Source organism: Pelophylax lessonae, assembly GCF_965119305.1.
Source record: "Pelophylax lessonae genome assembly, chromosome: 5".
Lineage (NCBI taxonomy): Eukaryota > Metazoa > Chordata > Amphibia > Anura > Ranidae > Pelophylax > Pelophylax lessonae.
Window position 1 is genome coordinate 442,067,087 of NC_138772.1, and position 72,089 is coordinate 442,139,175.

General features: G+C 40.9%; 1 protein-coding gene across 1 annotated transcript; it reads right to left on the reverse strand.

Moving 5' to 3' along the window:
* Nucleotides 1-22,257: 22,257 nt before the first annotated feature.
* On the reverse strand, nt 22,258-43,078 carry TCF24 (transcription factor 24; the record flags this gene model as incomplete). The annotated part of the gene is made up of 2 exons (XM_082257673.1): nt 42,632-43,078; nt 22,258-22,371 (listed from the first exon to the last, which is right to left on the reverse strand). Exons 1-2 carry the CDS (start codon nt 43,070-43,072, stop codon nt 22,258-22,260), a joined length of 555 nt encoding a protein of 184 aa, XP_082113799.1. The 5' UTR covers nt 43,073-43,078.
* Nucleotides 43,079-72,089: the final 29,011 nt, after the last annotated feature.

The following is a 72,089-nucleotide window of genomic DNA, read 5'->3' on the forward strand; positions in this document are numbered from 1 at the left end:
CTCAGTGTGCACTCAATGCACAGCTCCTTGCTGTATACAGCTGTCAGCAGATAAGAACTCTCATCATAGAGAAGAAAGGTGCAGTGACTGAGGTGTGATCACCAGGAAGCAGAAGTCCTCCTGGAACACAGCAAACACCACACTTCATACAGAAGACCAACTAATCTATACTAGGCAATGTATGAAGAATTCGATGCATGCTCCCGCCGGGGAAATAGTGCAATCACGGCGTGCTTCTCCTTTCCAATCCGTGCCCTGAGCTCTGCTCTGGAGGATAAGCTCAGTGTTCCTCCTCCTATGGAGGCTGATAACACCACGCGCCTCTCCCCACACATCCTACCTGCTATACAGTCCAGCACAAAGAGGATGGGGGAGGAGCTCAGCCTCCCTTTCTACTCTACCACCATAGAGTTCTACCACGAGCCAGAGCGGACTACACGCCGACCATAGAGTTTTGTCAGGAGTACGCCACACTCGTTCGGCCATTTTTATTGAGGGCAAGTCGACTGTGCTGAGCTTTACGATCGGTGTGCAAGGAACGGAAAAGTGGGCTTCGGACTAATCTCTGGGAAACGCTGGTGATTATAGTCTATTGTTACTGGGAAATAGCTAATATTATTTAATAATGATCATAATAAAATAAAAATGTATTATTAACAAACATTATGGTTAATGTTAATAATAAACATTATAAATTATCTATATTATATATATTAATAATAAAAAAATAATTATTTTTTTAAATCATTATTATTATGATTAGTAATAAAAAATGTTATAATACTAATGTATAATGTAATTATTAATAATAATATTTAGTAATATTACTTAAAAATACATATTTACTAATAATGCATAATTATTTATTATCATTATGATTGTTATTACTAATAATACAAATAATAATAATAATAATATATTAATAATAATATAATTACTAATAATATTACTACTATTATTACTACATATATTAAGAATACAAAAATGTTTTCTTGATATAAAAAAAAAATACAAAAATGTGTAATAATAATAATATTAATATTATAAAATGTATTATCATTTTTAGCTATGATCAACATTAATAAATCATATTTATTAATATTATTACACATGTTTTTGTATTAATAATAAAGGTAATTATAAATACTAATAATATTACTATTGTTATTATATTTTTGATAATAATGATTTTTAAATCATTATTATTATGATTAGTAATAAAACATGTTATAATACTAATGTATAATGTAATAATTAAGAATAATATTTAGTATTATTATTTAAAAATACATACTTACTAATAATGCATAATTATTTCCTATCATTATGATTGTTATTACTAATAATACAAATAATAATAATATATTATTAATAATATAATTACTAATAATATTACTACTATTATTACTACATATATTAAGAATACAAAAATGTTTTCTTGATATAAAAAAAAAGAATACAAAAATGTGTAATAATAATATTAATATTATAAAATGTATTATCATTTTTATCTATTATCAACATTAATAAATAATATTTATTAATATTATTACACGTTTTTGTATTAATAATAAAGTAATTATAATAACAATAGTAATATTATTATTAATATTATATTAATATTATTATGATTATTATTAAGAATAATAATAAATGTATTTTTATCATTATGTTTTATTGACAATATTATTACTATTTAAAGTATTATTATTATTATTTTTATTATTAGTATTATTAAGAATAATAATAACTGAATTATCATTATGTTTTATTGACCATATTAATTATTATTGTAATTAATAATAATAAATATATGTTTTTGTGCTAAAAAATATATAATAATACGAATAATAATAGTAATATTTTTTAGGGCTGCAACTAACGATTATTTTCATAATTGATTAGTTGGCCGGATAATAACCTTAAAAAATTGTGGTGTATAATTTAGTTAATATGTAAAGTTTAAAAAAAAAAGGTAATTTATTCCTAAATATCTATATGTAGTGGTAAATGTAAATAACCAACTGTAAATAACCAACTATATTACAGACAGAAGAGATATACTGTATATACTATTAGAGGTTGAATCTGGTAAATATCATCAGACTCAGAGATCACATTTTTTATTTAAAGAAAAAAAATGAAAGACTGTTTTGCCGATTTCAGACAGAACTGTAATATTTTGTATGACGAACTCCCTTGTCATAGGCAGGTGACTTGATAAAAGCTCCCTGCACCTGCTGTCACTTATGCTGATCATACAAAAACAATGTCTTCCTTCAAAAAATTTTAATTTTAACAATGTTCGTTCGATTTTCTAATAGTGGGGTCAAATCAACTTTTGTTTTCGACCACGGTGACGGTAAAATTCGAAGAAGCAGAATAGAAAACTTCTTGGTCAAGGGAATTTTCAGATAGTGTATGTGTTTTTCATTCAGAAATTACATTCATTTTAAAAAACTGAATGTTAAAAGCAAGGGACATTTTAAACAACATTAGGGAATGTGCAAAGAATTTTTGTATGAATATTCTCGTACTAAAATGGATATGTGTATGGCCAGCATAAGGCTCTGTTCATACCTATACAGTTTGCTTCTGATCCATTTCTACGGTGCTTTTTGCTGTGCATTTTGTGTTATTGCACACGCTATTTTGCTGCGGTTTGCTTTTTTTTTTTGCACAATTTGTTGTTGGGCAGAATAAAAAACGCAAATCGCAGCACAAAACCACTACAGGCTTGTCTGCAGTTTCTCCATTATAGTCTATTGAACCAAAAAAAGCACTGTTTTGCGTTGAAAAAAGTCCTTGACCCTTTCCAAATACGCAACGGCAGAAAAAATCATAAATGTGAATGTGTCCCATAGGAAAGCATGTTAAATGAGCTGTAGTGCATTTCTGCAAAAAGCACCAAAAAACGCATTGGTGTGATCCAGGCTTAAGACGTTTTGTAGCAACAGAATGCTTTTTTTTGTATCACCTGTCATAATAGGGTTCAAAAAACTAAAATTAGCCGTTTACAGTACAAAAAGCGCAGATAATCGCTACTATAAGGGGTTCATTTATACAGTGAAACAGTGAAATAATAATATGTATTACTTATATCATATATATAATAATAAATACACCCAGAAGCAGGATATATGGGCATTTTAACTGAGAGTCAGACATGAAGCTAAATGAAGGGTGAAAGGGAGATATAAATCTTTTATATTAATGTAGTACTAAAAGCTGAGACTTTCTTTTTCATTTCATGATCATTTTAACCAGTTCTGGACAGGAAGGTTTTGCCCCCCTTAACCACTTAAGCCCCAGCCCTATTTCGGACACTTTTTGTTTACAAGTTAAAATCAGTATTTTTTCCTAGAAAACTACTTAGAACCCCAGAACATTATATATATTTTTTAGCAAAGACTCTGGAGAATAAAATGTCGGTCATTGCAATATTTTTTGTCATGCGGTATTTGCGCAGCAGTCTTTAACCACTCTACTACCGCTCACAGTAATACTACTGCGGCAGAGTGGCTCGTTCCCGTCCAGTCACGTAGTATTAACGTGACTGGACTCCTCCCCTTCTGGGCGGCGCTTGCACGCCGCCGGAGGCTCGCTCCCGCTGTTTTCATTCACAGCGGGAGTCGGGCCAGGGGAGGAGCAGCGGCGATCGCCGCTGCTCTTACCCGATCGTCGGGGATCGAGTCTGGAGATCCGCCCGCTGTGTGTAAACACAGCGGGCGGATCTCCATAGTGACAGGGAGTGACAGATCGGACTGTTCAGCATAGCTGGACATCCGATCTGTCCATGAATCACACAGTCACCTCCCCCCCTACACGTCAGTAAGCACCAGGCATACATTAACCCCTCCCTCTCCAATAAAATTAACCCCTTCCCTGCCAGTGTCATTTTTACAGTAACAGTGCATATATATAGCACTGATTACTGCAGTAATGTCACTGGTACCCCCAAAAGTGTCAAAAATGTCAGTCAGGGGTCCGGTCTGTCCGCCGCAATGTCGCAGTCCCGCAAAAAAAATCGCAGATCGCCGCCATTACGCGTTAAAAAAAAAACACCAAAAATGACAGAAATCTTTCCCTTTGTTAGTAAACGCAATAACTTTTGCGCAAACCAATCAAAATACGCTTATTGCGATTTTTTTTACCAAACATATGTAGCATAAAACAAATTGGCCAAAAACTTTTAAAAAAATTGGTTTTTACATCTTTTTTGGGGGGAATTTCATATAAAAAAATGTGAAAAATATTGTTATTTTTTCAAAATAAACGCTCTTTTTTTGTTTATAGCGCAAAAAGTAAAAATCGCACAGGTGATCAAATACCACCAAAAGAAAGCTCTGTTTGTGGGAAAAAAAGGACGTAAATTTCGTTTGGGTACGGCGTCGCACGACCGCGCAATTGTCAGTTGAAGTCGCACAGCGCCGAATCGCAAAAAGTGGCCTGGACGGAAGACAGCAAAATCCTCCGGTTGTAAAGTGGTTAAAATGCCATTTTTTTTGGAAAAATTTTGAAAAATCACATTTCACTGCATTTAAAAAATACTAAACAGTAAAGTTAGCACATTTTTTTGTATATTGTGAAAGATAATGTTACGCCGAGTAAATAGATACCCAACATGTTATGGTTTAAAATTGTTGTCCCCCCCCCCCCCCCCCGTGGGATAGCGACAAACTACGGTCAATTTAAAAAAAAAAATCTGATCACTTTTATTGCTGTCACAGCCGCATCGGTCGTTTCCGACGGAAAGCCGACCGTTGGCTCTAAACCACGGTACCGGGATGGTGTCTCTAGCTAGAGGCATCATCCCGGTATACTACCGCAAAGTTTGCCGACGTAGGGCTACGTCACTTTGCGGTAAGTGGTTAATGACCAGGCCATTTTTGCGATTCGGCACTGCGTTATTTTAACTGACAATGGCGCGGTCGTGCGATGCTATGCCCTAATAACATTTATGTCCTTTTTTTCCCCACAAATAGAGCTTTCTCTTGGTGGTATGTGATCACCTGTGCGATTTTTATTTTTTGCGCTATAAACCAAAAAATAGCGACAATTCTGAAAAAAAATAATATTTTTCACATTCTACTATATAACATTCCCCAAAAAAATTTAAAAAATCAAAATTTTTCATCTTTTTAGGCCAATTTGTATTCTGCTACATATTTTTGGTTAAAAATCACAATAAGCGTATTTTCATTGGTTTGCGCAAAAGTTATCGTGTCTTCAAACTAGGGGAAGGATTTATGTCATTTTTATTCATTTATTTATTTTTTACTAGTAATGGCGGTGGTCTGCGATTTTCAGTGGGACTGCGACATTGCGGCGGACAGATCGGACCCCTAACTGACATTTTTGACACTTTTGGGGGGACAAGTGAAATTACTACAGTAATCAATGCTAAAAATATGCACTCTTACTGTAATAATGACATTGGTAGGAAGGGGTTAACCTAGGGGTGATCAAAGGGGTAATTGTAAGCCTAGAGGAGTGTTTTCTAACTGTTGGGGGAGGGGCTTGTGCAATGATCATAGAGACCTGTGATCTTATATAGAAGGATCATAGGCGCTCTGTGATCATTTCAGAGAGAAAAACGGTCAGCTGTGTTTACAACAGCTGCCCGTCCTTCTCTCTCAGCGGGAGGAGCAAACGTGGGTGCCTGGCGGCAATTGCGGCTGCCGGTCCCGTGAATTGGCATCTTTGCTGTCTAGTGGGACGGGAGTGCGCCGCCGGCAGCGTGCGCCGCCCCCCAGCACTACTCCCGCGAACCAACGTACCAGTACATCGATTCGCGCAGCTGAGCCAGCCTGCTGCAGTATATATGCAGCGGGCGGGCAGCAAGTGGTTAAATATAACGCACAATAAAAGTTTACTTTAAATGTAATTGTATTGCCTTATATTACCTCCAGTCTGTCATCCTTCTCTGGGTTCAGATGCTGATCTTCCCAGTACAGAGTCTGTAAAGTGATTATTTTTTTTATCTACTTCTGGACCGGAAGGATTTGCCCAGGCCATTTTTTGCAATTCGACACTACAAAATTTTAGCGGAAAATTGCGCGGTTATGCGACACTGTACCTAAATAAAATTGTTGTCCTTTTTTCCCACAAATAGAGCTTTCTTTTGGTGGTATTTGATTACCTCTGCGATTTTTATATTTTTTGCGCTATAAACAAAAAATTGGCATTTCTGAAAAAAAAAACAATATTTTTCACATTCTGATATACAACATTGCCAAAAAAAAAAAAAAAAATCTAAATTTTTCATCCTTTTAGGCGAATTTGTATTCGGCTACATATTTTTGGTAAAAAAAAAAAAATCGCAATAAGCGTATTTTGATTGGTTTGCGCAAAAGTTATCGCGTCTACAAACTAGGAGAAATATTTATGTCATTTTTATTTTTTTTTTATTTTTTTACTAGTAATGGCTGTGATCTGTGATTTTTAGCGGGACTACGACATTGCGGCACACAGATCGGACACCTAACTGACATTTTTGACACTTTTGGGGGGACCAGTGACATCACTACAGTAATCAGTGCTAAAAATATGCACTGTTACTGTAATAATGACTTCGGCAGGGAAGGGGTTAACCTAGGGGTGATCAAAGGGTTAAGTGTGAGCCTAGGGGGTGTTGTGGGGGGATGGGCTTGTGAAATGATCATAGAGACCTGTGATCCTATTGTGAAATGATCATAGACATCTGTGATCCTATATAGAAGGATCACAGGCGCTCTGTGATAATTTCTCAGCTGGGAGCGATCGCGGGTGCCCAGGGGCAATCGCGGCCGCCAGCACCGTGGATTGGCATCCCCGCTGCCTAGAGCTATGTCTGTTCGTGCAGGTGTAATGTTCTGGTACCTTTGGTACCCTAATTCCACTTTCCTTAGTGTATACGCCCCACCATTCTCTTTTGGTAAGGTGCGCATACACCTTTAAGACCGATGCTGTCATCATTGAGCGCCGCAGGAGCGGCTAGTTCAACCGCCGGTGGTCTCACTAACATTGTTCGTTCAACGCCTCATAACCTGCCTTGAAGCTCACATGCTTGCAAGCATACCTCGCTGTCGGAACCTCGCTGCTGATCCCTGTATCCCGCTACCGGATCACCCGCTCATACCGAACCTCTCTACTACTGCTTGCTACTAGTGATAAGTACCCCGCAGGGGAATCCTCCATAAACCTTCATACTAAAGCTTACACTATCTAGCTCTGCATACTAAGGACTGTTATTATCATCTGCACTATCTAGATTGCTAGCTCTTGAGCCTACTAACATCTATCCTTGCACTGGGTTAGTCTCTCCTGTATGTCATCTGCTATCCTATCATCTACTACCATACATGATTGCTAACCTATCTGCATCCTACCTGTTACCATCTCATTCTCAAGAACATTCCTCTCAAGTGTCTGTCAACTATTGTCTCTACTTAAACCTGTCTCTTTAGCCTATCACCACTATACTACTATATACATAGATCACTCCAGGAACATCTTATTGAGTGTATATATTTGTATGCTGAATCAGAGACTATCCACAGTGATGAGTCTTGGGAGTTGGGATTGGTATCTCAGCGTTTCTCTACATGACTACTGAGTGGAGTATTTCTGCAGCTGCAAATCCACATTGTTCAGAAAACGCAGGAGCGTTACAGCAGGAGAGGCAGCCTGCCGCAGTAAATGTGTGGCGGGTGGTCTTAATGTAATTAAACAACAAACACGTTATACTTACCTGCTCTGTGCAATGGGTTTGCACAGAGCAGCCCTGATTCCCCTCTTCTGGCTCCTCCTGCCTTCAGAGTGTCTCAATAGTAAGCTGCAAAGTATAGTATATCAGGTATCCCAACCTGCAAAAACTCATTTCAGGGAGGTGGCAAACTCATTTTAGGGAGGCGGCACTCCACGACGCCCCGCCCCCTCCCACACTTATTTAACACAACTAGAGGATGATCAAATGAAATGGAATCAGTATACAGAGGTTTCCTTCTTCTGAGAGATATTAAAGGAACACTCTAACCACCATGCCCACTTCAGTGATTTGAAGTGGTGATGGTGGTAGGAGTCTGTAAATATCCCAGCATGTGCAGTGTTTCTGTTATGTGCTGGGTGCTAGTTGCACCCGTAGCACATATGACTTAGGCAGCCAGAAAATGTCATGTCCTTACTGTATTCATACATGTATGAACAAGGACATGACATATTATGACAAAACACATGTAGTTATTAGAAAACATATTGAAACAATTTACACCTGCTAATGCACATACCTTTTCTACTTATTTTGCAGACTGCTGGTGGGTAATGCTGGAGGTTACTGCTGGTGGGTACTGCTGGTGTTACTGCTGGCGGCTACTGCTGGTGGGTAATGCTGGCAGTTACTGCTGGCAGGTAATGCTAGTGAGTACTGCTGGCGGATAGTGTTGGTGGGTAATCTCGGCGGTTACTGCTGGTTGATACTGCTGGCGGTTACTGCTGGCGGGTACTTCTGGCTGTTACTGCTTGCTGGTAATGCTGGGGGTTACTGCTGGCAGGTAATGCTGGTGGGTAATGCTGATGGGTACTGCTGGCACTACTGGTGGGTAATGCTGGTCATGCGGGTACTGCTGGAGGAAGCAGTGGCCGCAGTAGAGAGCAGAGTCGCTGCTTCCTGTATGGCTCCTGTCACAGGCGGAGTGCATTTCATATCACTCCGTCTGTGACAGAGCTGGAACTATACAGCGGCTCTGTCACTGACTGCAGACATCCTAAGTCTCCCGTGACAGCCCGGAGATCGCACCGGCCAAAGGCGGGAGACTTGGAATGTCTGGTATAGAGTGCCCCAATAGCAAGGTTAAAAAAATGACTGCCATTAGAATCACTCCCTTCCTGCCCAAGACTACATGTCCCATAAGGCATTGCTCCTCACACATTCACAAGTTCTCAGGCACTTACTGACATGTATGGACGGTGTACTGAGCTGTATGTGTGCTGCACTGTATTTCCTGATATGTAAACAAATAATGCATTCTGTATGCAGGCCAACTTATCAGCTGACCAACTATTCAATTAAGAAATAGTTGACAAATAGGGTAAGTTATAGTACCAAGGTTAGATAAAAACTAATGACACAATATTTTAATAATCGATTAGTTGTTAATTAATCAATAGGTTGTTTCGGCCCTAAAATTTTTCATAATTATAATAAACATTTTCTATCTATACATTTTTTTTTATTATGATGATTACCGTTATGAAAATAATAATATATAATTAAACATTATTATTATTGTTATTACTTTTAATATTATTATTATGAATATTATTAATCATATTATTCAATTTGTACAGCAATACCCACCTTCATTCCAGCCCTACCCCTGCATTAAGCAGTCTCCACCACTTGATATCACCAGTCTTTCAGCTTGATTGACAGCCACCATCATTGAACCCTTTTTTATTTTAGACCAAGCTGTCATAGATCCACCCAGTCAGTATTACTGACCATAGCTGAGCAGGAGAAAGGAGCACCCATTATCAAAGAAGAGGAACTGCAACTTCAGCAGACCAGCCAGATGACCCTTGGAAAAAAAAGGGGAAGTAGTAGGCACAATACAGAGATCTCAGCGAACAATCCAAAGGATATCGATAGGTCTCTTACTGATTTGTAGCCATCTAACCTTCTAATAAGTATTTCTTGGTTTCTCCAGCCATAGACATCCATTAACACCCAAAACAACTCTTCTTTTAACAAACTCACAGACCTCGCCTTCAATCATGTACTCATGGCCATTCATACAGATGTCAAAACCAGATGTGGGGTCCTTCGGGTCCAGCAATGTCAGAGTCTGGGTGTAATATAAACCCCATATAAAATTATACCCTGGGGTAATTTGTCACAAAATATGCACAAAATATACAGATATTTTGTGTGTGTATACTGAGTGCCTGTGGAACTACAAGCCCCAACATGCCATGTTGTGATAGTGAGGTTGGATATATACGGGTTTTTTTTTTTTTTATTACATGTATTTATATACTGCCAACAATTACGCAGCACTTTACATACTGTATATTTACATCTTATTGTATATTTACATCAGTCCCTGCCCTCAGGGAACTTACAATCTAAGGTCCTTATCTCACATGCATAGATATACTCACTAGGGCCAATTTAGACAGGAGCCGAGGAAGGTTTCAGCATGTCATGAAGTGTGAGAGACAAAAAAAAGAGTATACAAAGGAAATCTATGCAAGCCTGGGGAGAACATGCAAACAGTTCCCTTATCAGGATACAAACCAGGAACAACGGTGCTGCCAGACAGACTTTCTAACCACTAAGCCATGCAAGCTTTTAGGAACACCAGTATACTTTTTTAAGCAGTTTTCCAATCCATGTGGCAGCAGTGCATTGAATAAAATAATGCATATACAGGTCAGGAGATTCAGTTAATGTTCACATCAAACACCTTAATGGGTGTTGGGGGGGGGGGGGGGGTGATCTCAGTAATTTTGACCATGACATGATTGTTGGTGGGGGCAACATGAACTGGTTTTAGTAGAAAGGGCCCGTAGGTAGTTTGATTGGCAGAGGCGTTCGATGAGGTTGTTCAAAGGATAGGCACAAGTCGTATGCTTTAGTAAAACATCCAATTGCCGTATAAATAATTGCAAATAAAAAGTGTTTCATGGCTTTAAATTGCTAATTCCTCAGTTCAAGGTGATACAACCGGTGTCCCGTATCAGCTGGTAGGGAGATGCACTTGGAAAATGATTGGCTACTAGGTGGAATGTAGAGCTTGTGGCAGTGATGTCACCTGGGTGGATCACATGTAGCTGGCTTCTAGCATTAAATGCTGATTTCCTGGAAATTGCACACAGACAAGTCTCTAGAGCTTTCTCACAATGGTGCCAAAACAAAAATCATCCAGTGAGTGGCAGTTCTGGTGACGGAAATACTTTGTTGATGAGAGAAGTCAGAGGAGAATGGCCAGACCAGTTCAAGCTGACAGACTATGGTAACCCAAATTAACATCCTTTTCATCTCAGAATGAAAGCAATGAAACCAGGCATCTGAGAATGTGCAAGGCATAGAACTTTGAGTTTTGTGGGGTGCAACAGCAGATGAACACATGAGGTTGCACTCCTGTCCCATCAGCCAAGAACAGAAAGCTGAGGCTGCAGTGGGCACAGGTTAGCTGAATTTTTTACGTTAGCCCAAAACCCTATGTGCAGGAGCTGTGTTTAAGCTTGTGTAGATGACATCATTTTGAGGCGATTTTGAGATCATTCAGATTTTATTGACAGGTGCACTTGACCTGCAGTTGACTTGCTTCTTAAGTGCATTTGACCTGCTTCAAGCTGGTTTTGCATTCCCATAGACTTAAGGTGGGTTAGTAAGGGAATGCAAAACCTGCTTGAACAGAGCAAAAACCCATCAACACAAAAGAAGTCTCATAATTAGTAAAAAGAATTGGAAACCTGGTCCATATATGTACAATATCTAACAAAAGTGAGTACACCCCTCACATTTTTGTAAATATTTTATTATATCTTTTCACGTGACAACACTGAAGAAATTACACTTTGCTACAATGTAAAGTAGTGAGTGTACAGCTTGTATAACAGTGTAAATTTGCTGTCCCCTCAACATAACTCAACACACAGCCATTAATGTCTAAACCGCTGGCAACAAAAGTGAGTACACCCCTAAGTGAAAATGTACAAATTGGGCCCCAAAATGTAAATATTTTTTGTGGCCTCCATTATTTTCCAGCACAGCCTTAACCCTCTTGGGCATGGAGTTCACCAGAGCTTCACAGATTGCCACTGGAGTCCTCTTCCACTCCTCCATGATGACATCACAGAGCTAGTGGATGTTAGAGACCCACAGATGCTCAATAGGGTTTAGGTCTGGAGACATGCTTGGCTAGTCCACCACCTTTACCCTCAGCTTCTTTAGCAAGGCAGTGGTCAATTTAGAGGTGTGTTTGGGGTCGTGCCATGTTAGAATACTGCCCTGCGGCCCAGTCTCCGAAGGGAGGGGATCATGCTCTGCTTCAGTATGTCACAGTACATGTTGGCATTCATGGTTCTCTCAATGAACTGTAACTCCCCAGTGCCAGCAGCACTCATGCAGTCCCAGGCCATGACACTCCCACCACCATGCTGGACTGTAGGCAAGACACACTTGTCTTTGTACTTCTTACCTGGTTGCTGCCACACACGCTTGACGCCATCTGAACCAGATAGGTTTATCTTGGTCTCATTAGACCACATGACATGGTTCCAGTAATCCATGTCCTTAGTCTGCTTGTCTTCAGCAAACTGTTTGTGGGCTTTCTTCTGCATCATCTTTAGAAGAGGCTTCCTTCTGGGATGACAGCCATGCAGACCAATTTGATGCAGTGTGAGGCGTATGGTCTGAGCACTGACAGGCTGACCCCCCCACCCCTTCATCCTCTGCAGCAATGTTGGCAGCACTAATATGTCTATTTCCGAAAGATAGCCTCTGAATATGATGCTGAGCATGTGCACTCAACTTCTTTGGTCGACTATGGCAAGGCCTGTTCTGAGTGGAAACTGTCCTGTTAAACCACTGTATGGCCTTGGCCATCGTGCTGCAGGTCAGTTTCAGAGTCTTGGCAATCTTCCTATAGCCTAGGCAGGCCTTTTTCAACCAGTGTGCCCAGGCACCCTGGGGTGCCTTAAAGGCTTCTTCAGGGGTGCCTTGGAAAAATGCCTAAAAATTACCCAAAAATTGTACACAAGCCGGTGTATGGATAAAGGCTGCCTTTTTACTTACACTAAGTCAAAAGATTACATTGTGCACCATTACAATCTTCTAGCTGTCGGTGTCCTAACAACCAATAGAATCATCAGTTGATAAGGAGAATGTCAATCGCCAGCATAGCATCCTTTTTCGACCCTCCCACGCCCCTCTCCATCTGCGTTGGTATGACAATAGATTGAGTGATGGAGAAAAACATTGGAATACTAGTCAGTAGCAGTGTGCAAAAGTATATTTGCTTTGGAAAATTAAATCAACTCTAACGTTGGGTGTCCGACTTGGACTTGTGTGTATTTTATAATGGGGTGCCTCGAGACTGTCCATAATTTTTAAAGGGTGCCTTGACTGAAAAAAGGTTGAGAAACACTGGTCTAGGCCATCTTTATGTAGAGCAACAATTCTTTTTTTTCAGATCCTTTAGAGAGTTCTTTGCCATGAGGTGCCATGTTGAACTTCCAGTGACCAGTATGAGAGAGTGAGAGTGATAACACCAAATTTAACACACCTGCTCCCCATTCACACCTGAGACCTTGTAACACTAACCAGCCACATGACATTGGGGAGGGAAAATGGCTAATTGGGCCCAATTTGTACATTTTCACTTAGGGGTGTACTTACTTTTGTTGCCAGCAGTTTAGACCTTAATAGCTGTGTGTTGAATTATTTTGAGGGGACAGCAAATTTACACTGTTATACAAGCTGTACACTCACTACTTTATATTGTAGCAAAGTGCCATTTCTTCAGTGTTGTCACATGAAAAGATATAATAAAATATTTACAAAAATGTGAGGGGTGTACTCACTTTTGTGAGATACTGTATGTTTAGATACTATACTTTGTCTCTGCAATGAACCAAAAATGTATTTCAGAAGAAAATCTCACCTAAGTCTTTATTGGTTGCTAGGAAGCAGGCGGCCAGGCTCTATGGCTTCACCGCTTTTTATAGTGTTGATGGAGGACTTGCCCTGCCTGCAATTGTATTCCGACAGCCAATGGCTGAATTTTCTGCTCAGATTTTCAGATCGAAGCTTGATGATCCAGGTGGTGCCAACAGGGCTACCTGAGGCTTGAACGTTAGCACATTCAGCAGGAAGCCATGCATGGCCACCATCACAAAGTTGTTCTCTGGCAGTTGAGCGCTGTTCTACTTCCATAGTGATTTGCAGACCGGATGGCACTGACCCTTACTGCTCTGCCTCCTCCTCCCATCACAGCAAACCTATTTTCTGAAAATATACAACTGAATCACCTCTGTTCCTTACCCTGGTATGGAAGGGTTAAACTATACACTCAGCATTACTCAAATAAATACAGTTAAATATTTCTCCCCTTAAATCCATTTGTCAACAGCATACCTAGTGGGAAAAAAGTGCCCTGATAAAGGATTTGTTTTACAGGTACAAAACAATGGAACATTTTTTTTTTTGCATATTTCTTACCATGTTTTGTTCGAGCACAAATGAAAAAGAAAAACTCCCAACGACTGGGAATCACTTTCGATAAATGGGGACTATTGTCCACAATCTGACAGGCCACTTAACATGACAAACTATTTGCCTATTGTTGCATGCATTTAGTGCAAATGTTTTCACTGAAAGAGCACAGCCCTCCAGCCAGGCATGAAAATTCAATTCTCTTAAATATACCAAATTCCTTAAAAGCACAATGTCAATAATGCCAAAAGCTTCTTGAGAAGATTTAACATAGCAGCAGAATTTGAAAGAAGCATGTTGCAAGGCAAGGGGGCACGTATAAACCTGTGGATATTTCAATTTACACGTAGAGATTATTACATCTTATACACAAGAAATTTCAACAAAGCAAATGGGTCATTATACAGAACAATAAACATATTACAAGCGGAAATTGCATTTAATTCTCTCTTTATATACAGTTCATGTACAGACTTGCTAGATCATATGTACAAACCTGGAAGTTTAAATCTGTAATGGCCATGAAGAGGTAAAGTACTGTACATGGAGCCATATGCAAATGTGAGGCCACGATACTGGCTGATGGGCATGGAAATATCCAAGCAGTATGTCAATCTTGACATCTGTCAGCTGAGGCCCTGTAAATACATTTTTGGAATAGTCAGCTTGTTATAGATTCAGTTGACCATAAGCTATGCTAGTCAATGGTGTGCCCTGGTAGACTGAATTAGCCACTGGCTTCTTTTATCTCAGTGGGACTCCAGCAGCATGATCGTCTCATCGGAGTTCTTTGCTCTTGCACCTCCATCAAGGTGTCTCAGTGTCCATTCACACTACTGTGACTTGTCAGCCTGACAAGTCGCGGTCTGTCGCGGTCCATGCAGTGCTACAGAACCCGTTCTAATAGGAGCGACACAAGTCGCGGCCCATTGTGTAATACAGGAACGGTTCTAATAGGAGCGACACAAGTCGCTCCGACTTAGAAAAGGGGTCCTGTACTACTTTGGGGCGACCTCGGAGCGACTTGCATAGACATTCATTATATGAAGTCCGTGCAAGTCGCGGTGCACGCGACTTCACAGGTCGCCCCCGAAGTCGGAGCGACCTAGTGTGAACCGGCACTCATTCTCCTGCTTTATTACAAAATGTAAAATAAATAAAACATGCAACAGGAATAGGAAGAACACTTGCCATGGCTTTAGCAAGTAGGAGAAGGTACAGCAGACGTTTCACCTTTAGAATACCTGAATAATTAATCCCACCAGCCTCTGGCAAAACTAAAACATTAGGCTTGGTTGCACTGGCCTTTTGTACAGTATATGACATTTCTTCTATTAAGTATTACAGGAAACATTGGACAACCGACATTTGAAGTCTAAATTTGAAAATGTATAGTTTCTCTGCTCTAGATCAGTGTTTCTCAACCTTTTTTCAGTCGAGGCACAACATTTTAGACAATCTCAAGGCACCCTTTAAAATTACGGGCAGTCTAGAGGCACCCCATTCTAAAATTTAAAAAACTATTCTAATAGCTTTACATAATGCAGCAACATCCAAACACATAGGGCGCCCAACATTAGAGGTGATTTATTCTTCCAAAGCAAATACACATTTGCACACTGGTACTGACTAGTATTTCAATGTTTCTCTTCTCCCTCAATTTCTCTCCATCACTCAGCTAATGCCACCCCAGTGCTGAGGACGAGGGGCACAGGAGGGTCAAACAAGGATGAAGTGGAGGCAACAGACATCCTCCTTATTAACTGATGATGTCATCGGTTGTTAGGATGCCAGTGTCTAGAAAGTTGTAATGGTGCATAATGAAAACCTGTGGCTTTGTGTAACTAAAAGGCAGGCTTGATCCAACTGCTGGCTTGTATACAATTTAAATTTTTAAACAATTTTTCAGCCAAGGCACCCCTGAAGAACCCTTTAAGGCACCTCAGGGTGCCTGGGCACCCTGGTTGAGAAAGGCTACTCTAGATAACTAGTTGTCAATGTGAACAGCCTGTAACATGTTTCACAGGATCTGTTTCATTCTTACATATTACAGATAGATTACTTGTCCCATTGGTATGATTTTATCCCTTCACTTCCAGTCCTGAAGACACAACAGGAGGTGTGAGCAAAGCACTACAGCGTTCTAAAGTCAAAAAGCTTTTTTACCTTAATGCATTCTATGAATTAAAGGATAAGTTCACTTTTCCAAAAAAATAAAAATGAGTTAATGCACATTTTTTTGCAGGTGAAAAAAAAGTGCATTTATTTTTTTGGAGCCTGTAAAGTATTGCACCAGGGATCAGCAGATCACTGGTGCCATGCAGGTCTCCTGCAGATCTGCCAGTGTATCTGTGTACCCATACATTCCATACAGGCAAGCAGATACACTGACAGGAAGAAGAAATGAACTACCACGGCGCTCCACAGCTCATTGAGTTCATTGAGAACTACAAGCTGACAGCTGCAAAGGATTTTGTCGCTTGTAGTTCATTCACACACACAGAACTGTGTGAATGAATAACACGGCAGAGCCCCGCATGGCCATGCTGATTTCAAAAAGTGAGAGCTAGTACAGGGATCTTCTCCCCGTACTGCTGTCACAGGGAAAGGAGGGGGATCGGGCAGTGGCTGCAGCTTTGGGAACATGTTACATGTTCCACCCTAAAATCAGGTGGAACATGTAACATGTTTCCAAAGGTGAACTTATCCTTTAAAGGGTAACTCCACTTTTGTTAGGGAAAAAAATAGCAAATAAGGAAAAAATATAATAGCGTATACAATTGTGACACAAGCCATATTGTAATTGAATGTTAATAAAAATGACATTTCCTTTTCAATCTGCAGCTGTGTAATTTTCTGAAAAGGCAATGCAATATGGCTACCTGGAGGTTTTCTGTACACAGAATGTGTACAGAATGCTCCCCAGATGTGTACTTTTCTGCTTGGCTCACTGATTTCCTAGTCTGCACAAGATACAAGTCAGAATTCAGGCATCCCCTGGAACAAAATGTCATTTTTGGTGACATATTCCCCATAGGAAGTCACTTCTAAAGGGATGCAGGCCCTGCAGCTTTCCTCATTAGTGTCCTGCAGGTGCTGCAGCTGATTGATAATTATGAAACCACTCCCATTAGATACACTTGCCCACATGGACACAGTCAAACACACAGGGATTTTTTTCAGAATAACAAAAGGTAGGAATCTACGGCAAAGTTAAGGTTTGTTAAAATCCTTGCAATGTACATAGATCACCCAGAGGGGGATGTTTTTTTCTCAACAAGAGTTAAGTTACTCTTTAAGGTAAAAAAAATCTTCCTCTAGCTGTTTCTCCTCCCACCTCAATACTTATGCCGGCCATAAACGGTTCAGCAGGAACAGGCTAGGATTCAAACCATGTATATGCAGGCTGAATGTACCAAGTTGCCTAACCTGCTGGATTTTACCTACAATTATCGCTAATGGCTGCTATAGCCGCTAGCAATAATTACTGTCTTCTCCCAGCGGTAAGCTGTCCTCACCAGGAGAATACAATGTCTCGACAGGAGGGATTCCCCTGTCAACACTGTCTATGTTCATGGGGGAATCATGTGAATTTCTTGCAGGAAATAAATTTGCACCGTCTATGGCCTGCTTTACCTAAGTCCTTCGTTGATCCAGCATTGTGCCCAGCTGCAGCTGTTCTCTCTCTGCTTCCTGCACTCGCCAGCATGTGTGCCTTCATAGCACATAGTTTGCTATGGGGCACACCCAGAAGAGGAGCAGAGAGCACCAGCGGGGGACCCTAGAAGAGAAGGTAAAGGACCACTTTTTGCAAAACCATTACACAGAGCATGTAAGTTTAAACCTCTTTTTTATTTTGATAAAAGATACATCTTGGCTTTACAACTGCTTTAAGGGAATTCTCTTTTTGGACGGTTGTCAGTAGAACAGTTGTCTTCATTGGAAGATTTCCCTTCACCTCTTGTTCTGGTGGAAACACAATTTTGGATTTTGGATTACTTTCTATCCCAGTGGCACTGGTCACCAATACTGATATATAGGGTGAATTTATTTTTCAGGGACACAGAAAGCAATACAAATTTGGCAGGATTTCTAGTCCTTTCACACAATGGGAACATTAAGAAAGAGTAGTGCAGTTACGAAAGTCACTCTCTTGAACTGGGAAAACAAACCAGATATGCCCCATCAGACAGCCTACACCACCTTCCCCAGCGGACAGCAAGAAGAAAGGCTGTTAACCTTGAGGTTGCTTGGGTTCATTGTTGGGCATATAGGCAGGGAAAAAAGCTTTCATGAGGAAGGATGGTCCGCAACTCCTTGCTTGCTCTTTAAAATCTTCAAAATTTATCACGTAGTGAACAAGGCCCACAAGGCCGAAACGCATTTATATCTGCTGTCTGTTACTCTGTCTTTTATGGAGAATCAATACGTTTTAAGATTTTAAAGAGAAAGCAAGGAATTGTTGAGTATCTTTCCATATGATTGCCATTGCAGCTGTGCGACTGCCATTCCGCACCCAGATAGCTCTGAAAAAAAAAAGTCTAATCTTATTGGGTAGTAGCACCCTACCTCTGCTTTATTTTAGAGAAAGGAGCTTTCCCTGCATATATGCAGGCTTTGCCCATGTAGCGTCCTCACTGCACAGGTAGAGAGAGGCATGTGATCCGTCTGTTAGGTTATTGGGAAACAGTTCACATCCTGTACCCCAGGTTCAATCTCCAATCTGGTGAGTATCTGCGTCAGTTTTCTATATTGATGTGATCCCCTTGGTTATTTGGAGCAGTACCTGTGACAGTTTTTTGCTCTCACTCTAACAAGGTAGATAAACCTGTTTTAATGTGGTGTATGCCACTGGCACCAGTATCCTGTACCATTATAGGTGTATGATGTTTATAATTTATGACATATGATTTTATGCAGGATCTTGCTGGCAGCCCCTCGAGGCACAGGCAAGTGAAAATGGGTCAACCTTTTATTGTTTATAATGTCTCCTCCGTATTTTATTGCTAAAAAATGAATTTAATACAAAACCTCTTCAAATAAATTAAAAATAGTAAATAATGCCCATAAGCAGAGAAAGCATTGAGAAAAAATGTGGAAACCCGCAGCATCAGGATCAATGCTCTTAAGTGATGATTTAATCATCTACCATAAAATCATATTTAGGGAAATGTACTTTCTAAGGTATATAAACCCAAAGCAAACTGTAAGATTATTATCATTTACTTTGTACTAAATCACAGTAAAAAGATAATACAAATATATTTTCCATCTAGCTATTGCCAGTTATGTGAGAAATAAACAGGTCCTGCTTACTTTTTCCAAAAAGAAAAAAAAAACCTCAGGTAAGCAAATCATTTAGGGCTCATACACACGGGCATATTTGTGCATAGAACGCCGGTTCTAACTCGCAAAGTTAATAGAAGATCCTGCATAAAATATGAACCTAAAGTGCTCATGTTTAGATGCATTTAAACGTGTACAGCATTTAGACATGTACAATCCTAGTGACTTTACTAGTAAACATGTGTTTACAATCAGAAAAGAAGCTGTATGGCCCCATTGATTCCTATAGGGATGCATTTAGATGCATACAAAACTATACCCTTTATACATCTAAACACAGAATTTTAGATGCCCTTGTGAATGACCCCCCAAGTTCATTTAATTGTTACTTCTAAAATTATTAAAATTTCCATTTCATCTAGTATATTAAATATGAAATCAGTCTTTATAATAAGCAGCCATAAAGTGGGTATGCCTATTTCGTTTGGTGGCAGGTGGACGTCAAGGAGTCAGTAAAGCTGGGGGCTCTAAAAAAGTGTTATGTAGCCCTATGCTGTGTCACCATAAAGTCAGATTGGGTTAACCACAGCTGTATCTGTATTACTTTATGAATCTTCTGGAAATGAAAACCGTTCATATGAATATGTTCCCTGTGTATATTGCTGTTTGGCTAGTTGAAAAGCTTTTAAGGGCCCTGTTACACTTTGTATGAGTTTTGCATGAATGTTTTGTAAGCTTAGAAGCAAAACTAAATTGAATCTGAGCACCACAAACTAAAAACGCTATTTTTAGTATTCAAAGCAAGCTCACCTATTCATCCATTCACGTCACCTTGCTTTATTTTGTTGAGAAATCACTTTAAAAAATATCCCTTAGCCTTTCTAGTTGAAGCCATCTTGAGTAAGGGAAGAAAATTCATGTAGTATTTACTTCCTGGATTCAATCTGCCCTTGGCTCAGGCATGCAGACAGGTGGGTAGGCTTAGCTGAGAGCCCCTCCTCCCTTCCTCCAAATGAAAAAAAAAAAAAAACATGAAAACACCTGGGATGTAGGACATAATTTCGGCCTAGGCCAGAAACCGGGAAGCAATTGAAGAAATGCTTAAAAAAAAAAAAAAGTTTGAAACAAGTCAATATAATATACTTTCCTATCTATATACTAATGCTAGCAGCGCAAGGATTAAAAATAATAATGTTGATTGAGAGAGTTTTGCTTTGAAAAAAAACGCACCTGCATCATTTTCAGGAACACAGCACAATTCACGGTATTTGCTTGGGTAGGTGTGTTCACAGCTACTGTATGTTAGGGGCATAACTACAGAGGTTGCAGGGGTTGCAATTGCAACCGGGCCCCATGCTCCAGGGGGCCTGTGCGGCTCCCCTGTACACCTGGATAGGAGGGGCGGCGGGGGCAGCATGTAGAGAAATTACTGTCCTCCTTTTTCCTCCTGTAGCTGCAGGAGGAAAATGGAGGAGATTGGTTCCTCTGTATGCTGCCCCCGCCACTCCTCCTATCCAGTTCACTTGTGTTCTGCTGTCTCTGGGCCCCTGTGTGCTCCACTGCCCCCCCCCCCACTGTGCTCCCTCCCCTCTCCTGCCGGCTGCTGCAGGGGATGTGTCACAATAGAGAACCAGGAAGGGGTCAGTATATATGTAATTTACCAGCTCCTTCCTTTTCTGAATGGACAGAGTCATAATCAGTAACATTGTAAAAAAATAAAAATAAAAATGATAAAAAATAATACAATTAAAATACCAAAAAATAAAAATTGCTGACACCAGTGGGTGAAATTCCAGGGTCGCAAAGGTCACATTTGTGACCTGGCCCTGGCATTCCACCACCGTGGGGAGTCCCCAAGATGGCAGGAAGGGGGCCCACTGCAGAAATTGTGAAATGGTCCCCAATGCGGGACCGTAATAAAGGCCCCCCCCGCAACGAGAGTAAAGGGCCCCAGGATCAGTGGGAAGAGCCCCAGGCTTGAAGGGAAGGGCCCCGGCCAGGGATCCGGGGAGCCCTTCATGGTATTCTTGCACTGGTGCCCTGAAGGTTTTAGTTACGCCTCTGCTGTATGTCTGTATTGGGGTACCATTCTAATGTCACCACAATGAAGAATGTCCTGCGCGTTGAGATAATCTGTGATATGAACCTTTTACTGCATTGTGAAGCCAGCCTAAATTCAGAGTTGTCTCCTCTGAGATATACAAACTCCCTTTGCAGAAACATTGTATATATGAAATCTTTGTACTTTATCGACACTGATAGATAATTAATATAATGTCATTGGCATTTCATACCCAGGGAAGGATGAGCTTATTTTATATAGCTGATATTCCTTCTCAAATTGCAACATTTTTTATATTTCATTCCAGCTTCTGCTTTGCTTGTAGTATTGAAAGATTTTTTTAACAGGTCCACTTTATTGCTCATCCGGTGCCTGCCTAAAGTATTCAGGTTACACATGTACCCAGTAGCAGTAGTTACCACCTCTGCGCTTATTTATAAAAAAAATAAAATGGATAATATTCTATCTTCATAGATTAAAAGATTTGTCTACCACTTTTGCACAAATGTCTACTGTAATAAATACATATACATGTCAATCTTTGTGTTCATTCACTGGAAGGAGATGTCATTAATACAAGTCCTTCAATCCAGGAAAGAGCTTTTGATGAGATCTTGGTAGGACGCTAGGCGAGAAGTCCCAGGTAAAATGTTTATAGGCAAACAAATGCAGAGCTGTCTTTTACTGCATGATCTCAAACATCCTGGCCTTAGCTCTCTGAGCGTGGGGTGTTCTCATCTTGATCTTGGTTCTCAGATCCTGTTGACTGGTGGAGGAACTGCCCCGAGGCTCCAATGTAAAGTCTGGATCTCATGGGCCATTTCTGTAAGAGAAACAGAAGAAAAACTTTCAAAACAATTCAAATTATAGATAGAACACAATCCAAGAACAGGCTCTAAAAAGCAGCTCAAATCCTTTTGAAATATAAATTTTCAACATGTAAGCAGTCGGGTATATCTATGGTGTATGAGTATATGATATAGTCATTTAAATGTCCCCTGTGTGATAAACATCACATCAATGTCTGAAAAAAGATGTAACGCTCACCACACACGTTATGGGTTGAATGTACAATGTCCCTTAGATCTACTGATAACAATTGATTAGATAGTTTAGGTAAGTCCTCACATTATATAGTTGCGGTAAATCTACAGTTACATTGTAATGTGTACGTAAGTCAACAGCATTTTTATGTATCTATCTACACAGGGCTTTTTTTCAGGTGGAAATTGGTGGAACTCAGTTCCGCCACCTCTGGCTCAGGCTCCCTGCTCATCACTTTCATTTGTAAACACAAAGGTCCAGTTTCTGTGTTTACAAGTGATAGCTTGTCTCCCACTGGCTCCCACAGATCGGATCTCCTGAGCAGATCCCACTGAGTGCAGGACAGGGACATGGGAAATGCAGGTGCCCCCTGGGTGAAGGCAGTCAAGGGCAGGAGAGGGCACATGGTACACTGCACCCTCTGTGATCACCATTTTTTACCTGGTGCTCAGTAGGGATGATCGAACTTTTCAAAAGTTCGGTTCGACCAGAACACCCGAACTTCCCGAAAAGTTCAGCCCGGATTTCAGAACCCCATTGAAATCAATGGGACCCGAACTTCGGTAATCAAAAAACACAATTTTGAAGCCCTAAAACCCAATAAATGCCCCTAAAAAGTGCCTAGGGTTCTGGGTCATGCCCCAGGGACTATTAATCACATAAAAAAAGTTCTTAAAAATTGTCATTTTTGATAGAGAGCCAATTATTGAAAAAATTATTGAAAAAAAAAAGAGATTTCTTTGGATTTAGTGTCTGGGGGTCTAAAAAGTGTACCTGTGAAGTTTCAGCTCTGTAGCATGTCCATAACCAGAAAAAAGTTTGTTTGTATTAGAATTAATATAGAACATGTTAGTAGTTTCGCTACTTTTACACCCGGCTTTTTGTTGCAGGCGTTTTATTGGGCTTTTTTGAGGACATGTTTGGAGTCAGGCATGACATCTGAACTTCTGTGTAGGGGTATATATACACACACACATGTATGTATATATCCACATACACATATATAGGTGTGAAAGTAGCAGAAACCTATGCTTGCGCTAATGAAATAATTAACACCCATATGGCTTCTCTGCTATAACACCTATATATGTGTATAAATACATATAAGTGTGTGTGTATATATACCCCTATACAGAATTTCAGATGTTTTGCCTGCCTCCAAAGACCCCCAAAAAATGCCCAAAAAAAACGCCTGCTGCAAAAACACACCTGGGCGTTTTTGTAGCTGGCGTTTTTTAGGGCATTTTTTGGGCGTCTTTGGAGGCAGGCATAACATCTGTACTTCTGTGTAGGGGTATATATACACACACACATGTATGTATATATACACATACACATATATAGGTGTGAAAGTAGCAGAAACCTATGCTTGCGCTAATGAAATAATTAACAGGCATATGTCTCCGCTCCTATAACACCTATATGTGTGTATGAGTATAAATACATATAAGTGTGTGTGTATATATACCCCTATACAGAATTTCAGATGTTTTGCCTGCCTCCAAAGACCACCAAAAAATGCCCAAAAAAACGCCTGCGCCAAGAAAAAAACGCCTAGGTGTGTTGTTGCAGGCGTTTTTTTTTGGGCATTTTTTTGGGGTCTTTGGAGGCAGGCAAAACATCTGAAATTCTGTATAGGGGTATATATACACACACACTTATATGTATTTATACACATACACACATATAGGTGTTATAGCAGAGAAGCCATATGGGTGTTAATTATTTCATTAGCGCAAGCATAGGTTTCTGCTACTTTCACACCTATATATGTGTATGTGTATATATACATACATGTGTGTGTATATATACCCCTACACAGAAGTACAGATGTTATGCCTGCCTCCAAAGATGCCCAAAAAACGCCAGCTACAAAAACGCCCAGGTGTGTTTTTGCAGCAGGCGTTTTTTTTGGGCATTTTGTGGGGGTCTTTGGAGGCAGGCAAAACATCTGGAATTCTGTATAGGGGTATATATACACACACACACTTATATGTATTTATACACATACACACATATAGGTGTTATAGCAGAGAAGCCATATGGGTGTTAATTATTTCATTAGCGCAAGCATAGGTTTCTGCTACTTTCACACCTATATATGTGTATGTGTATATATACATACATGTGTGTGTGTGTATATATACCCCTACACAGAAGTTCAGATGTCATGCCTGACTCCAAACATGTCCTCAAAAAAGCCCTATAAACGCCTGCAACAAAAAGCCAGGTGACAGGGGCGAAGCCACTATCCGGTTCTATAAGTGTTCTAAGAGAAACGATCTTTTCTCTATAACGGTCACCCTGACATGGAAGGGTTTTGTCACCCTGCCATAGCAGTCAGAGTCAGTTAACCCTACACTACACTACGGTCCCCTTACACTTAACACTTTCCCTACAGAAACTAGATTATTAAATCTAACTATAGTGGTATATAGTACCCTAACTACACTAGATATCCCTTTCCTCACACTAATAATTGCTAAATGACACTTTGAAGCAGAAGTAACAGAACTGCTTCCACTCTCTTCCACAGCCCTGTATTAAAATGGTAGAGATTTGGCGGGGCTATCTTATATACTGGGGGACGTATTCACTAATGATTGGCCTCTGGACCCCCTAGTCACTCCAATCACATTCCTAGCATTCTCCTGCCCCCTCAATTGGCTTTTACTGATGGTTCTGGTCCAATCACGGGCTTTTAAAGCCCAGTTCCTGTCCCATTGCATTTTGGTCGGTTCTGGTTGCCGAATTCCGAACTTTTTCAGCAAAAAGTTTGGAATTCAGCCGAACCTCGAACAGTCAATGTTCGGGTCGAACCGATGGTCGACCCAAACCCGTTCGATCATCCCTAGTGCTCAGATGTTGATACTCCCGCTGGATGATCTCCCTGCAAGTGAGAGAGGCGGAGCCGAATACACTGTGGAGGAGGGGTGGGGCGCGGTTGAGTTCCTGCACCTACTGCACTGTCCACAGTTATGTCTTATGTGAAGATGGAAGCACATTGAGAGAGCAAGAGCCAGAAATACTAAAAGTGGTAAACTGCAGGTACTTGAGTTAGAATTTTAACAAAAAATGGGGAATGTTTATTTTATTATGCTCAATGTTTTAGGCTGAAAAATACTGAGGGTTTGTAAGTTGACTTTAGGGTGATCAAAATATATATATACACACACCATATTGTCAAAAGTATTGGGACACCACGTGAACTTTAATGGCATCCTAGTTTTAGTCCGTAGGGTTCAATATCGAGTTGACCCACCCTTTGCAGCTATAACAGCTTCAACTCTTCTGGGAAGGCTCTCCACAAGGTTTAGGAGTGTGTCCAGTCAAGTTCCTCCAACCCAAACTCGCTCATCCCTGTCTTTATCGAGCTTGCTTTGCACACTGGTCTAAATCATTTGGCGGAGGGGGGATTATGGTGTGGGGTTGTTTTTCAGGGGTTGGGCCCCTTAGTTCCAGTGAAGGGAACTCTTAAGGTGTCAGCATATATAGACATTTTGGACAATTTCATGTTTCCAACTTTGTGGGAACAGTTTGAGGATGGCCCCTTCCTGTTCCAACATGACTGCGCACCAGTGCACAAAGCAAGGTCCATAAAGACATGGATGAGCACGTTTGGGGTGAAGGAACTTGACTGGCCTGCACAGAGTCTTGACCTCCACCCAACACCTTTGAGATGAATTAGAGTGGAGACTGCAAGCCAGGCCTTCACGTCCAACATTAGTGCCTGACCCCACAAATGCGCTTCTGGAAGAATGGTCAAACATTCCCATAGACACACTCTTAAACCTTGTGGACAGCCTTCCCAGAAGAGTTGAAGCTGTTATAGCTGCAAAGGGTGGGACAAATTAATATTGAACCCTACGGACTAAGACTGTGGTGCCATTAACACACACATTATGTATTATAATATATGCTATGCTGTATATATTCACAGACAGCCATGTACAAAAATGTGCACATAGTAAAACACAAGTGATGCATTTCAATCCATGTAGGTCTTAATCAGAGCAATGTACTGTAAATCATTATGTTTATGATTTCATTAGGTTAAAATGCGTCAGCTATGTCCTACGGTGTGGGATCTTCAATAAAGCACTCTTTGTTTTTGCTTCAATTTTGATTCCACAAACTGATCCATCTTGTTCTGGCTGTGGCTTGGGAGAAGGAGGCAGTTCAGTCTACTCATTTTCTGGTATTGCTTGAATCATCAACATTAACATGTAATTACCATTTTGTAGAAATGTAGTATACATGTTTGTGCTCCCAAATGGTGTAGTGTTCCCTGAATCTAATTATATGTCCTCTTCTGCCTGCAAATTTCTGTATGCATTGGCACCTCACACCAGACACCATAGACGTGGCAGGCATTACCAAACAGATAGTTCTAGAACTCCAGACTATTAGTAAAAAAAAAAAAATCAGATTTTCCTATTTTTTATTTTTATTTTCTTACAAATGTCAATTTTGCAGTATGTTCAATGAGATTTGATAGATCAGGAATTTCAAAAATACTACAATAATTGTGCAATATCGGCAATATCAGTATAGTATCAAACAAGTTAATAGAATTTGTACCACGGATAACACAATGATCTAATCAGGTACTATTTCTGAGTTCGGTTTTTATTTCTATGGCTTTCATCTAAACAAAGTATTAATATTTCACAGAAATAACACAGTACAACATTGTACTCCAAATCGATATACCAGCTCAGTGATCTCTGTTTGAAATGTACGATTGTAGCAGTGGGAAAAAAGATAGGGAATTTAGTAAAACACAAATCAGTGAAAAATATAGCGCTTTGAGAGCCGGTCCACACTAACGCGACTTGTCAGGCGACTTGACAAGTCGCGCTCCCTCGCGGTCCATTGACCGCTACAGGACCCGTTTTAATAGGAGCGACACAAGTCGCTCCGACTTAGAAAAAGGGGCCTGTACTACTTCGGGGCGACCTCAGAGCGACTTGCATAGACTTCCATTATGTGAAGTCCATGCAAGCCGCTCCGAAGTCGTGGTGCATGGGAATGCACAAGTCGCCCCCGAAGTAGTACAGAGTTGTGTCACCCCAGTGTGAACCGACTCTTACAGTCAAAATGTTGTAAAAATTAATTTAAAACAGGCGTGTCAAACTCAGATAAAAGAGCGGGCTGAATTGAGTGAAATAAATTATCAAAGGGCTGCATTCTGTCCACTGCGGGTTGCACCTACTTAACCACTTCAGCTCCGGAAGCTTTTCCCCCCTTAATGACCAGGCAATTTTTGCAATTCGGCACTGCATTATTTTAACGAAAAATTGCGCGGTCGTGAGATGCTGTGCTCAAATACAATTGATGTCCTTTTTTTCCCCACAAATAGAGCTTTCTTTTGGTGGTATTTGATCACCTCTGCAGTTTTTAGATTTTGCGCTTTAAACAAAAGAAGAGCGTCAATTTTGAAAAAAACGCCATATTTTTTACTTTCTGCTATAAAGCATTCCCAATAAAAAAATGTAAACAATCACATTTTTTCATCAGTTTAGGCCAATTTGTATTCTGCTACATATTTTTGGTAAAAAAAATCCCAAAAAGTGTATTTTAATTGGGTTGCGTATAAGTTATAGCGTTTACAAACTACGGGATAGATTTTTGGAATTTTTATTTACTTTTTTGTTTTTATTAGTAATGGCAGTGATCAGTGTTTTTTAGTGGGACTGGGACATTGCGGCGGACAGATCGGGCCCCTAACTGACATTTTTGACACTTTTTGGGGACCAGTGACTTTAATACAGTAATCAGTGCTAAATAATATAAACTGTTACTGTATAAATGACACTGGCAGAGAAGGGGTTAACACTGGGGTTGATCAAAGGGGTTAATGTGTACCTAAATATGCTTACTGACTGTGTATGGGAAGGGTTCTGTGACAGGCTTAGCTGAAACTCCTGATCTCTCCTTGCCTGTTTCACAGAAGACTCGCTTGCTTTGTTTATATAAGCAGGCAGGTCTTCTGTCAGTTTATCTGACAATCGCGGGAGGAAAGTGGCAATTGCCGCGGCTCCTCCCGCGGCCCGCTTCCCACTGTGTCTAAAAACGCGCGTGCCACCGAAACCTCGTGCACGAAATCACGTAGTACTACCTGATTTTGCGCAGCCGAGCTGCCCTTCCGCAGTAATACTACAGTGGGCGGTCGGCAAGAGGTTAAAGGGTAACTCCATTTTCGTGGGGGAAAAAAATAGCAAGTGAAGAAAAAACAATATACATGCATGCACAAAACATATTGTAATTGAATGTTAATAAAAATGACCTTTCCTCTTCAATCTGCAGCTGTTGTAATTTTCTGAAAATGCAATGCAATATGGCTACCTGGAGCTGTTCTGTGCACAGAATGTGTACTGACCACACCCCAGAGACATAATTTCCTGCTTGTGTGATTGGCTCACTAATTTTCACAGAAGTCTACCTAAGATACAAGTCAGATTTCTGGCATCCCCTGGAACAAAGATGTAATTTTTGGTGAGATACTTCCAATAGGAACACGTCTAAAGGGACGCAGACCCAGCAGCGTTCCTCATTAAAGCCCTGCAGCTGCCACAGCTGACAGATAATTATAGAACCACTCCCATTTCACCCACCTAGCACAGACACACAGAGAAACACACAGGGATTTCTTCCAAATAACAAAAGATAGGAATCTGCAACGAAGTTTGTTAAAATCCTTGTAATGTACATAGATCACCCAGAGGGGAATGTTTTTTTCTCAACAAAAGTGGAGTTACGCTTTAACTTCCTACTTCAGAAATTTACATTATAGAAATAAAAATTGCAGTTTACAATATTTTATCCCAGAAAGAGGAGTAATAAACATTTCCCGCTTGTCCTGTATTAAGCTGTAAAATGATGTAAGAAAGTGTAGCAGAAAGTTTATTAACCACTTCCCGACAGCTCACTGGGCTGCTACTGCGGCAAAGTGGCTCGTTACCGTCTGGCGACGTAGACCTACGTCACCAGACTCTCCCCTCTCTCGGTGGCGCGCGGGCGCCGCCGGAGGCTCGGCTTCGCTGTACTTAGACACAGCGGGAGTTGGGCCAGGGGAGGAGAGGTAGTGATCACCGCCGCTCTTCCCCGATCGTCGGGGATTGAGTGAGGAAATCCACCCACTTGTGTAAACAAACCGGGCGGATCTCCTATGTGACAGACAGTCACAGATTACAGGATTCAGCTTCGCTGAACCTGTGATCTGTGTCTGTGTCACACAATCCCCTCCCCACACACGTCAGTAAGCATGAGGCATACATATAACCCCTTCATCACCAACAGTGTTAACCCCTTCCCTGCCAGTGTCATTATTACAGTAACAGTGCATATGTATAGCACTGATTACTGTAGTAATGTCACTGGTACCCCCAAAAGTGTCAAAAATGTCAGTCAAGGGTCCGATCTGTACGCTGCAATGTCGCAGTCCCGCAAAAAAAACGCAGATCGCCGCCATTACTAGTAAAAAAAAATAATAAAAATGACAAATCTTTCCCGTAGTTAGTAAACGCAATAACTTTTGAACAAACCAATCAAAATACGCTTATTGTGATTTTTTTTACCAAAAATATGTAGCAGAAATCAAATTGGCCTAAAATGTTAAAAATTTTTGATTTATACATTTTTTTTGGGAATGTTATATATCAGAATGTAAAAAATATTTATTTCAAAAATTAAAAATCGCACAGGTGATCAAATACCACCAAAAGAAAGCTCTATTTGTGGGGAAAAAATGACATAAATTTAATTTGGGTACAGCGTCACACGACCGCGCAATTGTCTGTTAAAGTAACACAGTGCCGAATCACAAAATATAGCCTGGTCAGGAATGGGGTAAAATCCTCCGGTCTTACAGCGGTTAAAAATACGCTCATTGAGAATTTTTTTGTCAAAGACATGTAGCTAAATACATTTTGGCCTAAATATATGACAAAAATGTAATATATTGGATATTTTTTAATTGTAAAAGTAGAAAATGTCAATTTTTTCGCAAAATTTTCGCTCTTTTTTTATTAATATTGCAAAAAAGGAAAAGTGCAGAGGTGATCAAATACCACCAAAAGAAAGCTCCGTTTGTGGGAAATAAAGGACGTAAATTTTGTTTGGGTACAGGGTTGCATGACCGCACAATTGTCACTTAAAGTCGCTCAGTGCTAAGTTGCAAAAAGTGGCCTGGACGTTAAGCAGGAAAATCCTCCGGTTGTAAAGTGATTAAGCCTGTTTAGGCCTTAGTCACACTGGCATACACGGTACACCGGTGCAAAGGCAATCTTCATCCATGCAGGATGCACAGGTATTCCGTACATCCATGTGCAGGTAGTCCCATTCTGTCTTTTGGGATACACTATACAGCAACTGTACAGACACAGCCACTGGTCCCAATGTGACATCTGTGCTGGTGTGGGTGTGCAGCCCTGATCACAGACACTTACAGACACAGTATGGCTAGGAAAAAATATAAAAAAAAAAAAAAAATGAAGGAAGCACTTCATTAAAACTCTTGAGGACTACTTAGAAAGCAACAACCATTGAGACAATAAACACTTGCATAAGGAGTATGATATTCAAATCATTGCAGTGGTTTGGATTTTGTAACATTGCTGGTCAGTGGTAAGAAAAATGACCCCAGAGTCAATGGGAAAAATGTCCCAATGCTGGCGGCCATTGAGAGGAAAATATGCCCTGGCATCAATGAGTTCAAAGTGTTCAGAGTAAGAAACAAAAGCCCCAATGTCGGGTTTAGTGGAAGGAAGAATGCCCTGGTATATCGGTATGTTACAGGATGATATAAAGTGAGGAATGTAAATGATTAAACAGTCCTTCAGCTAAAAGGGTCATTTCAGGAACACAGATATGGTAACAGAAAACCATTATAAACAACTCTACCCCAAATACCAAAATGTAATATGGCTGCTGTTTCCTTGCTGGCGTGAAATGAACATAGACCTTGTATATATTACATCTGAGAAAGATTAATGTAGTGTAATGTGATATCATCACTATTTAGTCTACATTAAATATAGACATCACTTGCAATATTTCCTTATTAAAAACAATACTTTGATGTGCAGTATGAAGGGATCATTGAATGGCAATAATTTTATTCTGTTACTAAAAATCTATGATGTATAAAAATCATATCTAAGAGGAATATTGTCAGCCCAGTGTTCGGTCTCTATGCGTGCCTAATTATAAATATACTCTATAATGAAACAGGTCGAGGTTTGTCAATCGATTTGGGCTCTTTCACACAGGCGTTCCGTATGTCCGTATACAACCCCATCCGTTTGCGGGTGATATACGGACATAATGTAAGTCAATGGGATTGCGGATGTCAGCGGAATACCATCCGCTGACATCCGATTTTCATCCTTTCAGTTCTGTTCCGTTTTTTGGAACGGAACAGAACCCTATTTTTCTTCCGTTAAAGAAACGTTAAGGAAGCAAAATCGGATGTCAGCGGTGTCATCCGCTGACATCCGCAATGCCTATAGACTTACATTATGTCCGCATATCATCCGCAAACGGATGGGATGATATGCGGACATACACAAGCAAGCAGTTATCCGTACTTAGGACCACCCACAGCTCCGGCTAAGGCAAGTGATGTCAAACTTGACAGAGGACCTGTGCAGGCTGCTTTAATTACGCCCCTGTGTCATACACGAGGAGGGGAGGAGGGAGAAGAGGACTTTGACGCTCCTCCCCTCTGTCTCAGCTCACGACGCACCGTCCTGTTCTTCTGTGCACCCGGCCACCCCCCGCCGCCCGGGATTGGTCCTGGGCACCGCAGCAGCTTCCCACATTCCAAAGCGGCCCCAGGGCAGGCAGCCTACCGGGAAATTTCCCGGTATCCCGGTAGGCCAGTCCGGCCCTGCATACAGAGCGGATGACACAAGTGTCATCCATGTCCGTCAAAAAAAAAAAAAAGTGCCGCAGCGGAAATAGAAATCGGAGCGGCTGTGTGAAAGAACCCTTTGATTTATCGGACATCCATAATAGATCCTGTGTGCCGGAATAACTGAACTCCTGTACATGCATCCCATGCTGGCCAATAAAGATGGTTGAATCCCAGCCGGGGCTGCTGTTAGAAATCAGGGGGGCCCCATGCATGCAGCCTACATGACAGCACCCCCCCCCCCCCCAATCCCACCTAAAATTATCAAATAAATATTTTTACCAAAAAATGCGCTACAATCATTATTAGCGAACATAAGCATAAAATAACTTACAAAACTCCTGCTAAATCTAAATGATAAAACTGTATTGAGTTGATAAAGTTCTGTGTGTAGATGAGGTCTTAGGGCTCAATCACATAGGTGCTGTGGCCTGTACGGTGTGAATTAGGGGCTTTTTTATTTTTTGTGGCTATTGCTGTGTGCAGGCAGCCTATGTTACGCTAGGGGAATGCAGCAGCAGTATGAACACAGCCGCAGGTCCTAATTTGACCGGTGCGTGGATGCAGGTCTACGGCCCCAAACACAGACAGTATGCATTTGGGACCACTTACCTACGCCTGCACACCTGTCAAATTAGGACCTGATGCTGAACTCATGAACCCACTGCATCCCCATAAGGTAACAGACTGCAACAAATCACTCATTCTTACTGTGGGGACCAGAGAACCAGTACGATTTTTGTAACTATTTTTTACAATTTTGAAAAATATTCTTTTTACAATTAAAATTATTTTTTTACTATTTGTTATTGTTTTTAGATTTTTAAATCTTTTAAGGCTGTTGGGGGGGGGGGGGTGAAATATCAGGGGATTAAACAAACCCCTGACATCTCACCTTTGAGACAGAGAAAGGAATTGAGGACACAGATTCTCCAATTCCTTTCTCTGCAGCCTCAGCTTTGAGGGTGAATATACAGGTGGCAGAGGCTCATGTTCATTCATAAACTGAAGCATAGTAAACACAGTTTTCTATACTCTGTTATCAATGGACACAGGAGCAATCAATAATGATTACTCACTGTGTCCATTCAAAAAAGGATGGGGCCAGTAAATACCATATTTACCAGCATCTTCCCCTGTTTTCAGTCCTGACAGCTGACACATCCCCCTGTGTGACTGCTGTGTCTGGCGGGAAAGGAAAGCCAGCAGCGCTGCGGGGAAAGTGTGTGTGTGTGTGTGGGGGGGGGTTTCAGGCACACAGAGGGGAAGATATCAAATGTAAGCAGGACAGGGAGAAAGATCAGTGCCGCCGGACAGGGGGGTAATTACAGGTACCATGCACTGTGTGTCTCTCCCTCCAGCAGATGAATGCTGTTGGGAGGGAGAGGGGTAGAAGCTAACTTTTAGCTGCAGGGAGAGCAGCATAGTGCATTGTTCCTGTAATCCCCCACCCCACAGAAACAATTCCCTTCCCTGCCTGGACCCCCCTGTGTGCCCAGGCCCCCTACAGGAGGACCGGTGGCCCCTCCCTATCAGCGGCCCTGATCCCAGCACCTGGAAATAAGTATTGCATACTTTAGTTCCAATTAAATAATAAAAAAGTCCTACTTTCGTTTTGCTGCTGGGAATTCTGCCTCCAGTAGCAATGTTTGCTTCCTCCTTCCTGTATGCCGATTCTTAGTGATCTGCAGCTCCCCTACCTTTTCTGCTCCACAGTAGCATGTTCTTACTTCTTACCATAGTCCTCGTGCCCCTACCTCAGCCCTGGCAGCTTGTTTTTGCTGCCCTGCCTCAACAAGCCAGACAACACCGTGTCACTGCCACCCTTCATACTCCCACCAACAGCATTCTCTATTGCTTCCCTCACCTAGCCATAGCTGCCTATAGAGTGCTCCAACCCCATACCCTGGTTCCCACCACTACTACGACCCACTCAGGGGTGGCATTCTCAGGACCCTGCAAGGAGCCGCTGCCAGAGTCACCACAATATGCCCAAGCTCACCTGACTCCTCCCAGCTTTCCTAAACATACTGCCTAGGGCATGTCGCTCAGTCCCCTTAGCATCCTTCCTGGCTTAGCAGCTTCTGCCAGGAAGAGGTGGGCAGAGCTGAGGTGCTCCATTAACTGCAGGAGTGTGCTGGAGCAGGAGGTGGAAAGTTGGGTACACAGGTCTGTGTGGGGACTGATGTGTGGCCCCTCATTGCCTGCATCTACACATTCCTCCACAAAAAAACACTCTTCCTACACCCATTGCTTTCACCACCACACTTGTGTGCCTAACCTCCATTCTTCTCTTGCTCTCACCACCACACCTAAATGCATAAGTCCTCATTCACACGGGCGTACCTAAGTGTACTCATACTGTGCGTTCAGGGACCCACACCCACACAGACGTCTAATTGGGAGCAGCGAATCTGTCCATGTACCCGCATAGATACATGAAACACCTGTGCATCCTGTGGTAAGGAAATAACGATCTATTTAAATGTGTGGTCTTCTTCCTGGGAAATGCTTTCTCACCTCTCCCCCAAAACTCAGTAGTTTGACGTAACAGTGCATATCATCCCAGACACAGCATCAGTGACAAGGACATCAGGTGTTTGAGGGGGGGGGGGTGTATTGGGGTTTTTTCTTACCCTAATGCTGTGAAAACATTCAAGTGGGAAAAAAAAAACTTATCCTTTAGTACTTCTTTAATCTTACAAAAATGTATGTTTCAGATGATAAAATTCTATCTCTATTTCATGGAGGTCAATGAAAAACTATTTTCTTATAAATTATTATTAATAATTATATAGGCATTATTTATGAAGTCCCCCTGAAAAGACTAAAAGCTTGCAGACTATTTGAGATACTTTCTACTAACTGAATTTGGGTTTATTTCCTCTTTAAGCTGGTCATACATGGTAATCGAAAATTTGACCAGAGTGTGTCCTGATTGACAGAAGATTATTATTATTTTTTTTTTTTCACATCTGTTTTTGTTATTTTACAACATATCTGAGTGGACCAAAAAAAGAACACTCGAAAAATATGACTGAATGTTTACTTTTGGCCTCAGCAATGAAGCCGTATTATTATGTACCTGTGATGGGGAAAACAAGGTTAGGCTACTTAAAGATGGCATACGTCAACACTTGAGGACCCCTTGATAACGTCCGATTGGACGAAACCCATTGGGGTGGAGTTTCTAGTGCTGATGTCACGCCGCTGCACGATCCCGATTGGCAGCAGCTTTCTATGTGAGTGATTTGCATTTATATTTGTTTATTTGTGTTTTTAACTCAATTTAAAAAAAAGGACTGCATTATTGGAAATCATTTTTGGCTCGTAGTGAGCTTTATCTATCCTCATTGGAGCTTATCAGAAGGTGCTTTTGATTGTGGATTGCTGCATGTATTCCAGTGGGATTTCTTATATGTTACAGGCGCTTTTGCTGTTGTAATTCAGCCCTTATGTGTTGGTGAGGATTGAATTCACAAGGAGTTGGTGGTTGGTTTCCTGAGCACTTTGGGAAAAGCAAGCATATAATATATTGCAGTGGACTACTCACTTTTTTGATTCACTGAGAACAGAGTTTTTTTTGGGCCTTTTCTCACTTTATCATAACTCATGGCCTTTTTTTTTTATTTTGCACTATTTTATTTAGTGACGCTACACATTTTCCAATTATATGTTAACTTGGGTTCTGATATACTGCCTTTATGTCAGCCACACATTTTTGATTTATTTTTCACATAGCAGATTTATTTATATTTATTTAATTAACTTCCGTTGAATTGACATGCTGAAAAAAAATGTTGATAATCAGCTGCTGCAATCAATCAATCAAGTCAATCAGCTGTAGCCACTGATCAGTGTGTTCTGACAGCAGGAAGTGCTGGGGGGGGGGGGGGTTGGGGGGAATTCCTTCATCCACCTTGTGTGTACTGGCAAAAAAGGGGGGGGGCAGGCCAGTGGATCAGGAAGCATCAACCTTTCCCTACTATAGCACCCCAGGATACCAGGTGCTGACAGGGGCAGACTGGCAACTTTCAGCCCAGGGGCAAGTACAAACCAGAGGCCCATGGTGCAGCATCTTGGCCCCCCTCCCACTCTCCCTCTTCCTGTCCTCCTCCTGACCCTCTTTCCAGGCTGAATTTCCGCTCCCGGTACACTGTACTCACCGGCTGAATCCCGGTTGCCAACCTTGCCAGCAGGGGACAGCTTGGTTGGGGCTGGCTGGGGGAGGAGAGTCTCCAGGGGGGCATTAAACCAGCCTCTGCTCAGACACAATTTACACCATTCATGCTGGGGGGGGGGGGCTGCACTCTGTCCTTGTCTTCAACCCTCATTCAGTAGGTCAGTGGCGGGGACTTTTTACTTCTCTTCACCAGGAATCCTTTAGGCATGTCTGTAGCAGAAGCGGTGCAGCCTTTTTACGGGGGGTATCAGAGCGGCCCAGGGGTTAAATGCCCCCTGGCCCAGTCATCCCCTGGGCTCTGAAGACTACATGTCATGGTATATACAACCATTACACATTACCCACATTGTAGTTCTACAGCCTGTTCAGTAAGTTTATGGCGTTAACACCTAAGCCAAAACCTGAAGATTACCCCATCCATTAAACCTCAACCATGTTCCCTAACCTGAACCTATTCCTAATCCAAACCATAACCTAAACGCCAAATCTACTTCTAAATCTAGCCTTGTTCTGATGGATGGCCGCCAGTGACAATCTGTGATTCCTGCTGGCCAAGCAACTAGCTCTATCCACAGGTCTATGCAACCAGATTTCTACCCTGTAAAAATGAATGACTGGCACCACAGCCACGGTTTTCTAGTAACTGCTTATATAAGAGATTACTTGCCTATAATACCTCTGACAGGCCCTGTATGCAGACAGTTTTGTCCAGGGAAGGCAGTTCTTGCTACAAACAAACTGGACACGGCTACTTATCAGGTTTGTATGCGACCATAGCACAGAGTGCTGCCACATCCAGATACTGAGTTTAGTCACATATGAGTGCAGCAGCCTGTTCACCCATCTGAATGAGCCCTAACAAAACCTAACCCTAACTATTATAATAAAATTATCATAATAAATTGATGGAACTAAAAACGTATGCCTAGTAAACACGATGAGAAAATCAGACGAAAAATACAGCTTTCGGAGTGTCTGATAATCTGAGCGTTAGTATGCACCTTTCGAGAACCGATCCCAACAGTTTATGCAAAATTATCTGAAGGCACAAGCATGAAAACTTTTCTTTTACGATAACAGAATTAATGATTTTCGTTTAATTAGTGCAGTATTTGTCTGTAAAAAGGGAGTGAACAAAACCACGTATGCTCAGAAACGAAAAAATACAATACAATACATTACATCATCGTCAAAAGTTGTATTCTGTTTTACAAGAATTGTCATAACTCTAGTAACCTATTTGTTTTAGATATGAGACTAGCGTGCAAAAAAAAAAACGATAATTCGTCCAATATTCTCATTGCGCATACGAGGCTGTAGCGGCAAACTGTTTATGACAAATACAAAGCTAAAGGTAACTGAAGCCTTATTAGTATACTTGCAACAACACAGTTGAGTCTGTGGGTTTTTTTTTTTTTTTGCACTAGCCGTTATTCTTTCAACACAAGCTTTTGGAGTGTACTTCTTTGTTGTTTGACCTCAGAAGAATGGGATAAATCCAGAAAGCTTGTGCTGAAATTTTAACTGTTAAATCCAGAAAGCTTGTGCTGAAATTTTAACTGTTAGTGCAAATTAAGAAAAGATTATGGATAGTACTTTACGTTGTTATGACAAATGCAAATAACCATTTTTTTTTCCTGGAAAACATTAGCCCACCAAAAACTAATCTGGCATTTTTCAAAGTTGGACATGCATCAAAATATTTAATTGTGAATTAAATATTAATACATTTAGCAGTTGTTTGACAAACATGTACGCCATGTTTCTTTGCACAGAAGCTGAGCATTTCTGCATACCGTTTGTAAAAGACATTCAAAAATTAGCTACCAGATGAATGATCTGCACAAGCTAAATTCTGATGGCTCGCCACCTTTATTGGTGACATAGGTGTGCTTAGATGCAATGGTAGCTTTGTTTTTTGTTTTTTTTATGGCTGAGTACATTTTCTGCAAGTACAGAAAAACTGAGCCAGGTGGAAAACCATCAGCTGAATAGTAACTGTGTTCTGTCAGATGCAGTCACTGTTTGGGTATTCACTGAGTAGGGTGAATGGAAAAATTGATTTATTTTAGCTGAATGAGGGAAATCTAGCTGTGTATGGCTAGCATTTGTTCCTGTGGAGTGAACTGAAATCTTAAACAATGTTATCAGCTTTTTCAGCTATCTTCTGTGAACTCCAAAGCAACATTGCTCCATATAACTATGGAGATGAAAGGCTTGGGTTTGGTCCAAGCCTATGTTGCCCAAACTGGGAAGGAAGCTGAAAGTGCTGGGCCAGTCAGCTACAGGGACAGGGATGCTCGTGACATCATTGACTATGTTGATCAATATTGACCATTTGGCCATATTAAGTCATATCAAGAACAGCCAACAACTTTCCTCTAGGCTTAGTAAATTTGAAAATGTGGACAAGATGTCAACAGGGCCACCTACAGCTTGATTTCTAGCTTAACTGTACTTCTGTCCATTAATCTGGTACCATGCTGTCTCTACTGGCACTTTCTTTTAACTGTGTTACCAACTGACAGCTGTCATCTTATTTTGTTACTTCTGTGAAAATGCTTTTATTCATTTTCCTCGCACCTGATTGGGTGTTCTTTACAAAGTGAAGTTTTACAACATTACATTTACTAAGGAGAATGAGTACAACTGCAGCAAGCGCACAATCTATTTGTTGATTTTAGTAAATCAACCCCTTTGGCATACACTTTAGACATTTGCATCATAGTCTTGAGCCAGCTATAGACAATTCAAATCTCAGCCAGTTCAGCAGGAACCATCCGAGATTCGCTAGCCGCTAGCAATAATCACTCTCCGGCTTCCCTCGCACCTCCGCCGTGAGAAAACATTGGCTCAGCGGGGAAGGATTCCCCTGTCAACACCCTTGGTTGCATGAAAGAAATTTTCTCCGTATACAGTCAGCCTTAGATTGTTATATGATTTACAATTCTAAAAGAGGCAATCTGTTATAATCATTTGTACCAGATACCCAATCAAACAAATTTATGTCATCTATATGTCGTTGAAAGGAAGATAAATGAGAGAAGCACCCAAACAAGGTTGTTGCACAGCTAAGAATTTAGTGCCATTTTCTATTTTGAGAACTCTCAGTTAACTATATTAAACTATTATTCCTACAGAATTATGACTGAAGTTAAAAACTCTTAGTGAAAGTATGAGTCTGTAATTACAATTATAGAGGGTGAAGTGGTTTTGGCACTTTGTGGAAGAAGGGTGTTACCTCTTTTGAAGATTTTTTATCTGCCATCACAAACTCTTTTGGGACTGTATTCAGTTCTCTATATGAACTCACTTTTATATACTTTTCTGGAGGTTTCCACTTACATGTTTCTGTGGTTTTGCTTATTTTGACTGTTGTTTAATTAGTTATTGTTTTTTTTTTTTATAACACTGGGGTAGCGCTGCACTCGTTTTATGATTGTTATTCTTATGTAGTGGTGTGACATCACATTTTAAAGGTGTTAGCTTGCAACCCATTCTTTTATAGTTGTAACTGCATGGATTGATTTTGGATTACACAATTGTAGTTGGACAAATACTAGAATGTTTTTCACGATCAACTAAAAAAAGGTCCAAACTTTGCAAACTAAAGAGGATTTTAGTAGGTGAAAATGGCTATAAACACCGGGGGTCGATTTACTAAAACTGGAGAGTGCAAAAGCTGATACAGCTAAGCAATCAGCTTCTAACTTTAAAAAAAAGGAAGGTGGACTTTTTCTCCCCCTGTGCCATTAATGACTTTTAACTCCATGGACTTTTGGTTCGATATGTGATCAAGTGCCTGTTAACATTGTGTATTTCAGCTTCTAACTTCAGCTTGTTAAATTAAGCCTTAACAAAATAAACCTGGACGTTGATTGGGTTCTATGTAGAGCTGCACCAGATTTTGCACCCTCCAATTTTAGTAAATCAACCCCACTGTCACATATTATACTATATTTCTGGAGTGGAAATCGTTGAGAGGAAAAAGGAGAGATATAGACCCTGGCTCCAAATACCAAATTAAGAAAAGAAAGGGCTTTGGGTAATTTTACTATATTCAATCAAAACACAAGTAAGCAGGGAGGAAAAAAAAAGAAATCAGAAGGAAGCACAATTATAATAAAAAAACATATTTTTATTAGTCAATTATCCCATAGAAAGACAGCAGAAATCTATAGATTATTATTTGACATCAATAGACTACTGACTCTAAGGTTATCACCAGTAGTGGACTACATTACAAGTGCATTGCAAGTGGTTACCTCCTCTCATGACTATCAAATAACATGGACAATACAAGATCTTTTAATCTAGGAGATAATCGGCTAATAAAATTATGGTTGTTTGTTGAAATCATGTTTTTTTCTGATTTAATTTTTCTCTTTTTTTTTTGTTTTGCTAAATAGTATACTAGATCAGCCTTTCTCAACCTGTTTACCCAAGGGAACCCCAGCTACAAATTATACCTACAGCTTACAGAACATTCTAAAGATCAATAAGTTATAGCCATAATAATAAATAAAATAGTATGGCATACCTAGAGAATTTACTCATTGTGGATAATTTTTGGAACTCAAATTCTCTCATTTCAAAAATTATTTTCAGTAATAATCACAAAATTAAGATGAAAGGTAATAATACATATCCATAAAAGAAACATACGGACTCTCTGACATCATTGGTCAGTGAAGATGTGCCTCCTTTCATTGTTGATCAATGAGAAGAATGTCGGCGTTAGACAGCTAAAAGGATTCTTGGGGTTATGCCAATGATTCTGCCAGCTCATGTTGGACCCAGAACTATGCAGACATCATCAAATGAGGAATTGATCTGCCATGGCTCATGAAACCCTAGCAACCTCTGGAGGAACCCTATGGCTCAATGGAACCCTGAATGAGAATGGCTGCAACATTCTAATCACTACAGTTAGGGTAACCATACATGGTTTGAAAATCTATTGATTCTACCTTCCACACTAACAGAGTGGATGTAGGAATCTCCACTGCTGGCTAATGTATTTAGGCAACCACAGTTACCGCATCTGCTTGAATACAATGGAATTGTGGAACAGTGACTGCATCTAATAGGAAATATTCCAAAGTGATAAACAGATTTTGAAATCAACTTTTTTAAGCCAAGTGAATCTGAGAACACTTACAATTAAAGTAGAACTCTAGGCAAAATGTATTTTTTCCATTTTGGATAGAGCAAGGAAGGGTTACAACCCCTGTAAGATTTTTTTTTTCCCCATCTGTGTCCCATTGCAGAGATTTCCCTTCACGTCCTGTCCCATAGCCAAACAGGAAGTGAGAGGAAACCCCTGCATATTAAGGAAATTCCTTGGGGATCCCCAGAGCTAGTGTCCCCATTGGAAGATTTCCCTGGTATTACTCTTCTGGGGACAACCCAAAATTTGGGATTTTCTTTACTATCTCTTTCAATCTGTACGAAACTAAAAACAAAGTTTTTCCTTTAGTTGTACTTTAAGTAAGAAAGCTATTTCCAAATATAACCACTGCAGATTTCTCTCACTAACAGAAAGCCTGATATTAAAAAAGTAGTAAGTACAAACTAGTATCTCAAAGCCTCCAGTCAGATTCAAATCTGCCCTAGAAGTTTGACTTTGATACAAGATACAGAATAGGAAAGTTACACAGCTTACGGTTGTACAGTGACCATGCAGGGTGTTCTGTGGCTTCTTGCTACATGGGATTGCAGGGAATTCATAAGTTAAAGTGAGTGAAACGTAGTATTTTATCACAGACACCATATTTGCTGGATAGCTTCAGTAGCAAACTGACTGCTTCTCTTGTTGCCTGGAATTGCTCTTCTAGGCATCTTTATATCTCATTGTTTAAATTTCAGTCTTCCCTGTATTGTAATTTTAATAAAAACAGTTACAGACAATTTAACTAAAAAACAGACAATATAACTCACTTTGACAGGATGTAGGTATCCATCTCCACTGTGTAAGGAACCAAGAAGATCTGGACTGAGGCTGCTGGAGCTGCTGGGGCTGGTGGATGGGTGGCTGTGGCTGTTCTCATCCTCCTCCTGGAGACTGCGGGTAAGGTGGGCAATGTAGGTTGTAGCAAGTATGAGAACATCCAGCTTGGACAGCTTTGTGTCTGGGGGCACAGAAGGTAGTGTCCTCTGTAGCTCCAGGAAAGCGTGGCGTAAGGTCTGCACTCTGTTTCTCTCACGGGCAGCATTGGCAGCAGCTGGACGCCCCCCCATTCCACTCCCGTTACCACCTCCTGCCCTTGATTCCTCAAGTTTTCCTCTTCCCAAAGAAAAGTCTTGTTCCGAGCTTCCAGGTGACTCTTCCCTGACATGCACCAGTCTGGACACCAGAGGGCGTTGGACCTTCTCCACCATATCCACACAAGACTCTGTAAGGCATAATTGGATATTATTATTATTATACAGGATTTATATAGCGCCAACAGTTTGTGCAGTGCTTTTCAATCTAAAGGGAGGCAGTACAGTTACAATACAATAAAATACAAGAGGGTTAAAAGGGCTCTGCTCATAAGAGCTTACAATCTATCAGATTTATTTATTTATTTATTTATTAAAGGTATTTCTATACAGTAGCACTGACAATTTATACAGAGCTTTACATACACATTGTACATTCACATTAATCTAAAATACTAGTTTGTTAAAAAGAAAAATACCACAAGTTTGGACATTTTAGCAACACATAGCAGCTAGTTAGAAGCCATATTAGATATTTATGACTATATTAAGCAGAATACATTTGTCTAATTGCTATGGATATGTGTGCATTATTGTTTTGTTTTTGATGTTATTAAATAAAGCCCAATAAAAAAAATATTTGAAGGAATATTTCATTGCTTTAGGGGATAAGGAATTAATTTTTTTCCCCTCCTGGTGAAGCAAACAAGACCATGCTATAAGGTTTTTTTTTAATTATTATTATTATTATTTATTTATTTATTTATATTGCATTCCTCTGAATAAACTGTGGGTATAGGATTCTGTATTTAAAGGTTTTTAATTTTTTTTCTCTATTGGTTGAACTAGATAGACTTGTGTCTTATTTCATCCTGGGTTCACACTATTGCGAATTGGATGTGGGTTTCCCCGCATCCAATTTGCATGTCAGGAGACTGTGACCGGCTCTCAATGGAGCCAGTTCACACAGCCCCGGGACGGCTGTGGAGCGGTTTTCTGAAGGGTACTGTGCATCTTCTGGTCCTTTTCAGGTTCCGAACTCACCCAAAAAATTTGGACCGAATTTGGACTTGAAACGGTGAACAAGAACGCACTGGGCCCCTGCTGCGAGCCTCTCTACACACAGCTTGAACCCAGCCTAACTCTTAGGCCCCTTTCACACAATCATTGCAGCTGGATCCATCAGTTGTTTTTCAGGCCGATCCAGACAGAATGACAATATTGTATTCTTTTTTTTCTTTCATTCTACAGTGCTATGTGTGGTCAAAATTTAACCTGCTGTCCCTTAAAATGGAGCCACATATTACTTATGAAAGAACAAATATGTCATGTTAAAAAGAACAAGGCCAGCATTTTTACTGGGTATGATTAGACTTGTAGTTCACCAAAACAGGAGAGCCAAGATATCTATACCATTGTATTATATTTACTATGTGGATACACCCCAATTACTAACAATATTCTAGAGAAGACAGTTTATTGCCTTCTCTTGTAGGGGAATTTTTTAGCATTATTGGGAGAACTCAGGCATAACTGTTTTACATAAGGTTTCCAAAAATCAGCTAGTATCAATATACAGTATACTTTCTCCCATATATTTTTAACTGCAAATAGTTTCTGATAAGTTCAAACAGCAGCATTATTAAAAAGTGAACACCCAAATTTGACTCAAGACAAATTTGGCATGAACAATATAATAACTATTTATTATATTATTAATAAGATAATTAATCTATATTATTATTAACATTTCACATGGTACAGAAACTGGATATCCTTGAGGAGCCTTTTTTCTTTGAAGGTTTCCCCCATAATGTCTAAAATCCTCTATCTTTTCTCAGAGGAGTCTTTTCCTCAGTTAAACTACCTAGGAACAAATTTATTTTCACATTTGCTTGTAGACATGTTAAATTCATAGCAGAATATTATTGTAATTTTTGCATGCAGAACCTTGTAAATGCATCTATATCTATTTACACCTCTGTCCACATGATGTTAAATAGATACAAACTGTCAGGACTCAAGTGGTTGAGGGATACAATCAGGCTATTTAGGTGCTTGTGTTTCAACTTCAGAGCTGCATAGTGGCTTAGTGGTTAGCACTTATGCCTTGCAGCACTGGGGTCCCTGATGAGAATTTCAGCCAGGACACTATTTACACTATCTACTGTACATGTAGCATTCAAGTCCTTCCTTGTCTTTGCATAGTTTCCTCTGACCCCATTCTGCATGTCAGCTCCAAGCTGAGCAATTGAGGAGCATTGGGGAAAAACATGGAGGCCTACCTCTTAAACAAAATTGCCAATAAAATGTTATGGAAAAGGCCTTCAAGTGTATCAGGTATGGTGCCAAGACAGCTGGCCCATAGAATCACTGAGAGTCGGATACAACTGAATGCATGTGTGTATCTGCCTTCAAAGTTTATTCCAATATTCTCACAAAGGCAAGTAGTGATATCCACAGGGGAATCCTTGCATACACTATAGAACATACAGAGAGCCCACTGGCATTATGTGATATCTTAAATAAAACTTTATTTTAAATAATCTATTAAGCTCACATAGGAGCTCTGATAAAGAGGGCTTGTCCTTGAAATGCGTAAGCCAGGATTCACAGTTCAGGCAGTGACTGGGTTGTTAAAAGGGTTCAACAGCTGATTTTTTTTTTTTTGTATCCTTTGTCTAGAGCAGATCTTTGGATTAATTTTTGTGCAGTTTTGCCAAGCACCTTTACGATTATAAGGCTTCATGTACATGGGCATCTAAAAACTTCCTACCTATGATGGATCTTTCTTCCAGGAGTTTGGCAGAATAATCCAGTGTAAATGCTTCCTTTGGCACCTAATTACGTGTGTTTATGCATGTTTACAGACATATGGCATATGCATGTATGTGCATAAAGTCATTCTATTAGCTAGAATATTAATTTATGCTGGCCACTGGAATAAATATATACGCATACATGGGCGTTTGTGTGCGTAAATTATGCCAGTAAACTCTTCTCTGAATGCAGTTTTGAGGCATTTTTTTAATGCTCTAGAAGGCTACTCTAAAATATGAACCTAAATGACACTTTATGCCTGAACACAGGGGGGTCATTCACTAACAACAATGGCAAAACTAGAGCTGTGTTCGGAGGCATGAAAAAATAGCACAAATGCCTCTAATAGCTGATTTTGTTTTCTCCCTGGTAAGAAAAATAATGCCAGGGCAGTACACAAACTCCCAAAATTACCCATTTCGTAGAACAGACATTTTTTCATTTTTGATTTCATTTTTTGCCTCTTTTTTTTGAGACGAGGAAACATGCTGGTACTGAGGTGGCTTAAAGAAATTCCAAGTTAATTTATTATAAGAATAATTTTCAAACTGAACAGGTTCTGCTCCTTGGGTAAAGCAATCCCTCATTTTTTAAACTCTTACAGATGAAGATAAGTTTGCATTTTCCCCCTGTTCTAATTCATTGAAGCACATTTCAAAGCTGAGGACTATGCATTGAAGAATGATTACATTTTTATTAGGTTATCTGGTACCTTATTGGTACTACATTGTTGCCTGTTATTTGGAGGACACCAGACAAATAACTTCAGGTGCCCACACAGGGGCCAGTTATTGGTCAAGAAAGGTCAATGTAAACTCTTTGCTGATAGCTCATCTGACCTTGACTTTACCCTAAACAGCCCACAGATGAGATGAGAGTCAGGAAAGCCAGTGGGCCAATGTACCAGTGGATGCCCAGCTTTCAAAATTACCCAAGGAGCGGATATGAATATCACTATATAAACATTGTCTGAGCTATTGGCACCTTCATATTTACACAGAAGAAACAATATTTCCTTATATAATTATATTTCGATGTTAAAAATAAATGATTGGGTAGGTAAAATTATATTTTAATATACAATATTTCCAAGACTGCCCCTGTTGAAGAACTGCAAGTCTTTCTAGCTTTCCTGCCACTGGTTCATGCCTAAAAAAGAAAAAAAACTGTCATACTAATTTTATTTTTAGTCCTCAAACAATATGCAGGAGCTACACTTAGACAATCTGGCACGTTTCTGCAATAGCATTAAAATCACCCAGATTTAAATATTTCACTCTCAATAATTTAAATATATTACATGTGAATCATCATCAAATGCCACAGAGCTGATTTAGACCACCCAGAAGAAGTCACTTTTACATTTATTCTATCATTATTGAGTGATCAGCAGTGGAAAATATATTTTTTTTTAGCTACATCTTCAACAGCCAGGGGCCTATAACTTCCACAGAATCAAAGCTCTGTAGAGCTCTGGAAAATGCTGTGTGCCTGGACAATGCACATCATTATTTAGAATATATTATTATATGTGGAAAAAACTAATCTAAACACTGAAATACTTGGTATGATCTTCATCCAGTAGTTGAACTGCTGCATATCCAAGTGCTCTTTGCTTTGTGACAGATCCTCTATAATTAAGCCCAGTCATTTCTATAACAATTATAATTAATCATATTACTTCAGTTTTAAATCCTGCCAAGATCAGCCATCTTTGCTGTGTACAATACTTAAAAAAAAAAAATTGGCACAGATATCTTTGGCTTTGACAGAGAGAACATCTGTGTATACAGCTGTATATCAGATCAGATATATTTATACAAGAGCACACAGCTGACTGCTGGATGAATGAGATCAGGATTATGAAATATAAAGCAGAGGTGCGGAAAATCCTACAAGAAGGACTGTAATCCAAATAAGTGGTTTCTGGTACAAAATCCACTATTTCAACAAGTGATGTAGAATAGGTATACAGAGATGTAGCTTTGACATTCACAAGCTCTCATCACTCCTACAGCTCTGAGCAAGTCATAAACACACAGACCTCTAATAATATGCTTACTATAGTACAAACTGGCAATTGCTTCATTAACTTTAGGGGTGCTTTATACTCTTCAGGACACAGGTTTGCAAAATGTTGATGTATACATATTGAGATGTATATAATAGATATGTCCTGTACATATTACAATTTATACAGACAGAGAGAGAGAGAGAAGGAAGGGGATATATATATATATATATATATATATATATATATATATATATTTATATATATATATATATATATATATATATATATATATATATATATATATATATTTATATATATATATTAGATATAGATATATATATATATAGTATATCTGTGTATATAAACACACTACTGTAACAGTAGTAACAATGCCATCATACATCACATTTATATTTTTATATATACACACAAAACCATACCCTTGCATCTAACAATGTCATCATATATCGCATTTTTATTTTTTTAAATACACAAATAAAAATTGAGTGGTAATTAAAAATGTCATCATACATCACAATAACTCTGAACAGGATAATTTCCACATTATTTACCTATACCTATACATCATAAGACAAAATGCTTCTCCTAAACACTCCTAAAAACTATACTTTACTCCTCTATTACTGATGTTATCTGCATACTACTTTATTTTAGACTTTTTATTTATTGAATATTTTTATGAAAATGTTGATTGGCGCTGACACTGAAATGAACCAAGGGCTTGTATTAATGACATATACAAATAAATAAAAAAATAGGCTCTGCTATGTACCAAAATGTGCACAGAGGGTCGTGTTATAATTATTAGTAGTTTTAATATTGTTATTGTCATTACTGATATTTAAAAAAAGTAAATATCTCATGACACGATTGGATGATTAAATCCCTGTTCACGAAACCCTGCAAAAAAAAAAAAAAAAAATATTCCTCTTTCTGCAACTTGAATTTATTAGTAGCTCCTTATAATATAAAATACCTACCTGAATGATTCGGGTTTCTTTTAGGTTCACATGAAAAATAAAGAATAGTTTAATAAATAATTAACCCCCCAGTCCATCATCTACAGAGCAATGCAGATTCAGAAAGTTTTTTTTCCAGACAGATTCACGTTTGTAATACACTGGAAATCACACATTGCTGGTTGAAACAAAATGTCTTTTTTTTGTCATTACCAAACCTTGTTTACAGTTACAGTATAAATGTATCTATATTTATAAACAAATAATAATTACCTCTGCTAGTTTATCTAATAATTGAATGTGACTCCTGAATTACTTATTTATTAGGATCATTTACACAAGAGCATATATATAAGTGTGCACAATAATACACTTTATACACAAATGAAAAAAATACTGGGAAAAAAATAGATAGATAGATAGATAGATAGATAGATAGATAGATAGATAGATAGATAGATAGATAGATAGATAGATAGATAGATAGATAGATAGATAGATAGATAGATAGGTGTAATTAAAAATATAAACAAAATTTTTGCCGACACCGTCTATATAGCATTTTTCAGGAATCCTGATCTATATATATATATATAATGCTACACTATGTAAAATGAGCAGCAGTAATTTAGGCGGAGCAGCTCTTATCCTCCTCCGTTAATAGGCTGAAAGTTACATATTTCTGATTTATAAAACTTCTTGACAGTAAAAAGTTTTGATCTTTTTAAAACGTCATAGTAAGTTCGGAGTATTTTCCGAACTACCATGACTAGTAGTACAAACTTGAACGATCTAGGGAAGTTCCTCCTGAATCTGTATCTCTTGGAGGGGGGGGGGGCACTTCACTTATTAGGGTGAGAGATGATGATGATAGGAGAAGGATGGGGTGAGTGAGGTATAGTAGATATACTTATTAGGGTGAGAGATGATGATGGGAGAGGGATGGGTGAGTGATGTAGTAGATAGACTTATTAGGGTGAGAGATGATGATGATGGGAGAGGGATGGGGAGGTAGTAGATAGACATATTAGGGTGAGAGATGATGATGGGAGAGGGATGGGGTGAGTGAGGTAGTAGATATACTTATTAGGGTGAGAGATGATGATGGGAGAGGGATGGGTGAGTGAGGTATAGTAGGTAGACTTATTAGGGTGAGAGATGATGGGAGAGGGATGGGGTGAGAGAGGTAGTAGATATACTTATTAGGGTGAGAGATGATGATGGGAGAGGGATGGGGTGAGTGAGGTAGTAGATATACTTATTAGGGTGAGAGATGATGATGGGAGAGGGATGGGTGAGTGAGGTATAGTAGGTAGACTTATTAGGGTGAGAGATGATGGGAGAGGGATGGGGTGAGAGAGGTAGTAGATATACTTATTAGGGTGAGAGATGATGATGGGAGAGGGATGGGGTGAGTGAGGTATAGTAGATAGACTTATTAGGGTGAGAGATGATGATAGGAGAGGGATGGGGTGAGTGAGGTAGTAGATAGACTTATTAGGGTGAGAGATGATGATGATAGGAGAGGGATGGGGTGAGTGAGGTATTAGATATACTTATTAGGGTGAGAGATAATGAAGGGAGAGGGATGGGTGAGTGAGGTATAGTAGATATACTTATTAGGGTGAGAGATAATGATGGGAGAGGGATGGGTGAGTGAGGTATAGTAGATATACTTATTAGGGTGAGAGATGATGATGATATGAGAGGGATGGGGTGAGTAAGGTGATCCACTCTTACCTGAATAATCCGGTGTAGAGTGAAGGTGCAGCACTGGAGGACTGAAAGTGAGTAGATCCCCAGAATTAGACCATGGAGCTGGCTATCATCACTGGATCCAGGATCTGTGTGGAGGGCTGGCTCACTCTCACCAGCAGACAAGGCGGTGGTCTTGCTTGAAATGATCTACAAATTTTTCAGCTAGTTGACTGCCCTCTTATGCACACCCCACCCAGAGATCAAATGACCTGAACCAGCCAGTGCGCATGTGTGAGCCGAGCCCATTACCTGGGTCAGTGCAGAACCCTGGGGACAGAATTACAAGTGTCACACATGACAGTCCTCCTCCCAGTGTCACAGATGTCCTGTCATTGCTCCCCACCTTCCAGCAAAAACCCAGCCTGGTTTAACTGATGGAAAATGTAGGTGAAACTGTAAAGAAGGCATTACAAGGTTATTGTCCATAAAGTTCCAGGGACAATGTGACACCTCTGTCCTCCTACAGCACTCCCTGAACTCTCAATACTGGCTGATTCCTTATTTTATTCCCACTGACATTTCCCTGAGCTGAAAGAAGAACTCTGTACTTTGCAGTATGCACACTTATTCCATCCTAAAGCGAACCAGTGACAAGATCATGGACACTTGAGTATTTACTTACTTTTAACAAGCACTTGACCTCCGGAAGATTTACCCCCCTTCATGACCAGGCATTTTTTTTTTTTTTTGAGATATGGCACTGCATTACTTTAACTGACAATTGCGCTGTCGTGCGACATTGTACCCAAATAACATTAATGTAATTCCCCCCCCCCACAAATTGAGCTTTCTTTTGGTTGTATTTGATCACCTCTGCGGTTTTTATTTTTTGCACTGTAAATAAAATAAAAAAAACAGTTTTGAAAAAAAAAAAAAACATTTTTATTTTCTGAAAAACATTCAATAAAACAATGTAAAAAATCAAATTTCTTCATAGGTTTAGGCCAATATATATTCTGCTACATGTTTTTGGCAAAAAAAAAAAAAAAAACCCCAATAAGAGTATATTGATTGGTTTACGTGAACATTATAGCGTCTACAAACTATGAGATATATTTATGGAATTTTTTTTTATTTAACCACTTTACCACTGGAGGATTTTCCTGCTTTACCTCCAGGCCACTTTTTGCAACTTGGCACTGTGCAAATTTAACTGACAATTGCGCGGTCATGCAACGCCGTACCCAAACAAAATTTAAGTCCATTTTTCCCCACAAACAGAGCTTTCTTTTAATGGTATTTGATCACCTCTGCGCTTTTCATTTTTTGCGATATTAATAAAAAAAGAGCGAAAATTTTGCAAAAAAATTGACATTTTCTACTTTGACAGTTAAAAAATTTCCAATATATTCAATTTTTGTCATATATTTAGGCCAAAATGTATTTAGCTACATGTCTTTGACAAAAAAATTCTCAATGAGCGTATTTTTAACCGCTTTAAGACCGGAAGATTTTACCCCATTCCTGACCAGGCCATATTTTGCGATTCAGCACTGCGTTTCTTTAATGGACAATTGCGCAGTAGTGCGACGCTTTCCCTACAAACAGAGCTTTCTTTTGGTGGTATTTGATCACCTGTGCGATTTTTACTTTTTGCACTATAAACAAAAAAGAGCGACAATTTTGAAAAAATAACAATATTTTTCACATTTTTTTTATATGAAATTCCCCCCCAAAAAATTTAAAAATCTAAATTTTTTAACATTTTAGGCCAATTTGTTTTCTGCTACATATTTTTGGTAAAACAAATCGCAATAAGCATATTTTGATTGGTTTGCGCAAAAGTTATCGCAGCTACTAACTACGGGAAAGATTTGTGTCATTTTTATTGTTTTTTTTTAAACTAGTAATGGCAGCAATCTGCGATTTTTTTTTGCGGGACTGCGACATAGCGGCGGAAAGATCGGACCCCTAACTGACATTTTTGACACTTTTGGGGGGACCAGTGACGTTACTACAGTAATCAGTGCTATAAATATGCACTGCTACTGTAATAATGACACTGGCAGGGAAGGGTTAACTTTATTGGTGATCAAGGGGTTAAATGTATGCCTGGTGCTTACTGACGTGTGTGGGGGGAGGGGATTGTGTGACACAGGCACAGATCGCAGGATCAGCTATGCTGAATCCTGTAATCTGTCCCTGCCTGTCACATAGGATCACCGCCTCTCCTCCCCTGGCCCGACTCCCGCTGTGTCTGAATACAGCGGGAGCGAGCCTCCGGCGGCGCGCGCCCGTGCCGCCAAGAAGGGGAGGAGTCCAGCGACGTAGGTCTACGTTGCTAGACGATAATGAGCCACTTTGCCGCAGTACCAGCTCAGTGAGCGGTCGGCAAGTGGTTAATTATAATTTTTATTTATTCTGTTATAAAAAAACATCCAATAAAAAAATCAAAAAAAAATCAAATCTCTTCATTCGTTTAGGCCAATATGTATTCTGCTACATGTTTTTGGCAAAAAAAAAAAATCCCAAGAGTATATTGATTGGTTTACATGAACATTATATCGTCTACAAACTATGGGATATATTTATGGAATTTTTATTTTTGTATACTAGTTATGGTGACAATTAGAGACTTATAGCGTGACTGCGATATTGTGGCAGACATTCTGACACTAACTGACACTTTTGTCACTTTGCCTGGAACCAGTGACATTAATACAGTGATCAGTGCTAAAAAAAATATGCACTGTCCAAATCAGACACAGCCCCTAATCTGCCCTTCTGGAAGTGTTTAATCAATAAGGTTGAACCCCTATACAAAGCTACTTATTTGTCCCGGGGTTGCCCTAGGAAATTTGAGAAGGTCTGGCACTTGTGGACAGATTCGGAATGTACAACAGATGATCAGGAGTCCACAGACTGAATTCACCCCCCCCCCATAAGTTTTAGGTTATGATATGAATAAATGTATTCCTCTGCAGGGACTTACATTAGATTTTTTTCAGGTAGGATTCTAAACACGAGTTAATATTCTTCCGATACATTATCCTGATGGTTGAGAAGGAACAGGAATCTCTTTATAATTCATCAACCCTTGCAGTGATTTTATAAAAGAATGACAGAGCGAGGTGAATGGAAGGTGTGTTGTTTCTTTCCCGTTTTTTTTTTTTTGGGGGGGGGGGGGGTTCTATAATAGGAGGTGTTATTAGTCGTTCAGCTGGGAAATGCCCAAAGGCTATGTTTTGAACCTATACATCTCAATTTTTTGATAAAAAGACATTAAATAAAAAAAAAAATATATATATATATATATATATGCACTGACACTGTACTAGTGACAATGACTGGGAAGGTGTTAACATCTAGGACGATCAAAGGCTTAACTGTGTGCCTAGCCAATGTTTGTGTTTTAACTATGTGCTGCTTTTATTAGGAGAAGTAATGGATTTTAGTCACTGCTTTGCAGGAATCCATTCCTTCCCCCCTGTCAGAACTGAGATATGCCTTGTTTACTGTACATAGACTAATCTCAGTTCTCTGTGTGTTGCCGACAATTGGCGAGTGCCCGAGGACACGGAGTGCCCGGCACCTGCAGATCAGCTTTTGCTGTGAATTATCACAGCAGAAGCGGCCCGCCAGTGGCACGCGCACACCCTCTTCAGGTGGAAGTCCGGAATCATGTATACATATGTGATCCGACGCACAGCTGCCTCCCCATAGCAGTAAAACTGCTATGGGGCAGACGGCAAGAAGTTAAAACAAGCCCTCATTCACCTCTGTATGTATAAGTGTTGGGAATAAATTATTTTTAAAGCGTCCCAACACTGGCATTGAAATCTTGAAGCTGAAGTTTAGGTGTGGCTTTTTTGGATAGTTACATTGGTCTAGTTTGGACCAATGTAATAAATGCATGTGTCTATCCTGATGGATCCCTGGGGTAGGTGGAGATCACTGTAGTAGTTGCCAAGATTACAGTGATCTACAGTAGCTGCAGGTCCCATGATGAGTGATTGTCCTGCTGCATAGTGAACACAGGAGGTCGTTCGCTTAGTACAGGGACAGTTCAGAGAACATTTTGCATTTTCACAATAATTGCAAGGTATTCTCTGACTGAACAGGGTGGAGATTGTGACATCACTGCCCTGATTCTCCACCTTGTCCAATCAGAGAACACATTGCATTCCTTGAGAAAAAGCAAAGTGTTCTCTGATTGGTTCCCATACCAAGCAAGCAACCTCCTGTGTTCATTATGCCGGAGGGCAGCTACTCCGTACAGGACCAAAAAGACAGAGGATGAGTAAAGTAGAGGTTCTACTACAATGATTTCCAGCTTGGGATCGGTCAGGTATGGTACATGCCTACTTACATTGGTCCAAACTAAACCATACTAGCACAATATGTCAGACTTACTTTTTAAACAGAGCCATCCGGCAGCATGCTATCTCTTCTGCCGGCGCTTCCACCTTTGCCCAGTCTTTCATGCTCTCCTGCTGTTTGAATTGCCGGGCAAGTGATGACGCATGCGCACAGGAGTCCCAATCATGGCACAGCGCTTTTTGTATTACTGGCACACTCAATATGCCCTGAATGCAGAGCCTACTGCACATGCGCCAGCGACATCACCGTTTGCTGCCACTGTGAATATCATCTAAACAGTGCACATTTAGGAGATTACAGCAGAAGTGGCCTACCGGTGGTACCCGCACACCCCCTACAGGTGGAAGTCCAGAATCACGTGTACATATGTGATCCGACGCACAGCTGCTGCCTTAATTATACGCTTACCTATAGGTACAAGTTATAAAAGAGTTAACTACCACTTTAATTTGGGTAATTTGCATATTTGGTTTGGTTTTGCATATTGCCAACAGTACTAACACATATAAAAACCAAGAAATCACCCGCGCTAATAGACAGACCCCCCAAAAAAAAACAATATAGTAAAAATGCAAAAATTGTCCAAAGCTGCTGACACAATTCTCCTGGTCAGAGAGCATAGAAAATAATAGAACACAAATGCAGCGCTCAGAACGTTATTGTAGTCCAAGTTCCAACTTTAAAAATAAGTGCAGAACCACACAGGAAAGTTCTGGGAAGGATCCACCACCAGAGGGAAGAGGTCACACTGATCCCTATCACAAAGGATGGACTACTGGTTCAAGAGTAGTCAGTAAAGCTTAGACATGACTCAATCCAACTCTCCACATTTATGGCATACAAGATCTTTAAAGCCGACACATCCACCATACATAGGCTCTCACAGAAGATGTGTGCAAGAAGGGACTTCATTGCCCAATATTAGTCGCAAATGGTTTATTTAAAACTCTGTGTGTTCCTTATTTTCATATGTACTCTGATTGTGGGAAAGAAAACAGGGTCTGATTATGGACCGAACACCTGTTTACTTTAAAAGCGATATAGGTCCTTGTAGCCTGAAGATTTCTGGTGAGCATATACCATTTATTTCTACCCACTGGGTGAAAAGTGTTCTACAACTTCTCTATACGGTGTTGGCATTCTGGCAGCTATATAGTTTCATCACACGACCACCGGACTATATAGACTATAATTGCATGTTCTTACGGTTGGACTCTTTAAACTCACCAAGCATGCACTAAGCGCTTTAACCTTATATTGGTATTATATTTGCTTGAGAAGCAACTGTACACTTTTCTATTTATTTATTTATATTTTATCTTTTGCATATTTTTATTGCTATTGATTATTTGCACATATTTATTGTCATTGATTTGTGTGTGTACAGACACATTAATATACAATGTTTATATTATAGGTCAGTGATGGCGAACCTTGGCACCCTAGATGTTTTGGAGCTACATTTCCCATGATGCTCATGCACACTGCAGTGTAGTTGAGCATCATGGGAAATGTAGTTCCAAAACATCTGGGGTGCCAAGGTTGGCCATCACTGTTATAGGTTATTATTGACATATACATGTGTGATTATCACATGTAAAGGGGCAGCAGTTTAATTTTACATATATAGTTGAGATTTGGCACCGTCATAACATTTTTTATAGGTTTTTTTTAAAATAACCAAGGCACTCACAGAACAAGAGTATTAAGAACGCATGTAGCTCCTCATACATGAATACATATGTCGAAGGTTTATCTAAAGATATGCATATGCTTGTGTATAATCTGTCAACGCTCAATATTGTGTGCAGTGGCGTCACTAGGGTGGGGCCAGAGGGGGCCATGGCCCCTCCAAAATTATTCTGTGCCCCACCATGTGCCCCCCCAATTAATTATGAGCACAACAGCTATGTTACACACAAATCGTTAATCGTCCCGCCGCCGCCGACGAGCGGACTGCTGACGAGCGAGCGGAGGGGGCGGTGCACAGCGGAGCGGCTCAGCGGCATGACGTCAGGGGAGCAGTGCGCACCAGCCCGCCCCAGCCTGGCCGAAAGCGCGCGCGGGAGTGGCGTGCCTGGCGGCGGGCTGTCCAGTGTAGTCCACACAGTGTCTGTGTCCTGTCGGGGACCGGGAGTCCAGGACGGGGACGGTCGGGAGTCGGGACTCGCTCGGGACCACTGACCAGTCCAGACGGTGACGGTGAGGCCGCGAGGCCGCCGAAGGCAAGAAGACACTCACAGTGGCGTGGCGTCTCTCTCTCTGGAGTCTGGAGTGGACCAGGACTGGCAGCCAGCAAGCATAGGCCTAGGTCAGCCCAGCAGAGTCAGCAAGAGCAAGGAAGCCAAGGGGGCCAAGCACTGGCACTGCAGAAGAGGAGTGGAGGATTCAGATTAAGGAGCAGTGGAGCATGCAGGAGGAGTGACTGAGGAGCCGACTGAGGAGCCAGCCAGGCCATTTGTGAGGTGAGTCAATGCCCAGCCCAGCCATTTGTAATGCATCGTACCACCCTAAAGCACATCCAGCAATTGTCAATGTGGACAGTGCTTGACTTGCCAAGCTGACAGAATTTCAAAGCTGAACAATGCTGTAAAATTCTGTCAGCATGTCACTGTCAGCCCCCATTGTCATTTTCAGGGGTGTGAGGGTGGTATGAGATGCAAATGTGCAATGGACTCACATTGAGTCCATTGCACATTTGCATCTCATACCACCCTCATACAATGTGGGCTGACATGCTGACAGAATTTATTTTACAGCTGAGCTGAACTGCTCCACTAATGCGAGTGCCACCTCTAAAACCGATGTCCCCGGGCCTGCTCCTTGTGTGCTGGCTCACTGTGTCTGGTTCCATTGCTGCGTACTGCTGCCTCACCTTACAGGTGACTCCGCTAATGCTGTCCGCAAGCTCTGGGCCTTCAAATATCTAAACATGAAATATTCGTGACTGATGCCCATTGTCAGGAATATTTCATGTTTGTCTTTATTTGGCCAATTTTTCACAAATGTTTCATGTTTTATGCTATTGAAGGCCCAGAGTGTGTGGACGACATCAGTGGAGTCACCGGTAAGGCGAGGCAGCAGTACGCAGCAGAGGAGCCAGACACAGCCAGCACGCAAGGAGCAGGCCCGGGGACATCGGTTTCAGAGGTGGCAGGTAAGTGGAGCAGTGAGTCCACTGCACATTTCCTTTCTCGTACCACTCTCATGCCCCTGGAAATGACAATGTCGACTGACCCGCTGACAGAACTTTACAGTTGAACATGGCAAACATGTATAATACATGTCCATAAGTTTGCTATGTCCAGCTGTAAAATTCTATCAGTGTGTCAGTCCACATTGTCATTTAATGTTTATGCTTTTATTATCCATTGTCAGTAATATTTCATGTTTATGCTTTTGATGCCCATAATGGGGGGTCTATAAATATATATATATATATATATATATATATATATATATATATGTGTGTGTGTGTGTGTGTATATGTATGTATTGGGCTGAACGATAGTCGATATGATATCGACTATCGTTCTGCGGCCATAGGCGATATTCATATCGCCGAGGTCACGATATTTTGCATAGGCAGGGGGAAGGGACTCGGAGGAGGACTCACACATCCATCCCACTGCAGCCCGCCCCACACGTTCAGTGAGTCTCACTCTCCGCCCTAGTTTTCTCAATGGCACATTCAGAGAACCAATCACGCCGTGAGTAGCTGCACAGCTAACCAATCACGCGTGCCTGCACACCTGATTGGTTCGCTGTGCCGCTACTCACAGCGTGATTGGTTCCCAGAATGTGCCATTGAGAAAACTAGGGCGGAGAGTGAGACTCACTGAACTTGTGGGGCGGGCTGCAGTGCATGAGTGAGTCAGTGTATGCGGCTGTGCTCCTTTCCCGACTCCACCGCTTTAGCCTCCTACCACCACTGTGTGAAAGTAAAAAGGAAGAGGAAGTGATTGGCGCTGCCAGTATATATGTGAAATACAATAAATAATCTATATTGACATGGTGTGTATACAAAAAGGGAAAAGTAGATGTATGTATGTATATGTAGAGGTAAATAAATTATTAATAATTCAGAGGTGATTTATAAATTTATATATTAATAATTTATTTTCCTCTACATATACATACATACATACATACATACATACATACATACATACATCTACTTTTCCCTTGTTGTATACACACAATGTCAATATAAATTGCGTTTTATAGTTGGCCCCCCTACTTTTGTCCCTGTCCCCCCATGTGCCCCCCCTAAATATGAAAGCTGGAGACGCCACTGATTGTGTGTACTTTTAGCATGTACATGTGCTTGTATTATAAGACTTTAGACATTTCACTGGTTTCAACAATTTTATTGTATGCATTGCATACTGGTGTGATCATTGTCTAATATCCTAATATTCATGTATTGTGAACAATTAAACATTGCATTGCTACATCATCTTGGCAATTACTGTACATTCTTTGTTAATAATTAAAGAAAAGTGAAACGATCAATGTAACTAGGGCCAGGACAGGGGGTGGGCAGGAGGGACAGCTGCCTTGGGCACTGTGGTATCATTTGAGGTGGGGGAGCCTCATAAGGTGATTGAGGGGGGAGGGGATTTGTTTTAGGAGGAGGAATTTGGGGGGGGGGGGGCAGCAGGGGCAAATAATTGTTCTAGGAGGGGAAATTGGGGGGGGGGAGGATGTGTTCTAGGAGTGGTGATTCAGGGGGATCTGTGTTGTGAATGGGGTGGGAGAAGAGAATTTGTGCTAGGAGGTGGGATTTGTGCTGGAAAGGTGATATGGTAAAGGGGGGAGGGGATTTGTGCTAGTAGGGATGATTGGTGGGTGTTTGTGCTAGGAGGAGGAACGGGGGATATTTAGGCTTAGAGGGGGATTAGGAGTTTTGTGATGCTGGGATTGAGATTTGTGCTAGGAGGGGACTTTTTTTTTTGTGGGAGGAGGGATTTGTACTGGGAGGAGGGGGAATTTATGCTTAGGGGTAATCATGCAGATATATTACCGTTTTTCTTTTTTGGAGTGGGGGATTTTTCCTGACACATAATGCACATAAATCTTAGGGGGGGCGTAATTTGGCATGTTCTCACTGGGCTCTGGGTGACTCCTAGGTACACCTTTGGCTGCTGAAGGGGTAAGAATTGTGGCCGGTAAAACCGCAACTCATCCGCAGGGTTTTACCAACCCCCAACATTACATGTGAACAAACCGTAGGGGGGCTGCTGTCGAACTCAACGAAGGACTCATTCACAAGTGCAGCAGGCACTGCTGCTCTTCTGAAAAGCAATTCAAGTGTGTTTGACAGGTGGTGAGGAGGTGGTGGTTGCCTCCTCACCACCTGATTTTAAACCCATGATTGCTGTGCAATGCACGCGATTGTGGCATGGTAGTACAGCAATTAGAGGTTTAAATCCGGTGTGAGGAGGCGACACTTGGCAAAATTGAGCCCAGTAATCATTGACTTCTCCTATGTTGTTTAGGTAGATCTCAACCTCTTTAAGGTTGCCTAAACCCTGTCATAGACCATCAGATATTTGGCCATACTCTAGCAGAATCAATTTTTTAGTTGTTACCAGTGCTTTAAGTGGGCCGGTACCGCCACTTCCAAATATGGCTCTTGAGCATACTGCCACCTTTCCGTGCGCCTTAGCGTACCGGTACACTCATTTCCCACTCCAGAGCCAGACCAGTCACCACCAGTGAGTCCCCCTGCTCCGGAGTCCCCGCCCAGGCCAGCAGCAGCGGCAGAGCTGCCACGCTGCTGGCCTGTACTGCAGTGCACTGGTTGCTATCACCGCTCGGCGTCTAGCAACCAGTGATCTCATCTGAGGAGGTGGAGAGAGCGAGTCCCCAGCATACACTGCGGAGCCTCTTTCCTCCTCTGCTGCGTGCCGAGTGGAGTGTTGGCTCCACCCACCTCCTCCCTCCAGCTACTCCAGGCCAGCACAGCACAATGAGTCCTGTGTGTCAGCCTCAGCCTAAAAACGTGAGTAGGAGCAGTTCTGGGGACCCTGATGTGGGATGGGATGGGATGGGGGGCTCTGTGGTGACCCTAATGTGAGGGGGGGGTGCTCTGTGGGAACCCTGATGTGGGATGAGATGGGATGGGGGAGCTCTGTGGGGATCCTAATGTGAGGAGGGGGGTGCTCTGTGGGGACCCTGATGTGGGATGGGGGGGCTCTGTGGGGACCCTAATGTGAGGAGGGGTGGTGCTCTGTGGGGACCCTGATGTGGGATGGGATGGGGGGCTCTGTGGGGACCGTGATGTGGGATGGGATGGGGGGCTCTGTGGGGACCCTAATGTGAGGAGGGGGGAGCTCTGTGGGAACCCTGATGTGTATTGTGATGGGGGGGCTCTGTGGGGACCCTAATGTGATGAGGGGGGTGCTCTGTGGGGACCCAGATGTGGGATGGGATGGGGGTGCTCTGTGGGGACCCTGATCTGGGGGGGGGCGTTCTGTGGGGACCCTGATATAAAAAATTATAGGCTATAATAGAGTACCGCCACCTCTTTTGGGCCACTTAAAGCACTGTTTGTTACTGAGGTCAACTCAACATTTGTTTTAATGAAAATATACCAGTCTATGCCCAGCTTCACTGTGTCCTGTACTGTACCCAGCTATTTGTGTTTTCCATCTAATGCTGGCTACAGGCATACAATACTTGTCACCTTGACTGTCTGGCTGGCCTTTAAAGTGACTGTAAACCCCTGAAATGAAATATGAACAAAGTATATCCTTTATAGTGTGTACTCGCCTCAGGCCAAAGCACTGTGTGAGGTCAGCTCTCTCACTCCTCTACTATCTGCATGTCACATCTGACAGTATAAGCCAATATTAAATAATCCTGGGAGATGTCCCTGCCATCCCCCTACAGCACACAACAGGTGATTGAAAGTGTAGAGGGGTGTGTGCATTTCCCTCTACTCAGGTCTCAGATTACACTCAGCAGCCTGCTCAATGCAGAGCAATATGTGACATCAGATCCCTGCCCCCTACCCTTTGAAGCTCAATGCTGTGTAAAAAGGTTTGTTTAGGTCGGAAAGAGAGGCTGCAGATAAGCAGGTACAACTTATGTAGGAGGATTTGTTTCCTCTCTGTGTATCACCTGCGCCAGTCACTTCACTGGATATACACCTGGCTCAGCCCAAAATAGCCAGATAATAGGACTGTGATCTCATGTCTATGGGGGTACTAAGTGGTTGGTTTCATCCTACATGTATATCTAGGTTACCTCTAAAATATTAGGGGAGTCACCTGTTTAACCTCCTTGGCGGTAATCCCGAGCGTGACTCGGGGTTGATTTTTCATATCAGGAACGGTAACCCCGAGTCACGCTCGGGGTGGATTGCAGAGAGCGCAGCGGTGTTCTCTTACCTTATTCTGGCAATCCAGCGATGATCTCTCATTGCTGAGATCGCCAGCCGAGAGTCCCGCCGCTCCTCCGTCCCTCCGTCGGTCTGATCACTTCCTAGTTCCGTTCCCTGCAGCAGCAATGCTGCATGAGAGCGGAACTAGGGAGGGAAATTAAAAAAAAAAAAAAAAAAAACGTTGCACAAAACACATTTTATATTATATATATATATATATATATATATATGCATATATCTATATATATATATATCTATATATATATAGATATATATATATATATGCATATATATATATATATATATATATATATATATATATATGCGCATATATATATATATATACTGGTATATATATATTTATATATATATATATATGCACACACACACATATATATATAAATAAAATTATATTATTGATTCAATTATAATTCATGCGTTATATATTATATATATATATATATATATATATACACACACATATATCTATATATAATATATAATGCATGAATTATAATCTAATCAATAATATAATTTTATTATATATATTATATATTAAATAATAAAATAATATTATTGATTCGATTATAATTCACGTGTTTGTGTTTCAAATTTATCACATCTGGGATGTCTACTAGAGTCTTGTTTTGGTCAGGTTTAAGTCAGTAATTACTAAGAATTATAGGCCTATAATACATAACGCCAAATTTCCATGAAAAGAATTGTACCGCTTTTGGTATGTAATTCCTGACATAATCATACCGCCAGGGAGGTTAAGTCTGATCCAACTTCCTTCAAGCCCGTTAAGGTTTGAACATTCCAGTTTATGTGATTTCAGAGGGAAGGGGGTGGAAAAGGAGAGAGGTGAGGGTGGGCACTTCTAGTGATCTCGAGGGGATGGAATCAACCTGTTCAATTGATGTTCCATTTAAGAGTGGTTGGCGGGCAGTTGCCTGTCTGTACACACAGACATCAGATGGTAGGCTAACCTGGCTGAACATTACTATATAGGGTGATTGTCTTTTCATGTCTGTGGACTGATTAAGACTGAAAACTGGGAAACCACGTTGAAAATAAGTAAAAAGTGACCCATAGCATAACATTACTGGTCTAAGCAAAAAATATAGTCCCAGCCATGAATCATTGGCCAGGACTTGCTAGAGTTGTCCGATGCGCCAGAGTCAGATGGAGGGGCCGAATAATCCCTGCAGACCCCCATTTGTGCCCAGCAGTGGTTCCAGACAAAGCTGTGAAGTACCCAGACCAGAAGTGCTGAATACAGGCAGTGGGTAGAGCGGTCACCCCCATGCCTGTGTCCTTCCTGGAAAAGGCAAACCACGGAAGCTTTCAAGGTTCTCTCGGTTCCAGAGGGAGGTGCAGCGAAGGACAGTGCTAGAATGGGCCTGCATTATACTTATGTCCCACAAGACATCATGGACATCATTGAGAGCAAGTCCACAAATAGTTGCTGGGATCCTAGGACATTCAAAAAGAATGGCAGCTGGGACAAGCCATATACAAAGACCAAGTGGTGATCGTCAAGGCTGGATGGCCAACAAAGAATCACTCTGCTGCTGTCAGGTGTGCTGATGGCAGCATCACTAGATTGCCAAACTGGCACTTGCATTTGTGAAGGGACTGTTGTGAACGGTTCTGCCTAAAGGTAACAGAGATGGACAGCAGGTGCGCTGAAAAAGGCCTGCTACCTCTTTGTTCATTCTACATGGATTAGGCCGGCCCAACACCCTAATCTACGTATAATAATGTGTTCCTGGGTTAGGCATAGTGTTGTGTTACTTTGCTATTATAGAGGGGATCCTCCTTCATAGACTTTCATGTAAAAAGTTTTTTTTTTCTCGGCCAGCAGGATTATAACCCCCTCCTAGCAGAATGTACAGCTAATTAGTGTGAGGATTGTGTTTTCCCTTTGTTTTCCTCTCTTCTGCTCAAGCATTGGACTTTGGGACTTTTCCAGTATTCCTACAGTTTATGATGGTAGGGCTTCCCTTTAGGAGAGGTGCCCCGGTTAAACCCTTAAATATGTTCATGATTTGCTAGCTACAGGGATCTGTAGTCAAGATATATATATATATATATATATATATATATATATATATACTGAGAGTGATTAGCTCGTGGTAGGCTTTAATGACCCCTTTGGGGGTGCGTTTTCACAGAGAGATAGCCGAGCAGTGGTTGCAAACAACACTTTGTTTTATTCATGCAATTTACTTCACACAATTGCAAGCCTCAAAACAGCCAAAATAAAATAAAACAAAATAAATCCTTGCCACTGTGGGTGGCTACCTTCTCACACACTGGAACCTATCTAATAGTCTGTCCCCAACCTACTGTTGGGCAGACTTGGCTGGTCATACAGCAGACTCTCAATAGTCCATGTGTTATCTCTTCACACAGCAAACAGTTCATTTAACATGTCCCTTTTCCTCTTCATATGGAACATGTCCCTTTGTCTCTTCACACTCTTCACATTGAACACAGTTCATTTGCTTGTCTCTCCACATAGCAAGCAGTGCATTTATTTCTTTCCACATAGAAATAGTTTCTCTTCTCACCTTGAGACGATCCAAGACCTCACTTCGAGTAGTCTTCACACTTGTTTACCCTCCTTAGCGCACATCACTTCAGGGGGTCTTCTCCCATGCTCACCAGCTTGTCGGGAGGCACTCATCTGTCTGTCCTCCTCTCCCAGCCCACAAGGCGACAGGAGGCAGCAGTCCTTCTCCCATGCCCACACAGCGTCGGGAGGCACACGTATGTCTGTCCTCCTCTCCCAGCCCACACGGCGACAGGAGGCAGCAGTCCATAGACTTCCTCTGGACAAATTATAGAGGCCTTCATTTCCTCATTCCGAACAGCTGAAGGCCTTTCAACTTCTTTACACCTTCCTGCTGCCTTTGGCAGCCGACACCCTATAGTAATTGGTGAACTTTCCAAACCAGGTGGGAATGTGTCTCCTCTCTGTGACTACATCCCCAGATTTACCTGACTTCCTGTCACAATACATTATATGGTCAAAAGTATTGGGACGCCTGCCTTTACACACACATCTACTTTAATGGCATCCCAGTCTTAGTCCGTAGGGTTTAATATTGAGTTGACCCACCCTTTGCAGCTATAACAGCTTAAAATATTGTTGGAAGGCTGTTGACAAGGTTTAGGAGTGTGTCTATGGGAATGTTTGACCATTCTTCCGGAAGTGCATTTGTGAGATCAGGCGCTCTTATCTAATGTGATAAGAAGGTTCTGATGTAAATGGAGACTACTGATGTGAAGGGGGGCTTCTGATGTAAATGGAGACTACTGATGTGAAGGGGGGCTTCTGATGTAAATGGAGACTACTGATGTGAAGGGGGGCTTCTGATGTAAATGGAGACTACTGATGTGAAGGGGGGCTTCTGATGTAAATGGAGATTACTGATGTGAAGGGGGGCTTCTGATGTAAATGGAGACTACTGATGTGAAGGGGGGCTTCTGATGTAAATGGAGACTACTGATGTGAAGGGGGGCTTCTGATGTAAATGGAGACTACTGATGTGAAGGGGGCTTCTGATGTAAATGGAGACTACTGATGTGAAGGGGGGCTTCTGATGTAAAGTTATTTCTTGTGGCAATTTTGTAAAACTGATTTCTTTTGCAATTGCATATTTGCAATATGTAGGATGTGTTTCTCGTACTGGAAATGTGTAAAGCCCTGCTGTAGTTCGTAATACAGTTTGCGAATTGTTCACTATCTCAATGTGATAGCATTCTGTAATAATATATAGATCTTTATAATTCAATACTAGGCTTTTTACAAGCTAATCGTTTTGCATTTGGGAAGCACAGCCTGCAAGATGAATGTTGTCTTTTTCTATTTTTGCACGAATTATAATTTCCAAGGGCTGAAATGTTCTGTTGACCCAAGTGAAGAAAAGTAAATATATTAGTTGACACAATGAAATACCCCCCATGGGCTGCCTGTGAAGTCCATGTATCAGATTACCACTTCATAGTCAATTCAGCTTTTTCCATGGCAGGTTCCAAGGGACCATCCTGAGCTCTCTTTGGGGGTAGGACGACAAGGGCAGAGGCTTTGTCCACATTATCCTGGCCTCTTACAAGCTGTCACTCTCCCTGCTACTGACAGCTCCTGTGTCAATATGTATAGAGGCTGGACAACATGTACTCACCTGGGACTGACAGACTGGAGCCATTTATCAACTGACACAGACAGGCCAAGGAGCAGAAACTCGATAAATATTGTCAAACAGAGCTTTGCGCACAAAGGACACTTTATTAATAGGACAATTATCACTCTGAGTTTATATAATGCAAGGGGAAAACCAATATAAAGTGATCAGCATTTTTGTAGTACACTTATTTTTTTATATAATATCAAACAAATTAAATATTTTAGATTAACATCTCTTCAAGACTGACAAGGCAGTCATTTGGTTCACTAAAATGGTATGCATCAAAAATAGCCTGTGTGACTCATTATAAACACAAGTCATCGTTGAATCAAATAGGTACTCAAGAAAAATGTCAAAATCTTAGTTTAGTCTATAAATAGGATAACATATAATTATTAAAACATACGTATTTCAATGTTACGTGTAGTTCAGTGGCCTAACAATAGCCATAGCAGTCCAGCTGGCTGCTGTGGGGCCTGGAGATGGAAGGAGGCCCCATTAGGGAAATTGTTGAGGCAATTTAAACAGCTTTCCCACAGCTTCTACCCCCCCCCCCCCCCAATTGTCCTGCATTGGACATGATGACACTGAGGGACAGTCCACCGCCTGGAGTATAGGAGAACATCTACTCCTGACGGAGCGGAGAATCAGGTAAGTAAAACTCTTTCTCCAATCCCCTCCCCCCCCCACATAGCAAGCTATTAACCCTTGCTGTATGGGCACGACTCCACTGCAAATAATTTTTTTTTAAAGTTGCCTCTAGCTATACCTGCCTATCAGCCACCTATTGGTGCCCATCAGTGCCGCAGCATCAGTGCCCATCAGTGCAGCCCATCAGTGCCTAACAGTGCAGTCTATCAGTGCCTATTAGTGCAACCTCATTAGTGTCCATCAGTGAAGGAGAGAAATTACCTGTTTGCAAAATTTTATAACAAATTATTAAAAATGTTTTGTTTTTCAATATTTTCTGTCTTTTTTAGTTTGTTTAGCAAATAAATAAAAAACCCAGTGGTGATTAAGTACCCCCAAAAGAAAGTTCTATTTGTGTGCAAAAAAAATTATAAAAATTTTATATGGGGACAGTATTGTATAACTGCGCAGTTGTCATTCAAATATGACAGCGCTGAAAGCTGAAAATTGGCCTGGGCAGGAAGGGGGTAAAAGTACCCAGTAAACAAGTGGTTAAGGAATACAGAGGTTTCTATAGACACAGACCCGCTACCCCCCTGGGACATTTCCAATCAAGAAGAGATGAAGTAAGATGTACAAGGGGAGACTTATGCAGGCCATACATGAGTCCAATTCCCAATAAATTTTCTTTATAAAATCAGAACATTTTTTGCGATTTTTGCGTTTTTTGATCTGATGGTGCCACCATTGATTGACCACCTCATGGCTTTTCTTTTATTTCCTGGGAATTTTCTTTTCTGCTCATGCGCATTTCTTTTTCGATTATATTTCTCACACGATTCTCCCATCATTGATTCGAAAATCGTTTGGTTTTCTAAAAATTTCCAACATGCCTAATCACTCTAAAGCCTCGTACACACGATGAGATTATCAGATGACTAATTGTCCATTTTTTGTTGCATGCTAGTCTCATATCGAAAGTGAAGAGGTTACTTAACATAGGAAAATTTTCATACGACAGAATACAACTTCAGGAGTGATGTAATGTCTTGAGTTGTTTTGTAATGTATTCTTTCTTTTCCGAGCATGCGTAGTCTTGCTCTTACAATTTTTTTGGAACGAAAACTGTACTAATCAAACGAAAATCGGACGTTGTGTTCATGTACATTAAACATTTTATAGCCTGCACCTTCAGTTTTTGTTGTCCGAAAAGTTGGAATCAGCTGTTGAAAGCACCAAACAAATGGCTTGCCTTAGGGGTTGGTTTACTAAAACTGGAGAGTGCAAAATCTGGTGGAGCTGTATATGGTAGCCAATCAGCTTCTAACTTCAGCTTGTTTGATTAAACTTTTACAAAAAAAAAAAAAAATGGAAGCTGATTGGTTTATTAGGAAGAGCTGCACCCTATTTTGCACTCCACTGTTTTAGTAAATCAACCCCTTTGTTTCCCTTTTAGTGTCTTTGTAGACTAAATCTGGCCATACATGGCTCCATTTTTTTTTTTAACCAGCCGGGTAAAACTTCCATCATAAAGCACCATCCAGGTCAGAACAGATGGGCAGCTATTGATCTTCAGACCCACTGCAGTCTATAAACTGCTCTTCTAGGTATCATACACCCACTAGCATGTATGTGGTTAATAATATTTATTTAACTGCCTAAATATCAAGTCCCTAATGAAAGGAGTGATTATACTGCTAGAGTAATAGATTCTATTAGCCCCTGCACACTGCTGTTTTTATTGGAGTTGGGTGACAGTAGAGCTGCAGGCTAGTAACTGAGACCATGGCTCATAGGTTAAACTGCTTCCTCAGCCTGGCTTTCCTTCCATTCATTCTTATTCCAGCAGTCACCATCACATAGTTTTACACTGTGTAATACAGAGAAAGAACAAAATACAACACGAGACTTAAAGTATATTTAATTTCAATCACTAAAATATTTTATAAGCTTTACCATCTTAAAGTAATTTTCAATATTTTCAAATGTGCAGCTTTTATTAAAATAATGACTGCTGATTGTGACATAAGGGTCCTTGGACAGGCACTTCCTGTAATAGGGTGACAACACTTTGTTCCTGTGTCCCAACTGTACCCCATGTTGTCACCTTATCAAATGGTTTTCCGATGGATATTACACGCTTCTGTGCTAACACATTTTGCACAGACATTTTCTACTGTCACTATGAGGTAACCCACCTTGGGAAGTGCCATCGGGCCATCGCTGGAGTGCATGTAAACAGGACGGGGCACCAAACTGAGATGCAACAAAAGATGAAAAAAAAAAAAATGTGAAAACAAGCATTTTATTAAAAATAAAAGGGCAATTGTTTTTGTTACATAGTACTTTACAAATTAAAGCTGAACTCTGGTCTGAAATCTGTTCGGAGTACTTTAGGCAGTCCACTGTGGTACTTTAGAGCGTGAGCAGTGAGTTTTAGATTCCTAACCTGCAAGCCCACTGCACCTTCCCCAGCTCTGCCCGCACACACACACACTGCCCTCACCTCCACCCGAACATATGCCCACCATGTCATATATTTCCCTTCGTTTTCTTTTCCTGTGTGGAGGTGACATGTGGCTAGATCTAAAGTCCTCCTCCAGGTGCCTGGAAGCAGAGCAGTTTTCAGAAGACCACAATGACGGTGCTATAAATTTATTGACATCTCAAAAATTATAGCATTTTTTCTTACACTATGGCAGCCATTTAACTAATACAAGAAAAGTGGCTGCACACCAAATGATGGCTTCACGATGAAAGGCTTTATTGAAAAATAGGATGCAAGGTACAGCAAATGGATGGTAGGCGCGTTTCACACAACCCACAGCATGCATCCCTTGTTCACTGCATAGTGGTAGTGAATAAGGGATGCATGCTGTGGGTCGTGTGAAACATGTCTACCATCCATTTGCTGTACCTTGCATCCTATTTTTCAATAAAGCATTTCATCGCGAAGCCATCGTTTGGTGTGCGGCCATTTCTCTTGTATCCTGGTTGCGGTGGCGATCCGAGGGCCTGCCCCCATGGTTGGCTGTGCAGTTCCAACTGCTTAAGCGGTGTGCATCTTTTCTTTCATAGCCATTTAACTAAGCCAGGGGAGAAAACCTGAAATCCAGAATCCTGGAGTTCAGCATTAAATGTCATTCAGTTAGGGTTTATAAGTACATACAGTGCCTTGCGAAAATATTCGGCCCCCTTTAAGTTTGCGACCTTTTGCCACATTTCAGGCTTCAAACATAAAGATATAAAACTGTAATTTTTTGTGAAGAATCAACAACAAGTGGGACACAATCATGAAGTGGAACGAAATTTATTGGATATTTCAAACTTTGTTGACAAATAAAAAACTGAAAAATTGGGCGTGCAAAATTATTCAGCCCCTTTACTTTCAGTGCAGCAAACTCTCTCCAGAAGTTCAGTGAGGATCTCTGAATGATCCAATGTTGACCTAAATGACTAATGATGATAAATAGAATCCACCTGTGTGTAGTCAAGTCTCCGTATAAGACCCCGTTCACACTGGGGCGACCTGTCAGGCGACCTGGTCGCCTGACAGGTCGTCGTAGGTCACCTGGCATAGAGAAGCTGTGGACCCGTTCTAATAGGAGCGACACAAGTCGCTCCAACTTAGAAAAAGGGTCCGGAGCTTCTTTGGGGCGACCTGGAGTGACCTGCATTGACTTCAATGTTATGAAGTCCATGCCGGCCGCTCCAAGGTCGCGGTGCGAGCTGCGCGCCGTGACCTGTGAGGTCGCCCCGGGAAGTCGGATCGCCCCAGTGTGAACGGGGGCCTAAATGCACTTGCACTGTGATAGTCTCAGAGGTCCGTTTAAAGCGCAGAGAGCATCATGAAGAACAAGGAACACACCAGGCAGGTCCGAGATACTGTTGTGGAGAAGTTTAAAGCCGGATTTGGATACAAAAAGATTTCCCAAGCTTTAAACATCCCAAGGAGCACTGTGCAAGCGATAATATTGAAATGGAAGGAGTATCAGACCACTGCAAATCTACGAAGACCTGGCCGTCCCTCTAAACTTTCAGCTCATACAAGGAGAAGACTGATCAGAGATGCAGCCAAGTGGCCCATGATCACTCTGGATGAACTGCAGAGATCTACAGCTGAGGTGGGAGACTCTGTCCATAGGACAACAATCAGTCGTATACTGCACAAATCTGGCCTTTATAGAAGAGTGGCAAGAAGAAAGCCATTTCTTAAAGATACCCATAAAAAGTGTTGTTTAAAGTTTGCCAGAAGCCACCTAGGAGACACACCAAACATGTGGAAGAAGGTGCTCTGGTCAGATAAAACCAAAATCAAACTTTTTGGTAACAATGCAAAACGTTATGTTTGGCGTAAAAGCAACACAGCTCATCACCCTGAACACACCATCCCCACTGTCAAACATGGTGGTGGCAGCATCATGGTTTGGGCCTGCTTTTCTTCAGCAGGGACAGGGAAGATGGGTAAAATTGATGGGAAGATGGATGGAGCCAAATTCAGGACCATTCTGGAAGAAAACCTGATGGAGTCTGCAAAAGACCTGAGACTGGGACGGAGAGTTGTCTTCCAACAAGACAATGATCCAAAACATAAAGCAAAATCTACAATGGAATGGTTCACAAATAAACATATCCAGGTGTTAGAATGGCCAAGTCAAAGTCCAGACCTGAATCCAATCGAGAATCTGTGGAAAGAACTGAAAACTGCTGTTCACAAACGCTCTCCATCCAACCTCACTGAGCTCGAGCTGTTTTGCAAGGAGGAATGTGCAAAAATTTCAGTCTCTCGATGTGCAAAACCGATACAGACATACCCCAAGCGACTTACAGCTGTAATCGCAGCAAAAGGTGGCGCTACAAAGTATTAACTTAGGGGGCTGAATAATTTTGCACGCCCAATTTTTCATTTTTCTATTTGTTAAAAAAGTTTGAAATATCCAATAAATTTCGTTCCACTTCATGATTGTGTCCCACTTGTTGTTGATTCTTCACAAAAAATTACAGTTTTATATCTTTATGTTTGAAGCCTGAAATGTGGCAAAAGGTCGCAAAGTTCAAGGGGGGCGAATACTTTCGCAAGGCACTG